Source organism: Oncorhynchus masou, chromosome 9 (genome assembly GCF_036934945.1).
Source record: "Oncorhynchus masou masou isolate Uvic2021 chromosome 9, UVic_Omas_1.1, whole genome shotgun sequence".
In the NCBI taxonomy this organism is placed as follows: domain Eukaryota; kingdom Metazoa; phylum Chordata; class Actinopteri; order Salmoniformes; family Salmonidae; genus Oncorhynchus; species Oncorhynchus masou.
In genome coordinates this window covers 24813292-24884080 of record NC_088220.1, presented here as the reverse complement: position 1 = coordinate 24884080, position 70789 = coordinate 24813292, and the positions used below count along the sequence as shown (strand labels likewise).

General features: G+C 46.6%; 1 protein-coding gene and 1 pseudogene across 5 annotated transcripts; both read left to right on the top strand.

Annotated features, from left to right (window-relative positions):
- Window positions 1-3677: 3677 nt before the first annotated feature.
- LOC135545181 (spondin-2-like) lies at window positions 3678-36248 on the top strand (annotated as a pseudogene).
- Window positions 36249-40833: 4585 nt separating this feature from the next.
- LOC135545712 (lysine-specific demethylase 3B-like) lies at window positions 40834-67561 on the top strand. 5 transcript variants are annotated; one of them, XM_064973517.1, is made up of 24 exons: window positions 40834-41270; window positions 42680-42853; window positions 49977-50090; window positions 50196-50301; window positions 50915-51039; window positions 51979-52047; window positions 52170-52859; window positions 52968-54273; window positions 54764-54971; window positions 55129-55343; window positions 55657-55809; window positions 56051-56158; window positions 56456-56583; window positions 57712-58033; window positions 58185-58447; window positions 58636-58902; window positions 62251-62422; window positions 62500-62721; window positions 62902-63021; window positions 63902-63925; window positions 64934-65073; window positions 65993-66169; window positions 66410-66544; window positions 66737-67561. In XM_064973517.1, exons 1-24 carry the CDS (start codon window positions 41106-41108, stop codon window positions 66815-66817), a joined length of 5484 nt encoding a protein of 1827 aa, XP_064829589.1. In that variant the 5' UTR covers window positions 40834-41105; the 3' UTR covers window positions 66818-67561. The 5 variants fall into 5 exon arrangements, with proteins under 5 accessions (XP_064829589.1, XP_064829587.1, XP_064829586.1 ...); XM_064973515.1 differs by having other exon boundaries at window positions 40834-41315; window positions 57715-58033; XM_064973514.1 differs by having other exon boundaries at window positions 40834-41315.
- The last annotated feature ends 3228 nt before the right edge of the window (window positions 67562-70789 follow it).

Sequence of the window (70789 nt, the reverse complement as noted above, 5' to 3'; positions counted from 1 at the left end):
GTGCAAGCTTTGCAGTATAGCAGTGATAACCCAGGTGTGCTGCTTTCCTCCAGCCCTGGGGATAGGAGCAAGGTTTACAAACCACTGCCCCCCCCCCCTAACTAACTGTTTACAACCTTTTGTCTGTCTTTATATGGGCACTGGGGTGATGCAGTGCCAAGCGCCCCAGAGCTCACAGCAGCTTTACGAGTAGTTAGACCAGGTGCGGGGCAAGCAGCAGAGAGGGGTACAGTCATAGCATCATGTGGCTGGGAATGCCAACTCCAAAATTGTTACCACATGTACCATCCGTAACCCCTGATGAGAGAGCGGTCTAACCCTCATGGTCCCATCGCTGGAGGGAGGCCCCCTTGGTTGTACTCCGTCTACTAGGATATTCCCCTAGGCTGAGCTAAGGCACCCTTCGGCGAAGGGCGATCTACACACGTGCATGAAAGCTACCTCGGATGCAATGGCACTTTTGATTAATGTGAAACGCTTTATGACGAGCCCTTTTAATATGTACTCCATATGCCCTCAGACCAACCCTCCATCTCTCTACCAGATAAACAACACTATAGGCTTGTAACTAGCTACGGGAGGTGGACAGGATGTGAGTTTGTTTTCCTCTTGACTTGTTCATTTTCCTTCCTCACAAGGAACTGCATTTTCCACAGGACAGCATTTCCATAGGACAGTATTTCCACAGGACAGCATTTCCATAGGACAGTATTTCCATAGGACAGTATTTCCATAGGACAGTATTTCCATAGGACAGTATTTCCATAGGTCAGTATTTCCATAGGTCAGTATTTCCATAGGTCAGTATTTCCATAGGACAGTATTTCCACAGGTCAGTATTTCCATAGGTCAGTATTTCCATAGGACAGTATTTCCATAGGACAGTATTTCCATAGGACAGTATTTCCATAGGACAGTATTTCCATAGGACAGTATTTCCATAGGACAGTATTTCCATAGGACAGTATTTCCACAGGTCAGTATTTCCATAGGACAGTATTTCCACAGGTCAGTATTTCCATAGGACAGTATTTCCACAGGACAGTATTTCCATAGGACAGTATTTCCGTAGGACAGTATTTCCGTAGGACAGTATTTCCACAGGTCAGTATTTCCATAGGACAGTATTTCCATAGGACAGTATTTCCATAGGACAGTATTTCCACAGGACAGTATTTCCATAGGACAGTATTTCCATAGGACAGTACACAGCAACTGTAATCCCTTCCTGGTAGCTGTTCTACATGACATCATATGGAGTGAAATATACAGCTTATTGCAGATTCTAGACGGTATGCTACCTTTCTCAACAGCTCGTTTTAAGGGCCTTTGGTGTTCACTTGTCATGAAAGTCAATTTCATGTGAGTATTACAGTCATTGAGCTCTCTTCCTGTGTAGTCACTGTTGGGGTGCCAGCGACCCTGCTTTCGTGAGAAGCATTCGTCGGGAAAGAACAGGTTGCATAATGATCTCTCTTCTGACGTAGGCCCGGGGAGAAAACAGCTTTTTAACAGGCAGATTCACTGGCCCCTGTGCCCCCCGTTTCCCACTCCGAGCTAGTTTGTTTTGCAACAGGCTGGGCTGCCCTCATCCGTCCTCGAGCCCCAGCCCTGGTGCTGCACTCTCCTGCCAGACGCCACAAAGGCCCTGGACCAGGATATTTATCTGGCGCTAGTGTGTGTTAGTGGGTGGGGGGATACTGATCCCCAGAGATGTCAATACAACCTTGGAATACATCAGTGGACCTGTAAAAACAACATGTGACTTTAGGGAAGTTGATTAGTCACTGTCATGGTGGGTCGGGGTCATATGATGGGAAATGGGGTATTTGTTTTGGGGTGGTCGTTGAAGACCAGACTACATCCTGCTGGCTAGAATCCTCTTGTTTACTAACTAGCTTTACTTGTAAAAAGCTTTAGGTAGGTCAGAGTAGGGCCAGGAGCCCAAGAGAGAAGCTCCAGGGCCCATGGATGAGGTAAACTGTGGAAGGTTGTATTGTTTAAGTGAGATTGAAAGTGTTTCTTGTTGACAAGACAGAAGACATAATATTTGTGTGCCTGATAAATTAACCTCTGTATCGACTCCTCAGGCCCTCACATTCAACCTAGGGATTGTATTAGCAACCCAAAGATGAGACCGCTAATATTTGCCCGTCCCCATATAAATATGAATCTTTACAATGGATGGCTTGGAGATGACATCATCAGGGGGTCACATCGGTACTGACTTCTGTGTTTATTTCCGATAATAACTAGAACTTTGTATCCGGCCTACTTTCTCCATCCCCGTTATCCTTTATACGTGTGTCTCAATAATGGAGTTCTGGCTTCTGCCATTTGCAAGTGTTAGTGAGTGTTTGACAGGGGGACTTTGTGTGTGTGTGTGTGTGCGCGGTTTGATATCAGTTGTTTTAGTGTGTGTGATGTGCGCCAAGTGGTAAGCTGCTCTGTGCTCATCCTGCTGTGACTCAAATCCAGAACAGGCCAGTGTGATCAGTGCCAACGTGTATGTTGCAGTTTTATGCGTGTGTGTGTGAGATATTCACCTTTAGGCCAGTGTGAGTCAGCCAGTGTGGACGCCCGGCTCTGTCATTAATCAGCGGGCAGAGCAAGTCTGGGTTTTCCGTAACCTACTTTCAGTAAGAGAGGAGAAGGGCAGAGGTGAGATAGGGGGAAAGAGGGCTTCCAGTTGGTTTCTATTAATGTTTCACTGAGAGGTCATCGTGGCCCATTAACCCAGGCGGCTTCTTATCATTACAGCACAGCTTAGGAGATGGAATGTCCTTAACTTTGGGATAAATCCAGTCTTAGCCCACATCTGAGGATGGAGGAGGGAAAAGGATAGCTGAGAGGAGGATAGCCCAAGGCTTAAATATTTACAAATGACATGTTTTGGAACGTCCAGAGGTGCCGTTGTGTGTGTGTGCATATGTTAAATAGTTTGAAAACCCACACACACACACACACACACGCACACGCACACGCACAGGCTCATTCACACTGAGCTTCATACTGAGCCCCAACACATGGATCAATAGCCAGCTCAGTAGTGGAGCAGTAATACGTTGTCCATGTGTTCGCCAGCTATGGGGGAATAGTTATGTGAGGACACAGACAGACATGCTTTAACCCTCTCTCCTTCACTTCACTGACCACAGGAAGTTTGTTCAGTGGGGTTGACCACTAAGACCCTACTCTATTTATTGTTACATGGACTTGTCTCTTCCAGAGCCAGACTGCTGATCTGGCGTCATTAAACAAGCAGACGGTTGGGATTTCTCCGCTCCAACTGTAACAATTAAAACATTTGAAATGGTCCACGGAAAACATAAATACTGTACAATAGGAATGCACTGACTGCCAAGTGAGATCTATTCATTTGTGTGTTACATGGTGTTCATTACCTTGTCAGCAATATGAGGTTAGGGGCTACTGAGTTTACACAGCAACACAGAGCCAGTGGGAGAAGGTGCGTGTGTGTGTGTGTGTGTGTGTGTGTGTGTGTGTGTACACACAGAGAGTGGGAGAGAATGGGAGGGAGGGAGAGAATGGGAGGAGAGAGGGAGGAAGAGATAGCTACTGTAGAGGAGGGTGGGGGCTATGCAGTGCCTTTCCATACAAGGAGAGGTAGGGGGCGAGAGCCAAAGAGAGGGGGGGAATACAAGGGGATACAATGAAGGAGGAGGGTTGTAGAAAGGTATATCTGGAGAGAGAGACTGTGATAAGGCTCCCTGATCCTGCAACCACACGGAGTAGAGAGAGTGGCTGGAGCTGTCCTGCTGATATATCCTCTGTCACTGACTGACTCGTCCTGACCAGGTAAGAAATTCAGTCTGCATCCCTTCAGACACTGAGTACCGGCATGAGTATTAGTGAGCGTGTGTGTGTGCATGTGTGTACTGGTAAGAACTGCACGTCTCTAAACGTTTTTATATTTGTGTGTGAGTCTGGATTTGTTCGCCCGTGTGTGTGAGTCTGGATTTGTTCGCCCGTGTGTGTGAGTCTGGATTTGTTCGCCCGTGTGTGTGAGTCTGGATTTGTGTGTGTGGGGTGGTACAGTGTGTGTTTAAGATGCTATGTTTGTGTGTATGTTCAGGTTAGCAAAAGGCAATGGTGAGAGGGCTGTCTGAGTGCTGCCTCTTTCCTCGTCTATGTCTGGGTATGAGGCTGAGCCTGGACTGAGTATGATGCTGTGTGTCTGGGTATGAGGCTGTCTGGGTATGAGGCTGTCTGGGCTGTGTCTGAGTATGAGGCTGTCTGGGCTGTGTCTGGGTATGAGGCTGTCTGGGTATGAGGCTGTCTGGGACGTGTCTGGGTATGAGGCTGTCTGGGCTGTGTCTGAGTATGAGGCTGTCTGGGTATGAGGCTGTCTGGGTATGAGGCTGTCTGGGCTGTGTCTGAGTATGAGGCTGTCTGGGCTGTGTCTGAGTATGAGGCTGTCTGGGTATGAGGCTGTCTGGGACGTGTCTGGGTATGAGGCTGTCTGGGACGTGTCTGGGTATGAGGCTGTCTGGGACGTGTCTGAGTATGAGGCTGTCTGGGTATGAGGCTGTCTGGGATGTGTCTGGGTATGAGGCTGTCTGGGACGTGTCTGGGTATGAGGCTGTCTGGGTATGAGGCTGTCTGGGACGTGTCTGGGTATGAGGCTGTCTGGGCTGTGTCTGAGTATGAGGCTGTCTGGGCTGTGTCTGGGTATGAGGCTGTCTGGGCTGTGTCTGGGTATGAGGCTGTCTGGGACGTGTCTGGGTATGAGACTGTCTGGGCTGTGTCTGGGTATGAGGCTGTCTGGGACATGTCTGAGTATGAGGCTGTCTGGGACGTGTCTGAGTATGAGGCTGTCTGGGTATGAGGCTGTCTGGGATGTGTCTGGGTATGAGGCTGTCTGGGATGTGTCTGAGTATGAGGCTGTCTGGGACGTGTCTGAGTATGAGGCTGTCTGGGTATGAGGCTGTCTGGGATGTGTCTGGGTATGAGGCTGTCTGGGATGTGTCTGGGTATGAGGCTGTCTGGGATGTGTCTGGGTATAAGGCTGTCTGGGATGTGTCTGGGTATGAGGCTGTCTGGGTATGAGGCTGTCTGGGATGTGTCTGGGTATGAGGCTGTCTGGGATGTGTCTGGGTATGAGGCTGTCTGGGCTGTGTCTGAGTATGAGGCTGTCTGGGTATGAGGCTGTCTGGGACGTGTCTGGGTATGAGGCTGTCTGGGCTGTGTCTGGGTATGAGGCTGTCTGGGACGTGTCTGGGTATGAGGCTGTCTGGGCTGTGTCTGAGTATGAGGCTGTCTGGGTATGAGGCTGTCTGGGACGTGTCTGGGTATGAGGCTGTCTGGGCTGTGTCTGGGTATGAGGCTGTCTGGGCTGTGTCTGGGTATGAGGCTGTCTGGGCTGTGTCTGGGTATGAGACTGTCTGGGATGTGTCTGAGTATGAGGCTGTCTGGGACGTGTCTGAGTATGAGGCTGTCTGGATATGAGGCTGTCTGGGATGTGTCTGGGTATGAGGCTGTCTGGGATGTGTCTGGGTATGAGGCTGTCTGGGATGTGTCTGGGTATGAGGCTGTCTGGGATGTGTCTGGGTATGAGGCTGTCTGGGTATGAGGCTGTCTGGGATGTGTCTGGGTATGAGGCTGTCTGGGATGTGTCTGGGTATGAGGCTGTCTGGGATGTGTCTGGGTATGAGGCTGTCTGGGCTGTGTCTGAGTATGAGGCTGTCTGGGTATGAGGCTGTCTGGGACGTGTCTGGGTATGAGGCTGTCTGGGCTGTGTCTGGGTATGAGGCTGTCTGGGACGTGTCTGGGTATGAGGCTGTCTGGGACGTGTCTGGGTATGAGGCTGTCTGGGACGTGTCTGGGTATGAGGCTGTCTGGGCTGTGTCTGGGTATGAGGCTGTCTGGGCTGTGTCTGGGTATGAGGCTGTCTGGGATGTGCCTGAGTATGAGGCTGTCTGGGATGTGCCTGAGTATGAGATTGTCTCGGATGTGTCTGGGTAAGAGGCTGTGTCTGGGCATGAGGCTGAGTATGAGGCTGTCTGGGCTGAGTATGAGGCTGAGTATGAGGCTGTCTGGGCTGAGTATGAGGCTGTCTGGGCTGAGTATGAGGCTGTCTGGGCTGAGTATGAGGCTGTCTGGGCATGAGGCTGTCTGGGCATGAGGCTGAGTGTGAGGCTGTCTGGGCTGTGTCTGAGTATGAGGCTGTCTGGGCTGTGTCTGGGTATGAGGCTGTCTGGGCTGTGTCTGGGTATGAGGCTGTCTGGGACGTGTCTGGGTATGAGGCTGTCTGGGCTGTGTCTGGGTATGAGGCTGTCTGGGACATGTCTGAGTATGAGGCTGTCTGGGACGTGTCTGAGTATGAGGCTGTCTGGGTATGAGGCTGTCTGGGATGTGTCTGGGTATGAGGCTGTCTGGGACGTGTCTGAGTATGAGGCTGTCTGTGTATGAGGCTGTCTGGGATGTGTCTGGGTATGAGGCTGTCTGGGATGTGTCTGGGTATGAGGCTGTCTGGGATGTGTCTGGGTATAAGGCTGTCTGGGATGTGTCTGGGTATGAGGCTGTCTGGGTATGAGGCTGTCTGAGATGTGTCTGGGTATGAGGCTGTCTGGGATGTGTCTGGGTATGAGGCTGTCTGGGCTGTGTCTGAGTATGAGGCTGTCTGGGTATGAGGCTGTCTGGGATGTGTCTGGGTATGAGGCTGTCTGGGATGTGTCTGGGTATGAGGCTGTCTGGGACGTGTCTGGGTATGAGGCTGTCTGGGCTGTGTCTGAGTATGAGGCTGTCTGGGTATGAGGCTGTCTGGGCTGTCTGGGACGTGTCTGGGTATGAGGCTGTCTGGGCGTGTCTGGGTATGAGGCTGTCTGGGGAGGCTGTCTGGGTATGAGGCTGTCTGGGACGTGTCTGGGTATGAGGCTGTCTGGGATGTGTCTGGGTATGAGGCTGTCTGGGCTGTGTCTGGGTATGAGACTGTCTGGGATGTGTCTGAGTATGAGGCTGTCTGGGACGTGTCTGAGTATGAGGCTGTCTGGGTATGAGGCTGTCTGGGATGTGTCTGGGTATGAGGCTGTCTGGGATGTGTCTGGGTATGAGGCTGTCTGGGATGTGTCTGGGTATGAGGCTGTCTGGGATGTGTCTGGGTATGAGGCTGTCTGGGATGTGTCTGGGTATGAGCTGTCTGTGTGTCTGGGTATGAGTCTGTCTGGGATGTGTCTGGGTATGAGGCTGTCTGGGCTGTGTCTGAGTATGAGGCTGTCTGGGTATGAGGCTGTCTGGGACGTGTCTGGGTATGAGGCTGTCTGGGACGTGTCTGGGTATGTGGCTGTCTGGGACGTGTCTGGGTATGAGGCTGTCTGGGCTGTGTCTGGGTATGAGGCTGTCTGGGCTGTGTCTGGGTATGAGGCTGTCTGGGATGTGCCTGAGTATGAGGCTGTCTGGGATGTGCCTGAGTATGAGATTGTCTCGGATGTGTCTGGGTAAGAGGCTGTGTCTGGGCATGAGGCTGAGTATGAGGCTGTCTGGGCTGAGTATGAGGCTGAGTATGAGGCTGTCTGGGCTGAGTATGAGGCTGTCTGGGCTGAGTATGAGGCTGTCTGGGCTGAGTATGAGGCTGTCTGGGCATGAGGCTGTCTGGGCATGAGGCTGAGTGTGAGGCTGTCTGGGCTGAGTATGAGGCTGTCTGGGCTGAGTGTGAGGCTGTCTGGGCTGAGTATGAGGCTGTCTGGGCTGAGTGTGAGGCTGTCTGGGCTGTGTCTGGGTTGTGTCTGGGCTGTCATTGTACATAAGAATTTGTTCTGACCTGACTTGCCTAGTTAAATAAAAAATACAAAGTGTCTGGGTTGGCTGATGATAATGAATATGTTGGTGCTGTTTCTGTGTTAATGACAATGAATGTACCTGTGCTGTTTGTCTGTGTCAGTGGTCTGTGATGTGGTGTGTCGGTAGTCTGTGATGTGGTGTGTCAGTGGTCTGTGATGTGGTGTGTCAGTGGTCTGTGATGTGGTGTGTCAGTGGTCTGTGGTGTGTCTCTGGTCTGTCAGTGTTCTGTAGTGTGTCTGTGGTTTGTGGTGTGGTGTGTCAGTGGTCTGTGATGTGGTGTGTCAGTGGTCTGTGGTGTGTCTCTGGTCTGTCAGTGGTCTGTGGTGTGTCTCTGGTCTGTCAGTGGTCTGTAGTGTGTCTCTAGTCTGTCAGTGGTCTCTGGTCTGCGGTGTGTCTCTGGTCTGCCATTGGTCTGTGGCGCGTCAGTGGTTTGTGGTCTGTCTGGTGTGTCAGTGGTCTGTCTGTCATGTGGCAGTGGTGTGCCACAGGTCTGTGGTATGTTAGTGCTCTGTCATTGGTCTGTGGTGCGTCAGTGGTTTGTGGTCTGTCTCTGGTGTGTCAGTGGTCTGTCTGTGGTGTGTCTGTGGTGTGTTAATCTTGGTGAGTCAGTTTCTGGTTTGTTTCATCCTGTATCCTGACTGCACTCCCAACCCTTCTATTTCTAATGTCAGTTAGTCCCATACGATGACATATTGATTGTTGAGAGATTTGCACAAAACAACTTTCCATTGCCACTGTCAAGACTCAAAAGGGAGAGGGATATTGAAAGGTTGTTGCATGGTATGTGATGTTTCTATAGGTTAACATATCTGCATGGTATGTGATGTTTCTATAGGTTAACATATCTGCATGGTATGTGATGTTTCTATAGGTTAACATCTGCATGGTATGTGATGTTTCTATAGGTTAACATATCTGCATGGTATGTGATGTTTCTATAGGTTAACATATCTGCATAGTATGTGATGTTTCTATAGGTTAACCTATCTGCATGGTATGTGATGTTTTTATAGGTTGCATGGTATGTGATGTTTTTATAGGTTAACATATCTGCATGGTATGTGATGTTTCTATAGGTTAACATATCTGCATGGTATGTGATGTTTTTATAGGTTAACATATCTGCATGGTATGTGATGTTTCTATAGGTTAACATATCTGCATGGTAATAGGTTAACATCTGCATGGTATGTGATGTTTCTATAGGTTAACCTATCTGCATGGTATGTGATGTTTCTATAGGTTAACCTATCTGCATGGTATGTGATGTTTCTATGGGTTAACCTATCTGCATGGTATGTGATGTTTCTATGGGTTAACCTATCTGCATGGTATGTGATGTTTCTATATGTTAACCTATCTGAGCCCCCTAAACAGCTGGCAGGCACAGAATGCAGACAGTTAAAATGAGCCAACACACAAACCCATCATACAACACATTGTCCCTGAAGCCTATTTCTCGTGCCAGATAATGTTACCTCTAATGTAGGCTGCTCCAAACCTCTACTTTTCTTCTCATGGTGTATCACCAGTAGGCTCCAGTGACAGGTCACTGTTTGCAGCCGTATTTGTCAGCATGTAACCCATTCCTCTCTAAACGTATATTATGTACCGCAACGTTTAACAGGCAACCATAAAAATACCATGAGTATGGAAGCAGAGAGGAACCTGCTTTGATCGCACAGTTCTGTCATCTGATCATCTCAGCGGCTGCAGCTCTGCTGTTCCAATACTGCAGAGAGGAGGGACTGGCCATATTAGCCACACACTTATTATTATTATTATTATTATTTTATTTCACCTTTATCTAACCAGGTAGGCCAGTTGAGAACAAGTTCTCATTTACAACTGCGACCTGGCCAAGATAAAGCAAAGCAGTGCGACAAAAACAACACAGTTACACATAAACAAACGTACAGTCAATAACACAATAGAAAAATCTATGTACAGTGCGTGGAAATGTAGAAGAGTAGAGAGGTAGGCAATAAATAGGCCATAGAGGTGAAAAAAATTACAATTTAGCATTAACACTGGAGTGATAGATGTGCAGATGATGATGTGCAAGTAGAGATACTGGGGTGCAAAAGAGCAAGAGGACAAGTAATAATATGGGGATGAGGTAGTTGGGTGTGCTATTTACAGATTGGCTGAGTACAGGTACAGTGATCGGTAAGCTGCTCTGACAGCTGATCCTTAAAGTTAGAGAGGCAGATATAAGACAGTGATTTTTGCAATTCGTTCCAGTCATTGGCAGCAGAGAACTGGAAGGAAAGGCGTCCAAAGGAAGTGTTGGCTTTGGGGATGACCGTTGAAATATACCTGCTGGAGTGAGTGCTACAGGTGGATGTTGCTATGGTGACCAGTGATCTGGGATAAGGCAGGGCTTTACCTAGAAAAGACTTATAGATGACCTGGAGCCAGTGGGCTTGGCGACAAATATGTATTGAGGGCCAGCCAACAAGAGCATACAGGTTGCAGTGGAGGGTAGTATATGGGGCTTTGGTGACAAAACAGATGGCACTGTGATATACTACATCCAGTTTTCTGAGTAGAGTGTTGGAGGCTATTTTGTAAATAACATCGCCGAAGTGAAGGATCGGTAGGATAGTCAGTTTTATGAGGGTGTGTTTGGCAGCATGAGTGAAGGAGGCTTGGTTGCAAAATTGGAATTCTAGATTTAATTTTGGATTGGAGATGCTTAATGTGAGTCTGGAAGGATAGTCTACTGTCTAACCAGACACCTAGGTATTTGTAGTTGTCCACATATTCTAAGTCAGAACCGTCCAGAGTAGTGATGCTCGTCGGTAAGGGAGGGTGCGGGCAGCAATCGGTTGAAGAGCATGCACTTAGTTTTACTAGCATTTAAAAGCAGTTGGAGGCTACGGAAGGAGTGTTGTATGGCATTGAAGCTTGTTTGGAGGTTTGTTAGCACAGTGTCCAAAGAAGGGCCAGATGTATACAGAATGGTGTCGTCTGCATAGAGGTGGATCAGAGAATCACCAGCAGCAAGAGCGACATCATTGATGTATACAGAGAAAAGAATCAGCCCGAGAATTGAACCCTGTGGCATCCCCATAGAGACTGCCAGAGGTCCGGACAACAGGCCCTCCGATTTGACACACTGAACTCTATCTGGGAAGAAGTTGGTGAACCAGGCGAGGCAGTCAATTGAGAAGCCAAGGATATTGAGTCTGCCGATAAGAATGTGGTGATTGACAGAGTCGAAAGCCTTGGCCAGGTCGATGAAGACGGCTGCACAGTACTGTCTTTTATCGATGGCGGTTGTATTGTTTTGGACCTTGAGTGTGGCTGAGGTGCACCCATGACCAGCTCGGAAACCAGATTACATAGTGGAGAAGGTATGGTGGGATTCGAAATGGTTGGTGATCTGTTTGTTGACTTGGCTTTCAAAGATTTTAGAAAGGCAGAGAGGATGGATATAGGTCTATAACAGTTTGGGACTGTTGAAGAGGGGGATGACCGCGGCAGCTTTCCAATCTTTGAGGATCTCAGACAATGTGAAAGAGAGGTTGAATAGACTAGTTATAGTGGTTGCAACAATTCCGGTGGAAAGTTTTAGAAAGAGAGGGTCCAGATTGTGCTGCTTTGTAGGTATCCAGATTTTGCTGGGGGGGGGCTTGGGCAAGTTGCTGCAGGGGGTGCTGAGATGTCAGCCGGGGTAGGGGTAGCAAGGTGGAAAGCATGGCCAGCCGTGGAAAAATGCTTATTGAAATTATCGATTATCGTAGATTTATCGGTGGTGACAATGTTTCCTATCCTCAATGCAGTGGGCAGCTGGGAGGTGGTGCTCTTATTCTCCATGGACTTTAGTGTCCCAAAACGTTTTGGAATTAGTGCTACAGGATGCAAATTTCTGTTTGAAAAAGATAACCTTAGTTTTCCTAACTGATTGAGTATATTGGTTCCTGACTTCCCTGAAAAGTTGCATATCATGGGGGCTATTCGATGCTAATGCTGAATGCCACAGGATGTGTTATTGTGCTGGTCAAGGGAAGTCAAGTCTGGGGTGAACCAAGGGCTATGTTCTACATTTTTTAGGTCACCTAACAGTTGGGTCACCTAACAATACAAACAGTACCTAACAGTACAAACTTTGAAGATAAATGGGGGGCAATCAATTCACATATGGTGACCAGGGCACAGCTGGGGGCTGAAGGTGGTCTATAACAAGCGGCAACAGTGAGAGACTTGTTTCTGGAGAGATTCATTTTTAAAATTAGAAGCTCGAACTGTTTGGGCATAGACCTGGAAAGTATGACAGAACTCTGCAGGCTATCTCTGCAGTAGATTGCAACTCCGTCCCCTTTGGCAGTTCTATTTTGTTGGAAAATGTTATAGTTAGGGATGGAAATTTCAGGATTTTTGGTGGCCTTCCTAAGCCAGGATTCAGACACGGCTAGGACATCCGGGTTACATTTACATTACATTTAAGTCATTTAGCAGACGCTCTTATCCAGAGCGACTTACAAATTGGGTTGGCGAAGTGTGCTAAAGCAGTGAATAAAACAAACTTAGGGAGGAGGCTTCTAATGTTAACATGCATGAAACCAAGGCTTACAGTTACAGAAGTCAACAAATGAGAGCGCCTGAGGAATGGGAGTGATTCTGGGGGCTGCACGGCCTGGGTTAACCTCTACATCACCAGAGGAACAGAGGAGGAGTAGAATAAGAGTACGGCTAAAGGCTAAAAGAACTGGTCGTCTAGTGCATTTGTAACAGAGAGTAAAAGGAGCAGGTTTCTGGGCGAGGAAGAATAGATTCAAGGTATAATGTACAGACAAGGGTATGGTAGGATGTGAGTATAGTGGAGGAAAACCTAGGCATTGAGTGACGATGAGAGAAGTTTTGTCTCTAGAGGCACCATTTAAGCCAGGTGAGGTCACTGCATGTGTGGGGGGTGGAACAAAAGGGCTAGCTAAGGCATATTGAGCAGGGCTCGAGCCTCTACAGTGAAATAAGACAATAATCACTATCCAAAACAGCAATAGACAAGCCATATTGACATTAAGGAGAGGCATGTGTAGCCGTGTGATCATAGGGTCCAGTGAGTAGCTAGGCGAGCTGGAGACACGACGATTCAGACAGCTATTGAGCCGGGGCTAGCAGATGGGCTTCCGGGGGACGTCGCAACGGACGAGCCTGTTGAAACCCCCTCGGACTGTTACGTCGGCAGACCAGTCTTGATGGATCGGCGGGGCTCCGTGTTGCCAGTAACGGGTCCAGGCCAATTGGCAAAAGAGGTATTGTAGCCCAAGAATTGGCTGATGGACATCTTCGGCTAGCCGGGAGATGGGCCTAGTTCAGACCCTGGTTCGATTCCAGGCTGAATCACAAAAGGCAGGGATTGGGAGACCTATAGGGCGCCGCACAATTTGGCCCAGCGTCGTCCGGTTTAGGGTTTGGCCGGGATAGGTAATCATTGTAAATAAAAATTTGTCCTAAACTGACTTTTACATTTGGTGCAAATATAACAAATGTGGTGCTGTTGAGAGTAGCCCTGTGCGCTAAAGCTGTGCTGGACAATGGCAAAAGTACAGAGAACTGGGGCACACACACATTCACATTCTCACACATTCTCTCTCTCTCTCTCTCTCTCTCTCACATGCATGCATGCACGCACGCACGCACGCACGCACGCGCAGTACAGTACAGTTGAAGTCGAAGTTTACTTACACTGAGGTTGGAGTCATTAAAACTTGTTTTTCAACCACTCCACAAATTTCTTGTTAACAAATTATAGTTGGTTAGGACATCTACTTCGTGCATGACACAAATAATTTTTTCCAGCAATTGTTTACAGACAGATTATTTCATTTATAACTCACTGTATCACAATTCTAGGTGGTCAGAAGTTTACATACACTAACTTGACTGTGCCTTTAAACAGCTCCAGAAAATGATGTCATGGCTTTAGATGCTTCTGATACATGGCTAATTAACACATCCTTGAGTCTTAAACCTAACCATTTTCCTGTTGAGGACACATTGACACTCCCCTTACCCATCTATCTATCTCTTTGTCCACATTAGATGATGTCATCGTTCCCTCGGAGAGCAATGAGCCTGTCCTTTCCTGAGGACGGCTGGTTGACTTTAACCTCCCCACGTCTACCTTATGACTCATTCCTCTCTGCTGCTGGTTGACCTCACCCTCCTCACCTTCCCCCCTACTCACAAGGCAGGACCTCATCCTAGATGCTGCTCTTCCACTAACCTCATTGCAACTCCTCCTCCAAGTCTCCGACCACATGCATCCTTTTCCCTCTCGCTCTCATCCAACACTTCCCACATGCCCCTACTCGGATGGTGTACCGTCCCAACCTTGCCTCTCTACTACTTCTCCTCTTCATCACTGGATCTCTTCCCTCTGCCCATACGTTCTCCTAAACCTTTCTCCTGATTCTGCCTCCTGCAAGTGCATCCAAACTCATGGGTAAGATATCCACCAACCAGTCCAAAATCGGTCCCAACCTCCCTCCCGACACTCCATGATATCCCCTTGATGACAGAACAGAAGTGGATGTGAACAATATACAGCATCCCTACAGTATTCCAAACCATATTGGTATTGTCTAATTATTTAATGGCCTCTGTCTCTGCTTGCCACTTTTTACCACTCTAAATTCCAGCATCTGTTAACCCTGAATGGAAGTTCTTTGCCACTCTTCTCCTCCCTCCTGAATCCTCCTCCCCCTCCCCCCCTCCTCCCTCTCTGCAGATGACTTCAGGGCTCCCATTTTGAAAAAAGGGGGACCAGGGGCTCGTTTGCTAAGTCAAAGACACCGCTGGTTCTGCCACAGGGATACCCTGTGCTCTGACCCTTTCCCCACCTGATCAGATGAAATTGAGGGCTCACAGACTGGCCAATTAACCCCAACAACCTGCCTTTGACCCCCCATAGCCTGGCTCTTCTCCCCATTTCCGGAGACCTTCTCCCTTACCTCACAGCCGCTCATCAACTCATCCCTGACCGCTGAGCACACTAATTCCGTCTTGAAGAGATAGAGAGTTGCACCCTTTGCAAAAAAACCAGATGATCCCTCCGATGTCAACAACTACAGACCAGTATCCCTTCTTTCTTTTCTCTCCAAAACTCCTCCTTACTATCTCTCTCAGAATGACCTTCTTGATCCAAATTGTCAGGTTTCAAGACTAGTCATTCCTTCTGCTCTTCTCTTATCACGGAGGCGTCCGCACTGCTAAAGCTAACTCTCTCTTCTGTCTCATCCTTCTAGTCTCTCCTTCTGTACTCTGAACCATCAGATCCTCCTCTTGTCTCTCCCTTTTGTCTCTCCTTTTGTCTCTCCTTGGTCTCTCCTACCTGACTCGCTCCTACCAGGTGGCGTCTCTCCTTCGCCACGTCTCTCCTTCTGTGTCCCCCAGGGCTCTGTTCTAGGCACTCTCCTGCTATACACCAAGTCACTTGGCTCTGTCATCCTTCATGGTCTCTCCTTTCTCGACCACAATTAATCTCTCCTTTCCCCCTTCTGACCTCTCCATCTCTGCATGTCTGGCAGACATATCAGTGTGGATGACGGATTTCAAGCTGAACCTCGGCAAGACGGAGCTGCTCTTCCTCCCTCATGTCTTTCCATGATCTCTCCATCACTCTCCATCTGACAACTCCATTGTGTCCTCCTCCCAGAGCGCTAAGAACCTTGGCGTGATCCTGGACAACACCCTGTCGTTCTCAACCAACATCATGGCGGTCTCCTTCCTGTAGGTTCATGCTCTACAACATCCCTACTCTGCCTCCACTGTCGGCGCAGGTCCTTTCCAGGCACTGTCATCTCCCCCTGGATTACTGCAACTCCTGTTGGCTCTCCTTCTGTGCCATTCCCCTACAACTCATCCAGAACGCCGCAGCCCTCTGGTGTCCCTTCCCTTTTCTCTCCATCTGGGGGCTCCGCTCTCTCCACTGGCTTCCGTCAAGACCATGGGCTTGCCTACGGAGTGAGGGGCACCGCATCCAGGCTCTGATCAGGCCCTGATGTTTTTAGCCCAGGTGCTCTGGCCCCCCCAATGGTGGGACGCCAGGAGTCAATCACCTGACACCTGAAACACCTCTTCAAGGAATACCTAGGATTAAGTAATCCTTCTCACCACCCCCCCCCTTAATGGGAAGTGGCTTTTCCACTGGATGTCAGAAGGTGGTAATCAGCCCTGCTAAATGCTAGCTTTGCTTCTGATAGGCTGACATCATTTGAGTCCCTAACCATTTTCCTGTTGAGGACACTTTTGATTGACACTTTACTTCTCTCTGTGTCCACATTAGATGATGTCATCGGAGCTCCTGTCCTTTGGTTGGCTGCAGCAGCTGCTGGTGGTGCTCCTGAAGCTGACCCTGTCCTTCGCCCTACCGACCAATGGGACAGAGTGTACAGCCAAAGGCCCTGCCTCCTACATTCTGGTCTTCCGGGTCACTGGAGCCCCCAGACGTTCCCTAAACAGTACCCACTGTTCCGTCCCCCTGCACAGTGGTCCAAACTCATGGGTAAGATGAGCCACCAACTCAGTCCAAAATCAGGCCCGAACCACTACCAGACACTTCATGATATCCCCTTGATGATCAGAAAGAAGTGGATGTGAACACATATACAGCATAAGCTCCTTACAGTATTCCAAACCATATTGGTATTGTCTCAATTATCTATAATGGCCTCATCTCTTTGCCTTTTTCCCCCCATGGCAACTGGTTGGTGAATGGAAAGGACACTCATGCCTTCACTCATCTCTCAAGTCCTTTCACTTCAGGGCTCCCAATTGAAAAGGGGGACCGAGGGGGCTATTTTGAGAGAGCAGGTCAGGGATAGCAGGCCAGTCAGGGATACTGGCTCAGCCTGCTCCTTTCCTCACCTGATCAAGTGTTGGATGTTTGAGGGCTCACAGCTGGCCAATTAACCCGCCTCGGGCCTCTCTTTCCCCCCATAGCCTGGCCCTGCGGTCCCCCTACTCCAGCCAACCCCCAGCCCCACACACATGGGGAGAGACAGAGAGACACTAATGAGGAAAGCAGTGAAGGGGAGATAGAGAGTGGTGAGGCAGTCAAGCAAAACACTACCAGATGAAGCAGGGAGGCTACCTTTCTCTCTCCCTCCTACTCTCTCTCTCATTTTGTCTTCTCTCTCTCCTTCTGTCTCCTTCTGTCTCTCCTTCTGTCTCTCCTTCTGTCTCTCCTTCTGTCTCTCCTTCTCTCTCCTTTTGTCTCTCCTTTTGTCTCTCCTTTTGTCTCTCCTTTTGTCTCTCCTTTTGTCTCTCCTTTTGTGGTGTTTGTTTCCTTTCGTCTCTCCTTCTGTCTCTCCTTCTCTCTCCTTGTCTCTCCTTCTGTCTCTCCTTCTGTCTCCTTCTGTCTCTCCTTGTCTTTCCTTCTGTCTCTCCTTGTCTCTCCTTCTGCCTCTTCCCCCTACTCTCTCTCTTCTTCTGCCTCTTCCCCCTACTCTCTCTCTCCTTCTGTCTCTCCTTCTGTCTCTAAATGTCTCTCCTTATCTCTCCTTCTGTCTCTCCATCTGTCTCTCCTTCTTTCTCCTTCTCTCTTCCCCCTACTCTCTCTCCATCGGTCTCTCCTTCTCTCTCTCCTTCTGTCTCTTCCCCCTACTCTCTCCATCTGTCTCTCCTTCTTTCTCCTTCTGTCTCTTCCCCCTACTCTCTCTCTCCTTCTGTCTCTCCTTCTGTCTCTTCCCCCTACTCTCTCTCTCCTTCTGTCCCTCTCTCCTTTTCTCTCCATCTGGGGGCTGCTGGCGTCCTGGAGGCATATGAGTGCTAAGATGTTTTTTAGGGTGTGTTGGGGTCAGATATCTTACCTCACTCAGGGAGGGGGGAAAGGGGGATCAGGATCTACTTGGCTCTGCTGCCCTGCCTTACCAGCGAGGATGGATGGCAGATGCGTGTGCCAGAGATGTGTGTGCGCCAGACTCTCTGCATCACTGTCTGTGGCCGCCGTTGGTTTGTCTGGCTTCCAGAACTACCAGCCATGCCCTGTCAGCCTGCCAGAGGGGGATGGCCTGTTTCTGCATATAGAGACAGTAACCTTGCACATGCTGTAGGCCCTGGGGACATGGACACGTCTCTGATGACTTTAGACTGGAGGCCACCAGTAGTCAGGGACATGGGGCCCAGGGAAGAAAGTTATACAAGAGAGTCATTAGTCAGAGGGGCCAATGAATGGAGTTTGTTACAGCTGGAGAAGAAAACCATGACCCATTAGGGGTCTGGGAGTTGAGGAGGGGGATCATTTATTTGCAGGAATAATTTGAAATGTGACATGTTATTATTGGGTTTCAGGGACTTGATGCTTGTAGGAAACCTGTTACTATGGAAATTAAATTAAGTGTGTAAGTGACGGCGGTTGAGGAGAAACAGGATCATGTGTGTTTTTTGGGTGCATCTGGAGTGTGTGTTTACGTGTGTGCGTCTAGTGAGGTAAGGCAGAGATGTAATGAGACAGACTGAGACTGTGGTTGCTGACCCTCTGAAAGCCAAATAACAACTGATCCTGGGTCAGGTCACATGTGGCTTATAATGGGAAGTGACGGGACAAAGAACATAAGAACATCAGTTCTTAAGGGCATTGAGATAACAAAGGCAACCATCCATCCCAAAGTAAGGAAAACAGTGGGACTGTAAGATATCAGATAGGGGGGTGTAAAGATCTTAGTATTAGTAAAGGTCTTGGTGTGAGTAAAGGTCTTGGTGTGAGTAAAGGTCTTGGTGTGAGTAAAGATGTTGGTGTGAGTAAAGGTCTTGGTGTGAGTAAAGGTCTTGGTGTGAGTAAAGGTCTTGGTTGGTGTGAGTAAAGGTCTTGGTGAGTAAAGATCTTGGTGTGAGTAAATGTCTTGGTGTGAGTAAAGGTCTTGGTGTGAGTAAAGGTCTTGGTGTGAGTAAATGTCTTGGTGTGAGTAAAGGTCTTGGTGTTAGTAAAGGTCTTGGTGTGAGTAAATGTCTTGGTGTGAGTAAAGATCTTGGTGTGAGTAAAGACTTGGTGTGAGTAAAGATCTTGGTGTGAGTAAAGGTCTTGGTGTGAGTAAAGGTCTTTGTGTGAGTAAAGGTCTTGATGTGAGTAAAGGTCTTGGTGTTAGTAAAGATCTTGGTGTGAGTAAAGGTCTTGGTGTGAGTAAAGGTCTTTGTGTGAGTAAAGGTCTTTGTGTGAGTAAAGGTCTTGGTGTGAGTAAAGGTCTTGGTGTGAGTAAAGGTCTTGGTGTGAGTAAAGGTCTTGGTGTGAGTAAAGGTCTTGGTGTGAGTAAAGGTCTTGGTGTGAGTAAAGGTCTTGGTGTGAGTAACAGTCTTTGTATTAGTAAAGGTCTTGTTATTAGTAACGGTCTTAGATTTATTAAAGGAATTGGTGTGTGTAAAGGACTTGGTGTGTGTTAAGGTCTTGGTGTGAGTAAAGGACTTGGTGTGTGTAAAGGTCTTAGTGTGAGTCAAGGTCTTGGTGTGAGTCAAAACCTTGGTGTGTGTAAAGGTGTTGGTGTGAGTATAGGTCTTGGTGTGAGTAAAGGTCTTGGTGTGAGTAAAGGTCTTGGTGTGAGTAAAGGTCATGGTGTGAGGAAAGGTCTTGGTGTGAGGTGTGAGTAAATGTCTTGGTGTGAGTAAATGTCTTGGTGTGAGTAATGGTGTTGGTGTGAGTAAAGGTCTTGGTGTGAGGTGTGAGTAAAGGTATTGGTGTGAGTAAAGGTCTTGGTGTGAGTAAAGGTCATGGTGTGAGTAAATTTCTTGGTGTGAGTAATGGTCTTGGTGTGAGTAAGGGTCTTGGTGTGAGGTGTGAGTAAAGGTCTTGGTGTGAGTAAAGGTCTTGGTGTGAGTAAAGGACTTGGTGTGAGTAAAGGACTTGGTGTGAGTAAAGGACTTGGTGTGAGTAAAGGTCTTGGTGTGAGTAAAGGTCTTTAAAGGTCTTGGTGTGAGTAATGGTCTTGGTGTGAGTAAAGGTCTTGGTGTGAGTAAAGGTCTTGGTGTGAGTAAAGGTCTTGGTGTGAGTAAAGGACTTGGTGTGAGTAAAGGTCTTGGTGTGAGTAAAGGTCTTGGTGTGAGTAAAGGTCTTGGTGTGAGTAAAGGTCTTGGTGTGAGTAAAGGTCTTGGTGTGAGTAAAGGTCTTGGTGTGAGTAAAGGTCTTGGTGTGAGTAAAGGTCTTGGTGTGAGTAAAGGTCTTGGTGTGAGTAAAGGTCTTGGTGTGAGTAAAGGTCTTGGTGTGAGTAAAGGTCTTGGTGTGTGTAAAGGTCTTGTGTGAGTAAAGGTCTTGGTGTGAGTAAAGGTCTTGGTGTGAGTAAAGGACTTGGTGTGAGTAAAGGTCTTGGTGTGAGTAAAGGTCTTGGTGTGAGTAAAGGTCTTGGTGTGTGTAAAGGTCTTGGTGTGAGTAAAGGTCTTGGTGTGAGTAAAGGACTTGGTGTGAGTCAAGGACTTGGTGTGTGTAAAGGTCTTGGTGTGAGTCAAGGACTTGGTGTGAGTGGTCTTGGTGTGTGTAAAGAACTTGGTGTGAGTAAAGGTCTTGGTGTGAGTAAAGGTCTTGGTGTGAGTAAAGGTCTTGGTGTGAGTAAAGGTCTTGGTGTGAGTAAAGGTCTTGGTGTGAGTAAAGGTCTTGGTGTGAGGTGTGAGTAAAGATCTTGGTGTGAGTCAAGGACTTGGTGTGTGTAAAGGTCTTGGTGTGAGTCAAGGACTTGGTGTGAGTGGTCTTGGTGTGTGTAAAGAACTTGGTGTGAGTAAAGGTCTTGGTGTGAGTAAAGGTCTTGGTGTGAGTAAAGGTCTTGGTGTGTGTAAAGGTCTTGGTGTGTGTAAAGGACTTGGTGTGTGTAAAGGTCTTGGTGTGAGTAAAGGTCTTGGTGTGAGTAAAGGTATTGGTGTGAGTAAATGTCTTGGTGTGAGTAAAGGTCTTGGTGTGAGTAAAGGTCTTGGGGTGAGGTATGAGTAAACGTCTTGGTGTGAGTAAAGGTCTTGGTGTGAGTAAAGATGTTGGTGTGAGTAAAGGTCTTGGTGTGAGGTGTGAGTAAAGGTCTTGGTGTGAGTAAAGGACTTGGTGTGTGTAAAGGTCTTGTGTGAGTCAAGGACTTGGTGTGAGTGGTCTTGGTGTGAGTAAAGATCTTGGTGTGAGTAAAGGTCTTGGTGTGAGTAAAGGTCTTGGTGTGAGTAAAGGTCTTGGTGTGTGTAAAGGTCTTGGTGTGTGTAAAGGACTTGGTGTGTGTAAAGGTCTTGGTGTGAGTAAAGGTCTTGGTGTGAGTCAAGGTATTGGTGTGAGTAAATGTCTTGGTGTGAGTAAAGGTCTTGGTGTGAGTAAAGGTCTTGGGGTGAGGTATGAGTAAACGTCTTGGTGTGAGTAAAGGTCTTGGTGTGAGTAAAGATGTTGGTGTGAGTAAAGGTCTTGGTGTGAGGTGTGAGTAAAGGTCTTGGTGTGAGTAAAGGTCTTGGTGTGAGTAAAGGTCTTGGTGTGTGTAAAGGTCTTGGTGTGTGTAAAGGACTTGGTGTGTGTAAAGGTCTTGGTGTGAGTAAAGGTCTTGGTGTGAGTAAATGTCTTGGTGTGAGTAAAGGTCTTGGTGTGAGTAAAGGTCTTGGTGTGAGTAAAGGTCTTGGTGTGAGTAAAGGTCTTGGTGTGAGTAAAGGTCTTGGGGTGAGGTATGAGTAAACGTCTTGGTGTGAGTAAAGGTCTTGGTGTGAGTAAAGATGTTGGTGTGAGTAAAGGTCTTGGTGTGAGGTGTGAGTAAAGGTCTTGGTGTGAGGTGTGAGTAAATGTCTTGGTGTGAGTCAAGGACTTGGTGTGTGTAAAGGTCTTGGTGTGTGTAAAGGTATTGGTGTGAGTAAAGGACTTGGTGTGTGTAAAGGTATTGGTGTGAGTCAAGGTATTGGTGTGAGTCAAGGACTTGGTGTGAGTAAAGGTCTTGGTGTGAGTAAAGGACTTGGTGTGTGTAAAGGTCTTGGTGTGAGTAAAGGTCTTGGTGTGAGTAAAGGTCTTTGTGTGAGGTGTGAGTAAAGGTCTTGGTGTGAGTAAAGGACTTAGTATTAGTAAAGGTATTGGTGTGAGTAAATGTCTTGGTGTGAGTAAATGTCTTGGTGTGAGTAAAGATCTTGGTGTGAGTAAAGATCTTGGTGTGAGTAAAGGTCTTGGTGTGAGTAAAGGTCTTGGGGTGAGGTATGAGTAAAGATCTTGGTGTGAGTAAAGATCTTGGTGTGAGTAAAGGTCTTGGTGTGAGTAAAGGTCTTGGTGTGAGTAAAGGTGTTGATGTGAGTAAAGGTCTTGGTGTGAGTAAAGATCTTGGTGTGAGTAAAGGTCTTGGTGTGAGTAAAGGTCTTGGTGTGAGGTGTGAGTAAAGGTCTTGGTGTGAGTAAAGGACTTAGTATTAGTAAAGGTATTGGTGTGAGTAAATGTCTTGGTGTGAGTAAATGTCTTGGTGTGAGTAAAGGTCTTGGTGTGAGTAAACGTCTTGGGGTGATGTATGAGTAAACGTCTTGGTGTGAGTAAAGGTCTTGGTGTGAGTAAAGATGTTGGTGTGAGTAAAGGTCTTGGTGTGAGTAAAGGTCTTGGTGTGAGTAAAGGACTTGATGTGAGTAAAGGTCTTGGTGTGAGTCAAGGACTTGGTGTGAGTGGTCTTGGTGTGAGTAAAGGTCTTGGTGTGAGTAAAGGTCTTGGTGTGAGTAAAGGTCTTGGTGTGAGTAAAGGTCTTGGTGTGTGTAAAGGTCTTGGTGTGTGTAAAGGGTCTTGTAAAGGTCTTGGTGTGAGTAAAGGTCTTGGTGTGAGTAAAGGTATTGGTGTGAGTAAATGTCTTGGTGTGAGTAAAATGTCTTGTAAAGGTCTTGGTGTGAGTAAAAGGTCTTGGTGTGAGTAAAGGTCTTGGTGTGAGTAAAGGTCTTGGTGTGAGTAAATGTCTTGGTGTGAGTAAAGGTCTTGGTGTGAGTAAAAGTATGAGTAAACGTCTTGGTGTGAGTAAAGGTCTTGGTGTGAGTAAAGATGTTGGTGTGAGTAAAGGTCTTGGTGTGAGGTCTTGGTGTGAGTAAAGGTCTTGGTGTGAGGTGTGAGTAAATGTCTTGGTGTGAGTCAAGGACTTGGTGTGTGTAAAGGTCTTGGTGTGTGTAAAGGTATTGGTGTGAGTAAAGGACTTGGTGTGTGTAAAGGTATTGTGTAAAGGTATTGGTGTGAGTCAAGGTACTTGGTGTGTAAAGTCAAGGACTTGGTGTGAGTAAAGGTCTTGGTGTGAGTAAAGGACTTGGTGTGTGTAAAGGTCTTGGTGTGAGTAAAGGTCTTGGTGTGAGTAAAGGTCTTGGTGTGAGGTGTGAGTAAAGGTCTTGGTGTGAGTAAAGGACTTAGTATTAGTAAAGGTATTGGTGTGAGTAAATGTCTTGGTGTGAGTAAATGTCTTGGTGTGAGTAAAGATCTTGGTGTGAGTAAAGATCTTGGTGTGAGTAAAGGTCTTGGTGTGAGTAAAGGTCTTGGGGTGAGGTATGAGTAAAGATCTTGGTGTGAGTAAAGATCTTGGTGTGAGTAAAGGTCTTGGTGTGAGTAAAGGTCTTGGTGTGAGTAAAGGTGTTGATGTGAGTAAAGGTCTTGGTGTGAGTAAAGATCTTGGTGTGAGTAAAGGTCTTGGTGTGAGTAAAGGTCTTGGTGTGAGTTGTGAGTAAAGGTCTTGGTGTGAGTAAAGGACTTAGTATTAGTAAAGGTATTGGTGTGAGTAAATGTCTTGGTGTGAGTAAATGTCTTGGTGTGAGTAAAGATCTTGGTGTGAGTAAATGTCTTGGTGTGAGTAAAGGTCTTGGTGTGAGTAAAGGTCTTGGGGTGAGGTATGAGTAAAGATCTTGGTGTGAGTAAAGATCTTGGTGTGAGTAAAGGTCTTGGTGTGAGTAAAGGTCTTGGTGTGAGTAAAGGTGTTGATGTGAGTAAAGGTCTTGGTGTGAGTAAAGATCTTGGTGTGAGTAAAGGTCTTGGTGTGAGTAAAGGTCTTGGTGTGAGTAATGGTCTTGGTGTGAGTAAAGGTCTTGGTGTGAGTAAAGGTCTTGGTGTGAGTAAAGGTCTTAGTATTAGTAAAGGTCTTGGTGTGAGTAAAGGTCTTGTATGTAGTAAAGGTCTTAGTAAATTAGTAAAGGTCTTGGTGTGTGTAAAGGTCTTGGTGTGTGTAAAGGTCTTGGTGTGAGTAAAGGTCTTGGTGTGAGTAAAGGTATTGGTGTGAGTAAATGTCTTGGTGTGAGTAAAGGTCTTGGTGTGAGTAAAGGTCTTGGGGTGAGGTATGAGTAAACGTCTTGGTGTGAGTAAAGGTCTTGGTGTGAGTAAAGATGTTGGTGTGAGTAAAGGTCTTGGTTTGAGGTGTGAGTAAAGGTCTTGGTGTGAGTAAAGGTCTTGGTGTGAGGTGTGAGTAAATGTCTTGGTGTGAGTCAAGGACTTGGTGTGTGTAAAGGTCTTGGTGTGTGTAAAGGTATTGGTGTGAGTAAAGGACTTGGTGTGTGTAAAGGTATTGGTGTGAGTCAAGGTATTGGTGTGAGTCAAGGACTTGGTGTGAGTAAAGGTCTTGGTGTGAGTAAAGGACTTGGTGTGTGTAAAGGTCTTGGTGTGAGTAAAGGTCTTGGTGTGAGTAAAGGACTTGGTGTGAGTAAAGGTCTTGGTGTGAGTAAAGGTCTTGGTGTGAGGTGTGAGTAAAGGTCTTGGTGTGAGTAAAGGACTTAGTATTAGTAAAGGTATTGGTGTGAGTAAATGTCTTGGTGTGAGTAAAGATCTTGGTGTGAGTAAAGGTCTTGGTGTGAGTAAAGGTCTTGGGGTGAGGTATGAGTAAAGATCTTGGTGTGAGTAAAGATCTTGGTGTGAGTAAAGGTCTTGGTGTGAGTAAAGGTCTTGGTGTGAGTAAAGGTGTTGATGTGAGTAAAGGTCTTGGTGTGAGTAAAGATCTTGGTGTGAGTAAAGGTCTTGGTGTGAGTAAAGGTCTTGGTGTGAGTTGTGAGTAAAGGTCTTGGTGTGAGTAAAGGACTTAGTATTAGTAAAGGTATTGGTGTGAGTAAATGTCTTGGTGTGAGTAAATGTCTTGGTGTGAGTAAAGATCTTGTTGTGAGTAAATGTCTTGGTGTGAGTAAAGGTCTTGGTGTGAGTAAAGGTCTTGGGGTGAGGTATGAGTAAAGATCTTGGTGTGAGTAAAGATCTTGGTGTGAGTAAAGGTCTTGGTGTGAGTAAAGGTCTTGGTGTGAGTAAAGGTGTTGATGTGAGTAAAGGTCTTGGTGTGAGTAAAGATCTTGGTGTGAGTAAAGGTCTTGGTGTGAGTAAAGGTCTTGGTGTGAGTAATGGTCTTGGTGTGAGTAAAGGTCTTGGTGTGAGTAAAGGTCTTGGTGTGAGTAAAGGTCTTAGTATTAGTAAAGGTCTTGGTGTGAGTAAAGGTCTTAGTATTAGTAAAGGTCTTAGTATTAGTAAAGGTCTTGGTGTGAGTAAAGGTCTTGGTGTGAGTAACGGTCTTTGTATTAGTAAAGGTCGTGTTATTAGTAACGGTCTTAGTATTATTAAAGGAATTGGTGTGTGTAAAGGACTTGGTGTTTGTTAAGATCTTGGTGTGAGTAAAGGACTTGGTGTGTGTAAAGGTCTTAGTGTGAGTCAAGGTCTTGGTGTGAGTAAAGGTCTTGGTGTGAGTAAAGGTATTGGTGTGAGTAAAGGACTTGGTGTGTGTAAAGGTATTGGTGTGAGTCAAGGTATTGGTGTGAGTCAAGGACTTGGTGTGAGTAAAGGTCTTGGTGTGAGTAAAGGACTTGGTGTGTGTAAAGGTCTTGGTGTGAGTAAAGGTCTTGGTGTGAGTAAAGGACTTGGTGTGAGTAAAGGTCTTCGTGTGAGTAAAGGTCTTGGTGTGAGGTGTGAGTAAAGGTCTTGGTGTGAGTAAAGGACTTAGTATTAGTAAAGGTATTGGTGTGAGTAAATGTCTTGGTGTGAGTAAATGTCTTGGTGTGAGTAAAGATCTTGGTGTGAGTAAAGATCTTGGTGTGAGTAAAGGTCTTGGTGTGAGTAAAGGTCTTGGGGTGAGGTATGAGTAAAGATCTTGGTGTGAGTAAAGATCTTGGTGTGAGTAAAGGTCTTGGTGTGAGTAAAGGTCTTGGTGTGAGTAAAGGTGTTGATGTAGTAAAGGTCTTGGTGTGAGTAAAGATCTTGGTGTGAGTAAAGGTCTTGGTGTGAGTAAAGGTCTTGGTGTGAGTTGTGAGTAAAGGTCTTGGTGTGAGTAAAGGACTTAGTATTAGTAAAGGTATTGGTGTGAGTAAATGTCTTGGTGTGAGTAAATGTCTTGGTGTGAGTAAAGATCTTGGTGTGAGTAAATGTCTTGGTGTGAGTAAAGGTCTTGGTGTGAGTAAAGGTCTTGGGGTGAGGTATGAGTAAAGATCTTGGTGTGAGTAAAGATCTTGGTGTGAGTAAAGGTCTTGGTGTGAGTAAAGGTCTTGGTGTGAGTAAAGGTGTTGATGTGAGTAAAGGTCTTGGTGTGTGTAAAGATCTTGGTGTGAGTAAAGGTCTTGGTGTGAGTAAAGGTCTTGGTGTGAGTAATGGTCTTGGTGTGAGTAAAGGTCTTGGTGTGAGTAAAGGTCTTGGTGTGAGTAAAGGTCTTAGTATTAGTAAAGGTCTTGGTGTGAGTAAAGGTCTTAGTATTAGTAAAGGTCTTAGTATTAGTAAAGGTCTTGGTGTGAGTAAAGGTCTTGGTGTGGTGTCTTTGTATTAGTAAAGGTCTTGGTCTTAGTATTATTAAAGGAATTGGTGTGTGTAAAGGACTTGGTGTTTGTTAAGATCTTGGTGTGAGTAAAGGACTTGGTGTGTGTAAAGGTCTTAGTGTGAGTCAAGGTCTTGGTGTGAGTCAAGGTATTGGTGTGAGTCAAGGTATTGGTGTGAGTCAAGGTATTGGTGTGAGTCAAGGACTTGGTGTGAGTCAAGGACTTGGTGTTTGTAAAGGTCTTGGTGTGAGTAAAGGTCTTGGTGTGAGTAAAGGACTTGGTGTGTGTAAAGGTCTTGGTGTGAGTCAAGGACTTGGTGTGTGTAAAGGTCTTGGTGTGAGTAAAGGACTTGGTGTGTGAAGGTCTTGGTGTGAGTCAAGGACTTGGTGTGTGTAAAGGTCTTGGTGTGAGTAAAGGTATTGGTGTGAGTCAAGGACTTGGTGTGAGTCAAGGACTTGGTGTGAGTCAAGGACTTGGTGTTTGTAAAGGTCTTGGTGTGTGTAAAGGACTTGGTGTGAGTAAAGGTCTTGGTGTGAGTAAAGGACTTGGTGTGAGTAAAGGTCTTGGTGTGAGTAAAGGTCTTGGTGTGAGTAAAGGACTTGGTGTGTGTAAAGGACTTGGTGTGAGTAAAGGTCTTGGTGTGAGTAAAGGACTTGGTGTGAGTAAAGGACTTGGTGTGTGTAAAGGACTTGGTGTGAGTAAAGGTCTTGGTGTGAGTAAAGGGCTTGGTGTGAGTAAAGGTCTTGGTGTGAGTAAAGGTCTTGGTGTGAGTAAAGGTCTTGGTGTGAGTAATGGTCTTGGTGTGAGTAAAGGACTTGGTGTGAGTAAAGGTCTTGGTGTGAGTAAAGGACTTGGTGTGAGTAAAGGTCTTGGTGTGAGTAATGGTCTTGGTGTGAGTAAAGGTCTTGGTGTGTGTAAAGGTCTTGGTGTGTGTAAAGGTCTTGGTGTGAGTAATGGTCTTGGTGTGTGTAAAGGACTTGGTGTGAGTAAAGGTCTTGGTGTGAGTAAAGGTCTTGGTGTGTGTAAAGGACTTGGTGTGAGTAAAGGTATTGGTGTGAGTAAAGGTCTTGGTGTGTTTAAAGGACTTGGTGTGTGTAAAGGACTTGGTGTGAGTAAAGGTCTTGGTGTGTGTAAAGGACTTGGTGTGAGTAAAGGTCTTGGTGTGTGTAAAGGACTTGGTGTGTGTAAAGGTCTTGGTGTGAGTAAAGGACTTGGTGTGTGTAAAGGACTTGGTGTGTGTAAAGGACTTGGTGTGTGTAAAGGACTTGGTGTGAGTAAAGGTCTTGGTGTGAGTAAAGGTCTTGGTGTGAGTAAAGGTCTTGGTGTGAGTAAAGGTCTTGGTGTGAGTAAAGGTCTTGGTGTGAGTAAAGGTCTTGGTGTGAGTAAAGGTCTTGGTGTGAGTAATGGTCTTGGTGTGAGTAAAGGACTTGGTGTGAGTAAAGGTCTTGGTGTGAGTAAAGGTCTTGGTGTGAGTAAAGGTCTTGGTGTGAGTCAAGGACTTGGTGTTTGTAAAGGTCTTGGTGTGAGTAAAGGTCTTGGTGTGAGTAAAGGACTTGGTGTGTGTAAAGGTCTTGGTGTGAGTCAAGGACTTGGTGTGTGTAAAGGTCTTGGTGTGAGTAAAGGACTTGGTGTGTGAAGGTCTTGGTGTGTGTCAAGGACTTGTTGTGTGTAAAGGTCTTGGTGTGAGTAAAGGTATTGGTGTGAGTCAAGGACTTGGTGTGAGTAAAGGACTTGGTGTGAGTAAAGGACTTGGTGTGTGTAAAGGACTTGGTGTGTGTAAAGGACTTGGTTTGTGTAAAGGACTTGGTGTGAGTAAAGGTCTTGGTGTGAGTAAAGGTCTTGGTGTGAGTAAAGGTCTTGGTGTGAGTAAAGGTCTTGGTGTGAGTAAAGGTCTTGGTGTGATTAATGGTCTTGGTGTGAGTAAAGGACTTGGTGTGAGTAAAGGTCTTGGTGTGAGTAAAGGTCTTGGTGTGAGTAAAGGACTTGGTGTGAGTAAAGGTCTTGGTGTGAGTAAAGGTCTTGGTGTGTGTAAAGGTCTTGGTGTGAGTAATGGTCTTCGTGTGTGTAGTGGACTTGGTGTGAGTAAAGGTCTTGTTGTGAGTAAAGGTCTTGGTGTGAGTAAAGGACTTGGTGTGTGTAAAGGACTTGGTGTGTGTAAAGGACTTGGTGTGTGTAAAGGTCTTGGTGTGAGTAAAGGTCTTGGTGTGAGTAAAGGTCTTGGTGTGAGTAAAGGTCTTGGTGTGAGTAAAGTACTTGGTGTGAGTAAAGGTCTTGTTGTGTGTAAAGGTCTTGTTGTGAGTAAAGGTCTTGGGATGAGAACCTTTTTTACATTTCTTTTTAATTTAACCTTTTTTTTAAACTAGGACCGACCACATTCTTATTTACAATGACAATTTACAATGAGGAACAGTGGGTTAACTGCCTTGTTCACGGGCAGAATGACAGATTGTTATCTTGTCAGCTCGGGGATTCGATCCTTTCGGTTACTGACCCAACACTGTAACCACTAGGCTACCAGCCGCAAATAAAGGTCTTGAATGCAGTGAGATGAGCTGATGCTAGATGAGAGAATGATGACATTAAGGAAGGAGAGATGCATTTTCACAGGATTAAAAAATAACTTGTCTCCCTGTCCTCTCCCAACAGCTATCACCCATAATAAGCAGCACCGGCTGTTTCAGGAGGGGGCGCTGGCTAGTATAGGGGTGCAGAACTTTGCTGAGGTAGGGGTGACGGTAGATCTGGTGAAGGGGGCGAAGGATGCCAGGAAGAGACGAGTGGTCGGTGCCGTGTACAGAACAGCAGGCATCGCCACTGGCATCGGGCACAGCTCCACAGAACTGCTGCTGCAACCACGGAGCCCACTGGTAGGCATGCTACACACACGCACAGGCACACACACACACACGTACGCATGCACACACACCTCTATTTACACACACTTTACTGCTTTCCATAAACCTCTCCACCACCCTTTCCAAGGTCCAGTTCCTCTCTCTCTCTAAATATGCAGACACGCCATGACTTTATCAACTCTGTTCTGCTCTCTGCTCCCACCACAAAATCTTAGCAACAAACACTCCTCAACTCAATCCATAGTCAACTCATGACCCGGCCCCACCAAAGGCAAACCCCTTGACTCAATCCACCCTCCCTGACCAAACACTTCGCTAGTCTTTTCCAGTGTTCCAATCAGGCTAAGTTTAGCATCCAGCCCTGTGGCCACAAACTCCCTCATCCGTCCTGCCTGGTCTATGTCTGCTGTCTCCCCTGATGAACTTAGGGCCCTGGCTGATGCTTAGGCTGCAATGTTAGGTTGGGACTGGAGCGGTATTCTGGGGCTTGGGCTGAAGCTAGGAATGAGACTGTGACTGGGAGGGATGCTATCCGAATAGGTGGGTTCTAGGCTGCCTGGGGTTGGGACTGGGAGGGATGTTATCCAGAATAGGTGGGTTCTAGGCTGCCCTTAGTTGGGACTGGGAGGGATGCTATCCAGAATAGGTGGGTTCTAGGCTGCCTGGAGTTGGGACTGGGAGGGATGTTATCCAAAATAGGTGGGTTCTAGGCTGCCTAGGGCTGGGAGGGATGTTATCCAGATTAGGTGGGTTCTAGGCTGTCTGGGGTTGGGACTGGGAGGGATGCTATCCAGAATAGGTGGGTTCTAGGCTGTCTGGGACTGGGAGGGATGTTATCCAGATTAGGTGGGTTCTAGGCTGTCTGGGGTTGGGACTGGGAGGGATGCTATCCAGAATAGGTGGGTTCTAGGCTGTCTGGGACTGGGAGGGATGCTATCCAGAATAGGTGGGTTCTAGGCTGACCTGGGCTGGATGTTATCCAGATTAGGTGGGTTCTAGGCTGTCTGGGGTTGGGACTGGGAGGGATTATCCAGAATAGGTGGGTTCTAGGCTAGCTGGGACTGGGAGGGATGCTATCCAGAATAGGTGGGTTCTAGTGTGCCTGGGGTTGGGACTGGGAGGGATGCTATCCAGAATAGGTGGGTTCTAGGCTGTCTGGGACTGGGAGGGATGCTATCCAGAATAGGTGGGTTCTAGGCTGTCTGGGACTGGGAGGGATGCTATCCAGAATAGGTGGGTTCTAGGCTAGCTGGGACTGGGAGGGATGCTATCCAGAATAGGTGGGTTCTAGTGTGCCTGGGGTTGGGACTGGGAGGGATGCTATCCAGAATAGGTGGGTTCTCGGCTGCCTGGGGTTGGGACTGGGAGGGATGCTATCCATGATAGGTGGGTTCCAGGCTGGCTGAGGCTGGAGCTGGGACTGGGAGGGATGCTTGCCAGGCTAGGTGGGTTCTGGGCTGGGACTGGGAGGGATGCTATCCAGTCTAGGTGGGTTCTGGGCTGGGACTGGGAGGGATGCTAGCCAGGCTAGGTGGGTTCTGGGCTGGGACCATTAGGGATGCTAGTCAGGCTAGGTGGGTTCTAGGCTGGGGCTGGGACTGGGAGGGATGGTAGCCAGGCTAGGTGGGTTCTAGGCTGAGGCTGGGGCTGGGACTGGGAGGGATGCTAGCCAGGCTAGTTGGGTTCTGGACTGAGGCTGGTGCTGGTGCTGGGACTGGGAGGGATGCTAGCCAGGCTAGGTGGGTTCTGGGCTGGGACTGGGAGGGATGCTAGTCAGCTAGGTGGGTTCTGGGCTGCCTGGAGCTGCTGTCTGCTTCTGGTGGATGTATGTTTTTCCTCTCCCTCACACTTAGTTGAGGACTGAAGTGGAGACAAGTGGAGAGAGGGCGCGAGACAAGTGGAGAGCATGCGTGAGACAAGTGGAGAGCGGGCGCGAGACAAGTGCAGAGAGGGCGCAAGACAAGTGGAGAGAAGGCGCGAGACAAGTGGAGAGAGGGCGCGATACAAGTGGAGAGAGGGTGCGAAACAAGTGGAGAGAGGGTGCGATACAAGTGGAGAGAGGGTGCGATACAAGTGGAGAGAGGGCGCGATACAAGTGGAGAGAGGGCGCGATACAAGTGGAGAGAGGGCGCGAGACAAGTGGAGAGAGAGCGCGATACAAGTGGAGAGAGGGCGCGATACAAGTGGAGAGAGGGCGCGATACAAGTGGAGAGAGGGCCCGAGACAAGTGGAGAGAGGGCACGAGACAAGTGGAGAGAGGGCGCGAGACAAGTGGAGAGAGGGCACAAGACAAGTGGAGAGAGGGCACGAGACAAGTGGAGAGAGGGCGCGAGACAAGTGGAGAGAGGGCACGAGACAAGTGGAGAGAGGGCGCGAGACAAGTGGAGAGAAGGGGAAGAGATGGATGAGAAGTGTGGAGTGAGGGGGAGAGTGGAGGGTGGGTAGTTCCTGAAGGTGAGGTGCTGGTGACCAACATTTTGTTTATTAGTAATTCCACTGCCTGTCTTTGCCTGGAGCAAAAACAACCTCCATGAAAAGCATCCCCTCCAGTGCTGGCTGCCCCATACTGAAGGCTAGCGCTTGTCTGGCATTTTCTGATCTGTGCTGGCGTCTGACTGTGATGTCTGTGCTGGTCTAGCCAATCTGTTTTTAGATCAGCAGGCAACAAGGCTGAGAACGAGGATGGAGATGTCAGCCTTTGTGTGGAACTGACAATGATAGATCAAATTGTCCGCATCTGGAAATACACATAGAGAAACACACGTAGGCTAATGCACGCTCACACACACACACACACACACACACACACACACACACACACACACACACACACACACACACACACACACACACATACAATGTTGCTGATCTGTGCGTGTTGGTAGGCACAAATTATGTGTAAACCTACTGCAGCCAGAACTAATCCGATCTACTTTGCATGAGGAAACCACTGCATTTCTACAGACCTAGTGCTTCCAGAGAAAATCGGACAGTCATGCATATTTCCCCTAAACTTCTGGTACTGCCAGGTTTGGGCGGGTTGAGGTTGGGGATTTTTCATTCTCTTGACTGGGGCCTGGGTTTCTGTGGGCCCTGGGGAGATCATGCCTTGATGGAGTGTCAATATTAGGTATCAGTGTGTGTCAGTGAGTATCTCTGGCCTTCAAATCAAATTTGATCAACACGACAACACCTTATGCCCCTCAGGAGACTGAAAAGATTTGGCATGGGTCCCTTAAAAAGTTCTACAGGTGCATCATTGAGAGCATCCTGTCGTGTCTTTGGTTATGCCGGATTAAGTGATATGACATGCTATTCTATAAAATAATTTCTCCATAATTAATATTACCTGATTGAGCTAATCATGTAAATGTAATTAACTAGAGAGTCGGGCACCACTAATAATATTTATAGAGCTGTTATATTCCGAATAAACTCTTAAAGACCTAGTAAATTGCTGGTACATTGAATACGTTGTAGTAACGTCGTTGTGTGGTAGATGGGATACTCTGTCTGTTCCTTCCTAACCCTTGTTTGCATATGCTGTTGCTTACTCAACGGCGAGGAGGTATCACTTCTGCAGTGAATACGAGTTCAAAGTTCATACCATTCGCAACCAAAGCTCACGCTGATGTTGGCTTCGTACTGTAGTTATTATCTGAACCATTCTGACATCGGACCGTCGTCCTCACGTCTTCGGAATAGGAGGTTATGTTGTCATCAAGGGCTTTTATAGGAAGGGAGAGGAGGGTGTGTTTGAAAAGTTTTATAGCCCATGTCCCTTCACAGGGGTGGGCCACTGAATGAGGAAAGCCCTATCTTATGAAAACCCAAATCTCACATTTTAGAAGCTAAAATCACATTTCATCCCATCACAAATAATTTAATATTCAAACATTTAAATTGAACAACGATTCCACGTGAATCCGATAACTCTGATGTGTAGACTTTCCACTGTAGAATTTATGTCATCTTATCATTGATGAGAATGTCTCAGATGACAACCGAACTGACATCATATTCATTAAGTACCACCGCATATGTTCAATTGGTCGGATTACCAGAATATAGTTAATTTCCCCCCACCTTCTGATGTTCCCAGAATCTCTATGTTAACCAAGGGGTTTGCAAATGTAACATCAGCAGAGTAGAGAGAGGAAAAAGGGGGAAAGAGGTATTTATGACAGTCATAAACCTATCCCCAGGCCAACGTCATGACAATCCTGACTGGTTGCATCCGCCTCGTATGGCAACTGCTCGGCATCACTGGGGCCGAGCTTGACATCCAGGACCTATTTTATAATTTTTATCCCATTTTCATGGTATCCAATTGGTCTTGTCTCTTTTCAGTCTTGTCTCATCGCTGCAATTCCCGTATAGACTCGGGAGAGGTGAAGGTCGAGAGACGTGTGTCCCCCGAAAAACAACCCAGCCAATCTGCACAGCTTCTTGACACAATGCCCACTTAACCCGGAAGCCAGCCGCACTAATGTGTTGGAGGAAACATCATACACCTGGCGACCGTGTCCGCAACAGGAGTCGCTTGTGTGCGATGGGTCAAGGACATCCCACCCGGGCGACACTGGGTCAATTGTGCGCTGCCCCATGGGGCTCCCGGTGTGGGCCAGGCTGCGACAGATCCTGGACTCGAACCCAGAATCTCTAGTGGCACAGCCTTTGACCACTGCCCAACTCGGGAGGCCCTTCCAGGACCTATATACTAGGCGGTATATAGGTGCCACACTATCCCATCCAAGCCCATCCATCCTCCCCTACCCAAGCCTGTCCACCCCACCCAATCTTGTCCCAGCCCTGCCTAGAGCCCTGAATAGCGGACATTTAACCTCATACAGGAAACAGCGGACACACTTCAGGCTTTTACACAACTCGGACCAATTTTGTCCACCCATGTGTGTGTTAGCATCAGCTATAACCCTGTCTTATTAGCACAGCCAATATTACACAAACAGGATCTGAATAGTGTACTGGAACTAAACTCTCTCATTCCCACTCTCCCACTCCTTCCCTCCCTCTATGGACACAGCTCTCTCTGATGGTGAAAGTGATCCCCAGCCCTGATTGGTTCGTGGGGGTGGACAGTCTCAACCTCTGTGAAGGCGGCAAGTGGAAACAGGAAGTGACCCTTGACCTTCAACCCTTTGATGCAGGAACGGACAGCGGCTTCACTTTCTCCTCTCCCAACTACCCCACTGTCCCCCAGGAAAACATCACACGGGTGAGATAGATGACTTCGCCCCTCTTTTCACTTTCACCTGAGGGGGAAAGAGGGCCATGGAGGTTACCCCTTCCTCTGTAATGACTAGGCTTTAAATAGACCAAACATAGCCTGTTTCGGGGAAGCGGCCCACCCCCTTTTATGTAGGTATGCTGCTAACATTACCCCAATATGAAAGACTTGAAAGTGTAGGCCTAATTTAGTTTTCCCACTAACATAATGTCACAGTTCAAGCACACAGCTTTGAATTATTAATGAGTACTGGTAATAATCTGATTTTATTTTGTGTTTTAGAGTTTGTTGTTGACAGTTTTCTATGTGCTGTTGTCCCCCTCCAGATTACTTCCCAGATGCCCAAGCACCCAGCCAACTCCTTCTACTACCCCCGTCTCACAGAGCTGCCGCCCATAGCCTCCATACGGCTAACCAGACAGAGACGTTCATCCTCCCGTCAAACTCCCATGTCCAATCACATTCTGCCTCACCCTATCCACCCTCAACGCTTCTCAGGTAGGTTGACATGGACACAGTCGTGTGCATGCCTCTTTCAAATCTCTCTCTTTCTCTCACTCTGTTTATCACAATTCAGTGTATTTATGCGCTATTAATTCACTACATTCTCTCTCTCTCTCTCTCTCTCTCTATCCACCTCTCAGAGACACCTTTGGATTGTGAGGTGTCTCTGTGGTCATCTTGGGGTCTGTGTCTGGGGCCCTGCTCCAGTAGAGGGGTCCGCCACCGTACCCGCTACATCCTCCTGTGGCCAGCTAACGCTGGAGCCCCCTGTCCTGAGATGGAGGAGCAGACCGAGTGCACGGCACACAAATGCCTGAAGCCCCAGTGACCCCTGACAGAGTAGGGTGAAGTTGCCCCTGGACACCGATCTAAAGCCTTTCAGGTTCAGTCCAGTAAGGTTAGAATTTGGTTGGGAACGGTAAGCTGATCCTAGAACAGGGGGAATTTCTAGTTGGAGCGACTCCCATGCCCATCTCCAAGTTAACACTGGGACTCATACACATTGCCGGACTCTGAGAATTATGCTACACCACAAACAGACCACAATAATGCAAGCAAGGGACTCTATCACTGCAGAATGCCAGTTTTGTATTAAATGGAGTTTACTTTTTGATGTGGTCTTGGTATAGAGTACGAAAGTCAATCTAAAGTCAAACCAGTCCTCTAATACTTTTCCTTGAGGACATGTATTTAGAAACACTGTTGTTGATCGATGACAAGCACCCACATGGCAAAAGAGAACAATGCCATTATCAGTGGACATAAGAGAGACACAGCTATGTAGAGTATGTCCTTGCACATAAATAATACTCTCTTACTTTGTGGAACCTGGGGCATTGATTTATATGGGAATCTTACATGATGCTCAGCTCAGCGCACAGCTATCATTCAACAACCACACAGACAGGTTTATAAATACCCTTTTCACAAGACACAACTGAAGGCTAACTATAGCCCAGTACCCCATGTCAGAAACCCATGTCAGAAACCCTAGCCAAGAGAGGGACAGTTTTATAAAAGAAAAAGGGATACAGGTTTTGTTTTTGCAGTTATATCTGTTCACTCTTTTAATTTGTAGGACACATTTTGTATATACTGTATGTTATGTTGTGTCTTGTGTAACTCATGATGAAATAAATACAAATGGAGGAGTTTTCAGTAAATAGAAATGTCTGTTTCCTTTGATTTCTGCCAATGCCAAGGGAGCTGAACAGTCTTAATGTGTTAGTTATGAAAAGGCCTTGTCCAAATACGAAACTGCTGTCACACTGAAGAATGCACTTGAATTATGTCTAATAGGAGTTCCAGTAATCCACAATTTATTTGTGTCGTGTAATTTTAACAGTATTGACACTTCTTTATTGGTCTGGCTAAGGCCTTTACCTATTAAATAAAGACATGGAGTCACTAATAAATATCACTAAACGACATGGACATTGATTCAGTAAATGAAGGCTATATCAACAGATATACAAGAGGGCAAAGCACTACACGCTTAACATTAAATGAATGAAAGAAAATGCATTTGTATCACTATTCAGTAGGCCTTATTCAAGCCACAATGAAGCTTGATGTACAAGTACACCCCCTGGACAGGACACTAAGGTCTCTATTCAATCTGTTAAGTTTAAGCATTAAAGATGGGGCCTATGGAGTGGCACAGCATCACAGTGCTTGAGGCGCCACTACAGACCCGGGTTCGATCCCAGGCTGTGTCACAGCCGGCCGTGACCGGGAGACCCATGAGGTGGCTCACAATTGGCCCAGCGTCGTCTGGGTTTGGGGTGATTTGGCCGGCTGGGATTTCTCTGTACCATCGCGCTCTAGTGACTCCTTGTGGCAGGCCAGGCACCTGCAAGCTGACCTTGATCGCAAGATGGACGGTGTTTTCTCCAACACATTGGTGCGGCTGGATTCCGGGTTAATCGAGCAGTGTGTCAAGAAGCAGTACGGCTTGGCAGGGTCGTGTTTCGGAGGAAGCATGGCTCTCGACCTTCACCTCTCCCGAGTCCGTAGAGGAGTTGCAGCGATAGGACATGATTGTAACTAACAATTGGATGTCACGAAAAAGGGGTAAATAAAATTAAAACATAAAAAAATACAAATACTGTTAGCGTTACACATTCCACGATAGTGCTGGCTGAACACAGATTCAGTTTTCAAAACCTTGTACACCAACATTCTTCATTTTCCAATAATGAGTTATCAAACAAGTGTTCTATTTAATTATGCAGTAATATCTTGCTTTTGTTATCTCCATCCTCGACAACTCGGATGAGTGCTGTGCCTGTTACATGGTGTTTGGACATGCAGTGCGTTTTTAAATGTTATGGCACCACCTTGTGGTTGACACTGGGACACATGAATTATCTTGTAGGAGTCGGCGTGGGGTCATCCCCCCAAAAAAAAACAAAGAAATGTTTTTTTTTTAAAGATACTCATTCAGGCTTTCAACTTACCCTTGAAAGTTGTAATAGTAGAATGCACAAGATACAATTTTGAAATTGGGTAGGCATAATCAGTTTTCTTCTTGTCATTTCAGTCATTGCCAGTGGTGGGAAAAAGTATCCAATTGTCATACTTGAGTAAAAGTAATGACACCTTAATAGAAAATTACTCTGAAAGTGAAAAGAAAAATGAAGTGAAATAGTGAATAGAGTGGAGTGAGTAGAAAACGAAGTGAAAGTGAGTCACCCACTAAAATCCTACTTGAGTAAAAGTCAAATATTTTGGTTTTAAATATACTTAAGTATCAAAAGTAAAAGTATAAATCATTTGAAATTCCTTATATTAAGCAAACCAGACGGCACCGGTTTCTTGTTTTTTTAAATGTATTTACGGATAGCCAGGGGCATGCTGCAACCCTCAGACATAATTTACAAACGAAGCAAGTATTAATGAGTCTGCCAGATCAGAAGCAGTAGGGATAACCAGCGATGTTCTCTTGATAATTGCGTGAAAAGATTTGGCATGGGTCCTCAGATCCTCAAAAGGTTCTACAGCTGCACCATCGAGAGCATCCTGACTGGTTGCATCATTGCCTGGTATGGCAAATGCTCGGCCTCCGACCGCAAGCCACGACAGAGGCTAGTGTGTACGGCCCAGTACATCACTGGGGCCAAGCTTCCTGCCATCCAGGACCTCTTTACCAGGCGGTGTCAGAGGAAGGCCCTAAATATTGTAGAAGACTCCAGCCACCCTAGTCATAGACTGTTCTCTCCGCTACCGCACGGCAAGTGGTACTTTCAAGTATTTTTACTTAAGTGCTTTACATCACTGGTCATTGCATATCCAGAACCCTCTTTTACGCTGTTACTCTCTGTTTATAATCTATGCTTAGTCACTTTAACTCTACATGTACATATTACCTCAATTACCTCAACTAACCGGTGCCCCTGCACATTGACTCTGTACCGGTTCCCCCTGTATATAGCCTCGTTTGTTATTTTACTGCTGCTGTTTAATTATTTGTTACTTTTATTTTCTATTTTTTACTTAACACTTATTTTTATTTAAAGCATTGCTGGTTAAGGGCTTGTAAGTAAGCATTTCACTGTAAGGTCTACACATGCTGTAGTCAGCACATGTGACAAATAAAATTTGATTTGAATTAGACAATTTTCCTATCTTGCTGAAGCATTCAAAATGCAATAAATACTTTTGGGTGTCAGGGAAAATGTATGGAGTAAAACGTAAATCATTTTCTTTAGAAATGTAGTGAAGTAAAAGTATAAAGTTGTAAAAACTATAAATAGTAAAGTACAGATACTCCAAAAAACCACAAGTAGTACTTTCAAGTATTTTTACTTAAGTTCTTTACATCACTGGTCATTGCATATCTTAGAGAGGTATTGTTCATAACTTGTCACAAATGTTCAGATCAACTAGCCCATTTCACCAAAAGTTTTTTAGCTAGGTTTTTTAGCCCATAGATTTTGTTGTAGTTTGTCACTTAAATATCACATTAATACACATTAGACATGGCAAAATGTATAGAATTGCAAGAAAAGGCGCTTAAATTATCCATGCACCGTCACTTTACCTCTATCTACATGTACATATTACCTCAATTACTTCAACTAATTACTTTTGCCACCACACATTGACTCTGTACCGGTACTCCCTGTATATAGCCTTGCTATTGTTATTTTACGGCTGCTCTTTAATTTACAGATCTATTTTTTTTACTTAACACTTATTTTTCTTAAAACTGCATTGTTGGTTAAGGGCTTGTAAGTTAAACGTTTCACTGTACTTACACCTGCTGTATTCGGCGCATGTGACAAATCAAATTTGATTTAAAACTGCTAAATGTTCTCTGCACACCATGACAAAATGTGTAGAACTGCATGAAATAAGCTTTAAACCTGCAAAATGTTCTATCTGCCAGCAAGAGGGGTGTCAACAGTTTGTGTCATGGACAGTGCTTGTACCCATAGAAATAGACAGGGTGCGAGATGTTCCCCAATGCTAGGATGGGGGCCTGATTGGAAAAAGTTTGGGAACCACTGTTGTTGATGACTATTTCAAATCTAAAAATCAAATCAAATCTGATTTGTCACATGCGCCGAATACAACAGGTTCACCATACATTGAAGTGCTGACGTACAAACCAACAATGCAGTTTTAAGAAAAAAAAAAAAAAAAGATTTATTATATATATATATATATATATATATATATATATATATATATATATATAAAACAAATAATTAAGGACCAGCAATAAAATAACAGTAGCGAGGCTATAAACAGTGGGTTCCAGTGCAGGGGCACCGGTTAGTCAAGGTAATATGTACATATACTGTAGGTAGAGGTAAAGTGACTATGCATGCATAATAAACAGAGAGAGCAGAAGCAAACAAAGCGGGGGGGGGGGGGACAATGCAAATAGTCTGGGTAGCCATTTAATGAACTGTTCCAGAGTCTTATGGCTTGGGGGTAGAAGCTGTTAAGGAGCCTTTTGAGCTAGATTTGGCGCTCCGTCACCCCTTCCGTGCGGTAGAAGAGAGAACAGTCTATGAGAAGTGGCTGGAGTCCTTGGCCATTTTTAGGGCTTTCCTCTGACACCGCCTGGTATAGAGGTCCTGGGTGGCAGGAAGCTTGGCCCCAGTACTGGGCCGTACGCACTACCCTCTGTAGTACCTTGAGCAGTTGCCATACCAGGCAATGATGCAACCAGTCAGGATGCTCTCGATGGTGCAGCTGTAGAACTTTTTGAGGATCTGAGGACCCATGCCAAATCTTTTCAGTCTCAAGGGGGAATAGGCCAACTGGTAAAACCCCACACTAAAATGCATGTGGTAGACGGTGAAACAGATTTACAGTTTGTGGATTAAGGAGAGCAAAAGGTAAAAAACATAACAGTGTGTCTGCTTTCTACAGAGTATACCGCATCTCTGTTGTGTCCAGACAGAAATAATTTTGGTCAGGAAAAAATAAATAAAATCTTTTGATTTACGTTTTAGGCTAATTTTTTTTTTAATCTCACCAGATATCCAGACACGTTGGCTGCGTTTATAAAGGCAGCAAACTTCGGACCTTTTTTTCCACTAATTGGTCTTTTGACCAATCACATCAGATTTTACGCATCAGTTCTTTTTTTAGCGCTGATCTGATTTGTCAAAATACAATTATTGAAAAAAATATCACAATTGGGCTGGCGGTGTGAACTCAGCATTTTACTTGGCATTATTCCAGATGAAACAGGTTATGTGTAGTGCCTGATATGAACCAGCATGAGTCGCTGTCGCAATTCACACGCTTGCTATCGCCGCAGTGGAGCCTTGTACGAGGAGTGCGTTTGATTGTTGAGAGCCTCAATGGCGGATAGAGCGGGACAGTAGCTTTGAGGACAATAACATCTCGGTACTTCTCTATTTGTGGCGTGACTTGATCGGCCGCGCATGCAGCAAAGTTGCGGTAGTTGAGGCTTAAATCTGTCACATAGGCGGATATAACCTGACGAGCTAGCTAAGTGCATCGGAGTTCTCAGCAGAAATACAGCGAAGGAAGTTTATATTTCAATTCATGGTGGCTAGTTAAATATGGGGGACTCTCTTGAACTGATTGGGAAGCGACTTCTACTGCTCCTCAGCGATGGAAGGTCCGCAGCCGGACCCGAAGCGGAGCAGTCCACTTGGACTCGCGACTGGCTCCGGGGGACCGTCCGGGCTGTCAGCGTCATAGGTTTGGCCAGCCCAGGGGTAGAGGTGAGCGGAGGAGAGGCGACAACAACAGCAGCTGCGGGGCTGACGGTCAGTGTTTACATGTGAATAAAGGCAGCTGACGTTACCTAACAAGCTAATAACCTGACTACGTATTTAACGAAACTGATTTAACCAGAATAATACAAATGCCGCCGGTTGTCTGGGCTTTACTGGTATTATCTAGCCAAAGAATTTTAGCTACTAAAATATAGTCCATGGGGGCCGCTGTGTTTCGCTTGCCTGATAGCAGCGGCCTCCATAATTTATCCCGATGATTTTGGGCCTTTGACATATTTTGTTCCCAACTTATCTAGCTAACCAACTTTAGCATAGTATCCAGAATTAAAATCATGTGCCATAGCCTCATTAAAATATTAATGTCAGTCTAATAGGTTTGCATGCTTTAAATAACCAAATGTCGGCTAGATATTGTTTGGGGATATGTAGCTAACGTTAGGCCGAACAGTAGTTTAGCCGGTAATTTGTTGATGCATGCATTATCTTGCATGATTTGATGACAAAGCAGGCATGCACCAAAGCAATTGCCAAATCCACATTTTAGAAAGGGACTGGTGTTGCATGGAGTAGTTAATCCAGATTATGCGATTTTCAAGGAAGTCTCCAGGACCATTCTTAGAAAAAAGCTTTAACAGGTGCAGATCGTTGCTACCGACACCTCAATGCTCTCCACTCAGCCCCAGCTCTTGTTCTTGTTTCTGTTATGTGTCTACTGTCTTTGGGGTGGGCTGGTTGATGTAACTGGCTGTAAATGTGTTTTTGTTTTTGCATGGACTAGCCTCTCTTTGTATCGATCATCATAATTAACACCAATTATTCTCTGCAGCTTCTCAGGTCTTGGTAGGAGGGCACTCTTCAAGGCACAGCAGTTGTTGATCCTCTCACAGATCCACACAATTACAATCCAATAGACTGTACTATTTCGCTTTGTATGCAGAGTGAGTCAGCAAGTTACACATTTAAAATGGGCTTTTGCTTACAACTATATATTGCCCCTGGAGTAAAGCATTAACCCATATAAATGCAATCCATTGTAATCTTCATCAATAAAGTTGCTCTTGACTACTAATTGACACGAGGGGTTAATGAGACAGGGAGACAGGTTTGGAATTGACAAGCCTATTTGTAATGACTGATCTGTCTTCCTGATAGAGATGGCCTTGCTTAGACTTGGAGGAGTAGATGGGCTGTGTTTCTGAGCCAGTGCTGCCTGGGCTCTGCTGACTATGATCCTACCAAGGCCTGTCCTGCTGTCTGTCTGTAGCATGCCTGCCTGCCTTTGGCTTCTGTTTTCCCATCAACCAAATACTGTGTTTGTCTTACCTCTGCTATTTTGAAAATGGCCTCTGAACCTAGCCTAACAGAAACTCACCACTTTCCCCCTCATCCTGTAGGTGTTTGTGGAGTTTGAGGACTGTGCGTGGCGCAGGCGCTCCTGGGTACAGGTGTATGGGGAGGAGGTGAGAGCTGTACTGGTAGAGAGTGCCATTGTCTGGGCTAACTGCAGTCAGCCCAACCAGAACCACCCTGCAGCTGGAGTAACCTCTGGGACAGCCTGGCCAGCTCTGGTGAGTAGCAACCTCACTGGGTTAGGATTGACCTAATCTCTCTTGGAAAGATTATGGGTGTAAACTGAGAGAATCAGTCAGGAATGAATAGGATGTGCAGGGTAAGAGGAACTATTGTTTTCTTAGCGCATTATTTTTGCTACTGTGTTCTCTCGTGAATACACCCCAGATCATTCTCATGGTAACTGATCCAGGGCCAGATCGGTTGCTTAGCTCATCATGTTATCGCCACAACAGGATTTGGTAAACCCTAATTCCCAGTTAACCCAGAAATAAAGACTCACATAATGGGTCAGCTGGTCGAATTTCAATTCTGGGCCCAAACATGTTAAGAGAATGAGGAGCTCATGTCTCTCTTTGCACTTTTATGGGCCGAATGTCCTCTCTCCTTCCGAAATATGCCTGCGTAATTGTAGTCTTTCCAAATAACCAGAGATGAAACGCCAAAACTACTGTTTCTATTGGACAGATTCAGGTGAATGCCCCTGGTGGAGGGTCATGGTTAGTTCAGAGGGTGTATGTAATATGTATGCTCTCTCCTCTCTCACGAACCGGCTCAAAGCCCGTAACAAAAGGGAGACAACGTGGCGATAAGGAGTAACAAAATATATATATTAAATAAGTATAATTTACAATGGTGTGTGTAATTAGTAGTGTTAGTGAGTGTTTTGCAGGCATGGAGGTGATAATGCAGGGTGTTGAAAGATGCTAAAGCAAACAACCAAAAAACCACCAAGAAACACAACAAAATCTATAAAGGTGTCTGCATGGAGAGTCTCCTCCATGAATGTGGAAGTGGTGTATTTATCCCGGGAGACACCGGGCCCAGGTGTTTCCCATGTAGCTGACGACCCTCCCAACTCCGCCCACCAGCATCCTAATAAGGAAACAACAAAGAGAGAATACGGCAGACAGAGTGGGAGGGTCGTCACATTCCCCCCCATAAAACCGGGGACCAACAAAGACCCCGGAACAAAATACCAACTCACTTACAATTTGCCCCAGCCAACCTCCTCACCAAACCTCAGTAACCTTCACACAGGAAGCAACATTTTAAGAGGAAAGAAGAAAAGACCAGGAGGGAGCAGACAGGACAGAGAGAACATGACAATACGAAACAATGGTCAGTCACGTAAACATTTAGGAACAGGGCGCACAAGAGAGTGCATCAGCAATCACGTTTTCTGTCCCCCGGATGTGCCGCACATGGAGATGGAATGATTGTAAAAATAAACACCATCGCATTATCCTCTGGTTTGGACACATCATGGAGCTCAAAAAAAGTGAGGGGGTTATGGTCGGTGTAGACCACAATAGGTACTACCCCCGACCCGACATACACTTCGAAGTGTTGTAGCGCCCAAATGAGTGCTAGAGCTTCCTTTTCAATAACCGAATAGTTCAACTGATAATCGTTAAACTTTTTGGAAAAGAAACTAACAGTCCTCTCAACCCCAGACACATCTGCTTGCAGCAAAACTGCACCTGCCCCCACATGACTAGCATCCACCTGCCCCCACATGACTAGCATCCACCTGCCCCCACATGACTAGCATCCACCTGCCCCCACATGACTAGCATCCACGCGAGGAGCAGCCAGCACCGGAGTTGTGCTAAGCAACCTCTTTGCATCTTCAAAAGCGTGTTGACAACGAGTAGACCACATGTAAACAGCCTTAGCTTTCAGCATATCGGTCAAGAGAGCGACCACAGTGGAGAAGTTACTACAAAAACTACGGTAATAACCAATCATGCCCAAGAAACGCATCAGTTCCTTTAGTAGTTGGTGGTGGAAAAGCATCAATAGCCACCACTTTAGCCCGAACAGGACGGACTTCACCCTGCCCAACCACTTTTCCAAGGTATGTAACGGTTGCCTGAGCAAACTCACATTTAGCCAGATTGATTGTGAGGCGACCCGCAGCCAGACATTCAAGCAAGGCTTGAATACGGGACAGATGTTCTTCCCAAGTATCTGCATATATCACTACATCGTCCAAATAAACAGCGCACCCGGTCAGACCGGCGACAACCCTGTTCATAAGTCGCTGAAAAGTGGCAGGTGCATTGCGCAGACCAAAACTCATAACCGAATACGAGTACAGACCAAAGGGTGTAATAAAGGCAGAGATTTCACGTGCCATAGTCGTCAGTGGCACCTGCCAATAGCCTTTTAACAGGTCAAATTTGCTCACAAACTTAGCTGCACCGACTTGATCAACACAGTCCTCCATTCGAGGAAGAGGAAATGAATCTGGCTTTGTGACACTGTTTACCTTACGGTAGTCCGTACAAAATCGGTTTGTTCCATCCGGTTTACTGACCAAGATACAGGGAGAAGCCCAACTGGAGAAAGAAGGCTCTGCTATCTTACTCTCCAGCATGTACTTGACTTCAGCATCCAGACAACGTAGTTTCTCTGAAGAAACTCTATAGAACCGCTGACGAATGGGGTCAGCATCTCCAATGTCAATATCATGTTCTATTAAGTTTGTACGTGTTGGTGTATCAGAAAAAAAAACTGGAAATCTCTGAAGCAGACCAACCATCATCTCGTTCCGCCCATCAACAGGTAGGTGAGTGAGAAAACTGTCTAAAATATTTAGTGTTTCTGAATTTTTCGATCTACCCTGCAATATACAATCGTCAGGACCAGGAACATCTTCCTCCTCATGCCCAGATCTAGCACGACAAGAACCCAAGGAAACAACGGTATCAGCCAAAATAACAGGTTTACCGTCCTCTGTAGAATCCCACTGTTCAGTCTCAGAGGAACGTGCATAATAGGGTTTTAACAGATGTACATGGCACTGCTGGTGTGCTTTCCTCCGTTCTGGAGTGGCAACTAGATAATTTTGCTCAGTGTACTGGCGCACCACTGTATATGGACCTTGAAACAATTGGCAGCAGAGCAAGAACCTGGTCACCCGGACTAAAGTGACGAGGCTCAGCTCGGCGATCAAATATGCCCTTCATCCTCTCCTGTGAAGATAACTTCTCTTTAGCCATTTCACCAGCGGCGTACAGCCGTCGCCGGAAATCACACACATACATTAACAGGGACTGAGGAGGCTCGGAAGACTTCCAGTCATCCTGGAGAACAGATAAAAGTCCACGCACCCTATGTCCAAACACAAGGTCATTTGGACTGAAACCCGTGCTCTCCTGTGAAACCTCCCTAGCGGCTAACAGTAACCAAGGCAACCCCTCCTCCCAATCATCTCAGTACAATAAGCTCTCAACAAAGACTTAAGTGTTTGATGGAAACGTTCCAGTGCTCCTTGACTTTGTGCGTGATAGGCGCTAGACAAATTGTGTTTAATATGGAGCTGTTGAAGAACCTGACTAAACAGATTAGTGGTGAAATTAGATCCTTGATCACTCTGAATGACATTAGTTTCTCTCATTGTTTGGAATCCCTGAGTCAAAGCTTTTAACACAGATTTAGTTGTAATCGATCGGAGAGGATAGGCAGCAGGAAACCTAGTGGTCTGACACATCACAGTGAACAGGTAACTGCTACCCTTTTTAGAACGAGGCAGAGGACCCACACAGTCAATCAGATACTCAAAAGGTTGGCTGAGTACAGGAATAGGAAACAATGGTACCGGTTTAATAGTTTGATTAAGTTTACCAGTTAATTGACAGGTGTGACAAGTTTTGATAAAATCAGAAACATCCCTCTTTAATCTAGGCCAAAAGAAATGTCTTAAAATGCGATTGTAGGTTTTCCTCACCCCCATATGTCCAGCAACGTCGCTGTGGGAAGTTTCCAACACCAACTCACAAAGCTTAACTGGTACAACAACCTGACTAATTGCCTCCCCCAGAAAACAACTATCATGAGACACCCGCTTTCTCATCAGGACATCCTCTTGGAGAAAATAGCCATGGGCGACATCTCCCAACTGTTCCACAGGCACAATTTGGTCACGCAACTCTTCTAACGTGGGGTCATCCCGTTGAACATTGATTAGATCTGAGCGAGTTACAGATAATGGGATAACAGGGAAAACAGTGACATACTTTGTATTATTATCACTGCACACGCAGAGAACACCTCTGGGAAACTCTGTACACTCATCAGGAATGCCAACAAATGACGGCTTAGTGGAAACCACTAGAGATGGAAACATGACAGGCCATACACGCTCACCAGCCAAGTTATTCCCAAGGATAACGTCAATACCCTCAATAGGCAACGAAGGACGCACCCCCACAACAACTTCACCCTTCACCAGCCCACCATCCAACATCAGTTTTTGCAATGGAACTGACAGTGTTCAAACCTATTCCCCTAATTAGAACACTATTCCCTGAATCAGTCTTAGCAGAAAAGGGTAACACAGACTCCAACACAAATGATTCAGAGGCACCTGTGTCTCTCAGGATCTTCACTGGCACTAGGTCTTTACTTCCTAACATAGACACAACCTTCAGTAATGACAGGTAAATAGTCTGGATCAATATGGACTTTCACATTCTCCTGGGCCTGAGGAAATGAGTCATGAGTGAACTGATGTGGAACAGGTGCAGCTAACACGGTAGGCTTAGATTTAGAGTAAGCACCCTTTGACCTGAGAAGTGGACATTCGTTTTTCCAATGACCTGAACCTTGACAGTAGTGACACTCCTGCCCAAAGTCAGCTTTACCATGGGAGTCAGGCTCACCCCTAGTTGAATAGAACTCTGCCCGTGAACCAAAGTATCTCGGTGAACGAAGCCCAAATCTATCCGAACGCCCCCACTCTTTCCGAATACGGGGATCTGCAAAGAAGCTTTTGTGAGTCAAGACATACTAGTCCGCCAAAACCGCTGCTTCAGCGACATTCTTTACTTTCTGTTCGTTAATATACGTGGCAATACGATCAGGAATTGTGTCCTTAAATTGATCTAACATAATCAGATCACACAGCCCTTGGAAAGTCACAACTGCAGAGGCGGAACACCAGGGATTAAACTGTAAAGATAATTGTCGCACAAACTCAACATGAGTCTGATCATCCCTTTTAAAAGTTCTAAATCGTTGGCGGTAAGCCTCAGGGACCAATTCATAAATCTGTAACACAGCCGTTTTAACGTTATCGTAATTGGCACTGTCGTGTACACTAAGAGCTGAATATGCTTCCTGCGCTTTACCAGTCAGCACACACTGCAACATTAAAGTTCGGTCAGAATCAGGCCAACTCCTAGCATCAGCAACACGCTCAAACAACGAAAAGAATGTCTCGGGGTCCCTTTCATTAAACTGAGACAATAACCGTAAGTTCCCAACAATATCAAATGTCTCTGGGGCACGACCAAAAGAGGAACTACCCCTAGGTAAATCTGGGTCACCTTTCCAAAACAAACCCTCCACTGAGATCTTTCCTTCCCTAACCAACTCTATACATTCTTGTTGCAACTTGATTTTTAGCACGCTCCATATCTTGCTTAAATGTAAAGTATAAAAAGGAATTGACACGATCATGCTCTAGCTTCTCACGATCATGCTCTAGCTGTAACAGAAGCAGTTCTTTCTGCTGTTCAAAAAGAAGGCTACTAGGACTAACCGATGGAATGGCCATTGTAACATTATGGGGAGACAACAAATTCTCAGCAGAGGCTGCCCCAGTGGTAACTTCAAGAATACCACTCTCCATCAGATTGGCCTTCAATATCAACCTAATAGAATTCTTAAGACGTTTATCACTAATCTCAACCTTGTAGTGTTCAGCGACCTTCAACAGCTGTTCTTTAGTACCTAAATCTAACAACTCCTCCGATTTAAGCGAATGAACTCATCTACATAAGACGCCATAGTCACACAAAATAAATTCTCGCTCTTCCCCTCTGCTGAGCACACCAGACTGACCACAACCTGAGAATTGACAATCACCCTGAGCACCACAGAAGAGAGATGAGATACGGAGCCTCCCCAAAACCTACAATAACTCAACCCTAGTCTTCGTGCAGATTTGCGGTGGGAATTTATGCACTGTAGCCCGCTGGCAAGGAAAAACTCCCCAGCATGCTGGTAAATTCCACCAAGCCACGGATGTGCCCCCGAGACAACTGCTCAGTCCACAGACACCACACAAAAATAAAACATTAACCATGCCCAACATTCCAAAAAATGAAACGTGTCGCTAAGCCTATCAGGGGAAAAAGGCTATAGCTCCGGGTAGCAAGTTCCTCTACCCTACCCAAATCTCCCACCGAGGTACACAGCCGATTACTCACCTCAGACTGACGTCCCAACAGAAAGTAGAACAAACGTTTCCAGGCTAGGCAGGGCCTGGAAACTAACCATTATACTCTTTCCAACACAGCACACAAACCAAACAACAAAGGCAACCAATACTGGGCCTATCAAACTCAAACAAAATATGCAAACCAAACACGTACCTCCACGGTCTCCCAAACCAATAGTTCAAATATCCCAGATGAGCCCCTACTTGTCACGAACCGGCTCAAAGCCCGTAACAAAATCTGTATTAAATAAGTATAATATACAATGGTGTGTGTAAGTGAGTGTTTTGCAGGCATGGAGGTGATAATGCAGGGTGTTGAAAGATGCTAAAGCAAACAATCAAAAAACCACCAAGAAACACAACAAAATCTATAAAGGTGTCTGCATGGAGAGAGTCTCCTCCATGAATGGGGAAGTGGTGTATTTATCCCGGGAGACACTGGGCCCAGGTGTTTCCCATGTAGCTGACGACCCTCCCAACTCCGCCCACCAGCATCCTAATAAGGAAACAACAAAGAGAGAATACGGCAGACAGAGTGGGAGGGTCGTCACACCTCTCACCAAACCTTGCTGGCTCCCTAAGGCACCCCTGCACCTTGAAGTGAGGCCAGACCAGCTGGTGGAAATGCAATGTTCCTAGCAGGGGATGTGTTTAGGTCCTGTTAGATTTACACAAGAAGAAGACAACACACACACCAACCTGCTGCTCTTTTCTATCGTACAGTTCAACATGGACCCTTTCGTGGTTTGCCAGATGATAATATCATTAGCGATATCAAACACTCATTCTCCAGCCACTCCACCATGTAAACCAGATGGGAATGTTATATAATATCTCACCCTTCAAATGTAGTGGCTCCTGTTCTAGCAATGTTCCTCTTCCCCTGCTAGGCGTTCCGGTGTCTAGTGGACCGTGTGGGTCTTGGTTCCCTGGTCCCAGTGGAGTTCTTTGGGAGCAGAACCCTGGACTTCCTCCCTGACGGGAATTCACTCCAGAGATTTGAGGTGGGCTTACATTGCTCAAAGTCGTGTGTGTCAACTTTCATCTGATGTGTGTATTATACACTATGAGTGCATTATCACTGTGTGTCATGGTCCTTCCCTTTGTAGACAGCGAAAGACGTGAGGCACTCTCTCCTACTGGAGCAGCCTTCTCTACAGGCTGCAGTTTCCAGCTGGCACAGTGACTTTGAGCTGCAGGAGATCCTCAGGAAGGGTGAGTCTATTAGACTATGGAATGACTAGAAACCTATTGTACAATGACCTGTGTATGGTGCACTTTGACTTTCCTCCTGCTTTCATGCTCACCCATGTTCTCCTACACTGCCCTCCTCAATATGTTTCTTTGCTAGCCGCTACTCTTCAATACAGGGCTTGGCTAGCCTCTACTCTTCAATACTGGGCTTGGCTAGCCTCTACTCTTCAATACTGGGCTTGGCTAGCCTCTACCTCTCAATATGGGGCTTGGCTACCCTCTACTCTTCAATACTGGGCTTGGCTACCCTCTACTCTTCAATACTGGGCTTTGCTAGCCTCTACTTCTCAATATGGGGCTTGGCTAGCCTCTACTCTTCAATACTGGGCTTGGCTAGCCTCTACTCTTCAATACTGGGCTTGGCTAGCCTCTACTCTTCAATACTGGGCTTTGCTGGCCTCTACTCTTCAATACTGGGCTTTGCTGGCCTCTACTCTTCAATACTGGGCTTTGCTGGCCTCTACTCCTCAGTACTGTTCTCTCTTCCCACTTTTCAGTCCCACCATAATATCCTTCTGACACACTGCTCTAGGTGTAGGAGTCTTTAACCCTTGTCCTGCTGGTGTGTCTCCAGGCTCCTACACCGTCCAGGGCCGGAAGGTTCAGGTGTACCAGTGTGAGTTTGAGGAGCACTGGGCCCTGGGCTTGGTCTCTCGGCACGACCCCAAATCACACATCATGGAGATCACCATGGACCAGGTACACACACACACACACACTGCCTGGATTTGCTTTTACTATTCCCTCTTTGGATGTGCTGTCAATGTAACAGATGTGTTGATAGTAGTTAGTTACGTGTTGTTAATGTAACAGATGTGTTGATAGTAGTTAGCTACGTGTTGTTAATGTAACAGATGTGTTGATAGTAGTTAGCTACGTGTTGTTAATGTAACAGATGTGTTGATAGTAGTTAGCTACGTGTTGTTAATGTAACAGATGTGTTGATAGTAGTTAGCTACGTGCTGTTAATGTAACAGATGTGTTGATAGTAGTTAGCTACGTGCTGTTAATATAACAGATGTGTTGATAGTAGTTAGCTACGTGCTGTTAATGTAACAGATGTGTTGATAGTAGTTAGCTACGTGCTGTTAATGTAACAGATGTGTTGATAGTAGTTAGCTACGTGTTGTTAATGTAACAGATGTGTTGATAGTAGTTAGCTACGTGTTGTTAATGTAACAGATGTGTTGATAGTAGTTAGCTACGTGTTGTTAATGTAACAGATGTGTTGATAGTAGTTAGCTACGTGTTGTTAATGTAACAGATGTGTTGATAGTAGATAGTGTTGTTAATGTAACAGATGTGTTGATAGTAGTTACGTGTTGTTAATGTAACAGATGTGTTGATAGTAGTTAGCTACGTGTTGTTAATGTAACAGATGTGTTGATAGTAGTTAGCTACGTGTTGTTAATGTAACAGATGTGTTGATAGTAGTTAGCTACGTGTTGTTAATGTAACAGATGTGTTGATAGTAGTTAGCTACGTGTTGTTAATGTAACAGATGTGTTGATAGTAGTTAGCTACGTGTTGTTAATGTAACAGATGTGTTGATAGTAGTTAGCTACGTGTTGTTAATGGAACAGATGTGTTGATAGCAGTTAGCTACGTGCTGTTAATGTGCCAGATGTGGTTTTCTAGGGAGAGGAGACTCAGGTGGTGGATCCCCGGGTAATACATGTGATGCTGGCTGAAGATCACTTTGATGAGGTAAGTTGGATGAAGGATACAGTCCCATTTTTGTTTTAAAGGATTACATTTTTTTGGTTGACGTGGGTAATTGTTCTGCACACCCTTATCTAATCCCTTTACATTGATCTCTCCTCGGTCAGAAAGGGAAGAATGCTCGACGGAGGAAGGAGAGCGACGGAGGGAAGGGCGAGAGCGGCCGTAGACGGAGGACAGCCTCGGAGGGCGAGGAGGACGTGACCCTGAAGCGCTTTAAGGGTTCGGGAGAGGGAGCAGCAGACGGACAGAACGGGAGCGGCTCCACCAAGGCCTCTGAAGAGGGGATGGTGACATGGGGAGCAGAGTTAGCAGGAGGAGGACGCAGAGTGAACAGCAGTTCCTCTGAAGTCACACAGGTTTACGCCTCCCCGAACAGCACTTCCTCCCAGATGGACCAATCAAACACTCCGCCTCGCTACACCAAGGAGAACGGCCGTGCCCTCTCCACACAAGACAGACAGGGGTCTGCTGACTCCACCACCACAGCCACCCCCACTCCACCCCCTCTCAAACAAGCACCCTCCCCCTTCTCCAACACTTCCTTCCCCTCTCTGGGCCAGATGCCCAGCCTGGTCCCTGGAGCTTTGGCCCCAAAGCCCTCCCCAGCAGGACCCACCCTAGAGAGAGAAGAGCCATCCCAGTCTACCAACCCCAAGATGGCTGCCCTAGTCTCCCCAGGCCCGGTGACCATCTCATCCCCATCTCAAGCCAGTGCCCCCAGCGTGGCTCTCTCTGCCTCCCTTGGCTTCAGCCCCAAACCCCCTGTCTGGAAAGGAACAACCAACCAGTCGGAGGTGAGTTAGTAACACTTTACATGACCTTGGTCTTATACCTTTCATAGTAATTATTAACCATCATTGTTCTGTCACTAATATCCTGTATTTCTTCCTCCTGCTCTTCAGGGATCTAAGACTCCCATCCTGGCTGCGGCTGGGTTCCGGCTTCCCCAGTCCAAGCCTGCTGGGGCTTCCGTGTTCGGAGAGGTGAGCTCCAAGACCAGCGCTTCCTCCAACACACCGTCAGCCTCCCAGGACTCCTCTAGACCCTTCGGATTTGCCTTTGGAGGCACCAAGAACAACAAGGCCCAACCGCAGCAGCAAGACCAGAACTTATTCTTCCAGTGTATGACGGGTCAGAAGACTGGCCAGAACCCTGGTGGTCCTAACCAGAACCAGACTCCAGGTCAGAGCCAGTCGAAGGACACCAACTACTTCACAGCAGTGTCAGAGAGCTTGAGTAAGAAGCCTCCTAGCCTGTTCAAGCCCTCTGTTCTGGCCCCGGCATCAGCTGGCCTGTTTAGCTCAGCTACAGCTTCTCTCAAAGAGCAGTCCAAAGTGTCTGAGACCCAATCGGCAGGCAACGGAGTGCTCAACAAGAATTTTGCAGGGGACAAACTCTCACCTTCCTTCAGCAGTGGCTCTGGGGGGATGAGGTGTTCTGGTCTGGTCATGGGGGTGATGGACACCCCAGCTCTGGGTGGTGCTAACAGGAGTGGCACTAACGGTGTCGCGGTGGGCGGCTTCGGCACCAAGACAGACAGCCACCAGAACCTTTTCCTCCAGGGCTCCAAGGAGCCCTCCAACCCCTTCCTGGCCTACGGGGAGAAGCTCTCCCACAGTCCCTTCAGTGGCAAACCAGCCCCTCTGGAGCCTGAGACCCTGGGCCCGTCTTCAGCTTCGGAGAGCAAATCCAACCTGTTCACCATGGTCGAGCTGCCCAAGGGCATTCTGTCTTCCCCCTTCGTCTCCCTCTCAGCTGCCGCTGCCTCCAGTTCTTCCTCCCCAGCCCCTGGCTTCACCCAGAGGCCCCAGTCAGTCACCTCCTCCAAGCCCAAGGAGAGTTCCTCCACAGGAGATCAGGGCTCCTCAGCTGAGGGTGGTTCTCTGGATGACCGACCCAGCTCCACCTCAGGCTTCCCCATGTTTGGGAGTGCAGTCGCTGGAGGGAGTGGTGAGAATGCACCCATGCCTTTTGACCAGGGCCAGGCCCAAAAGTTTGCCCTGGAGGAGCGAGGTCAGGCATCTAAACGTGACTCTGACTCCAGCGACAACAGCGACCTGTCGGACCTAAGTGAGACAGAGGAGGGTCTGGAGAGGGGCCATGCACCTGGGGGCCTCGTGGGGCCGGTCAAGGAGGGAGCCATGCTGCTGCAGAAGGGTAAAGGGCCCGGGGTGGCCAAGAGCCGGCCACGCAACAAGCCCTTCAAAGGTAAGACCTGGAGCCTCAGGATATTAGCAGTATGTCAATGAGATTCTCCATCATGCGCGTAACATGTCAGTCATCAATATCATTCCATTTTGGTAAGGATCATGAAACATTAATAGGTAGACTCAGAGAAATGATGTTGCCACGAGCAGCACCACAGATATTGAGATGAGCGAGATAAGACTTCACTGACACACAGTCTCACACAGTATCTGTGCGCGGGATCGCTACACGCCGTTTAGAGTGGTAGCCAGGGAACCAAAACGGCAGAGGAGTTGAGCCTCCCGCTTCAACGCTCTTAGTTGTGGAAATTGACCCACGATGATGTTTACTTTCTGCATCTACGTCATATCGCTGAGTCTACCTTTTAACAAGATTGATGGTAAAGTTGTTGTTTGGACTACCCCTTCCTGCACTCATGAATAGGTTGTCATTGCATGGTTTTGTAGCCCTTCATGATGTCAGGTACTCTTTGGTCCTTTGTGTCGTCCAGTGGGCCAGTCAGTGCTGAAGGACGTGACTAAGGTGCGTCGTCTGAAGCAGTCAGGAGAGTCATTCCTGCAGGACGGTTCCTGTATCAACGTGGCGCCCCACCTCCACAAGTGTCGCGAGTGTCGCATGGAGCGCTACAGGAAGTACCGGGAGCAGGAGCCTGACGACGACGACCCCAACGTGGCCTGCCGCTTCTTCCACTTCCGCAGGTACATGTGTGTATGAGAGATGGGTGGTGAGGTGTATCCTCTTCTATGTAATGCTACAATAAGGTATATCAGTCATTTCATCAACCACCGTCATCTCAAATGTTTTCTACACTCTCGTCTGCACTCATCTAACTTTAAACCCTTTCCCCCTCCCCAGGCTGGCATTCACACGTAAGGGCATCCTGCGTGTGGAGGGCTTCCTGAGCCCCCAGCAGAGCGATGCCATGGCCATGGGACTGTGGCTTCCCTCGCCGTCCGTACAGGAGGGCCTGGACCTGGACACCTCCAAGTACATCCTGGCCAACGTGGGAGACCAGTTCTGTCAGCTCGTCATGTCTGAGAAGGAGGCCATGATGATGGTTGAGCCACACCGTGAGTAGTCTGACACTTGTTCAGTGTGGGTAGCCATGTATTTTTAATGTTGGTGTGTGTTTGTCTCATTATTTTCTCCCCATCACTTCTTTATTGTTCAAACCAAGATCTCTTTGACGGTTGACATGACTGGGCAGGCACACTGCTGCAGTGGATTCACTAGGAAGCAAACGGGGAGGGACCTACCTGAATATGTCCAATTGAAACTCTCGTTTTCTGTTGCAAAGTTTTGCTACAGTGTGCATTAATAAATAAACCCCTGCTGTGAGGTGACTTGTGCTTACCTTGTGTCTGTCTGTCTCCTCTTCTACAGAGAAAGTGGCGTGGAAGCGTGCGGTGCGCGGTGTCAGGGAGATGTGCGACGTATGTGAGACCACCGTCTTCAACATCCACTGGGTCTGCAGGAAGTGTGGCTTCGGGGTGTGTCTGGACTGCTACCGGCAACGCAGGAACCGCCCTATGGAGGGTGAGAGTCAGAATTACATCCTGGAGTCTTTAGAACATTTTGCATTGTGGATTGTAGGATCTCTATGGTGACTCCACACACAGGGACGGACTGGGGCATGGTATTGTCCAGTTCGACTACGTACAGTGATTGGCATGGACTGCTCTTTCTTTCAGTGATTATGTTTTTGAAGAAGTGAAGATTGAGCTGAAGGGAGTGTGTGTGTATAAATTAATCTTCCATCACATGTTTTGTCTCTCAGAGGTGGACGAGGGGCCGGATGACGAGGTGTTCTCCTGGTTGAAGTGTGTAAAGGGCCAGAGACACGAGCCTCAGAACCTCATGCCCACACAGATCATACCTGGAACTGGTAACATCATCATAACTATAGGAGCTTTGAACTAGGGCCTGGAGTCTTTCCTGCTTCGGGTCCATAAATGTTTTTTAGAATAAGACTACTGATCTAGCATCAGTTTTTCCCTTTAATGAATCAGATTATTATGGACAGGGAGGACCTGATCCTAGATCAGCATTCCTTCTCTCATATGCTTTGTGCATACGGGCCCATGTCACATTGTCTGGAAAAACTCCCAGCCCGAACTTGACATCCAACATGTGTTGTATCTTTCTCATTAATTCATCCCATGTTGACTTCTCTCTCCCACAGCTCTCTATAACATAGGGGATATGGTGCACTCAGCCAGGGGCAAATGGGGCATCAAGGCAAACTGCCCCTGCACCAGCCGGCACCACAGGCCCCTAGTGCGCCCTAGCGCCCCCAATGGAATCTCACAGGTGCTGCATCTTTGTTTTTTCGAATGTTGTACCAATAGATAGAATATGTATAACATTTATACATCTAAGCACCGCATTCGGAAAGTATTCAGACCCCTTTACTTTTTCCACATTTTGTTACGTTGAAAACTTATTCTAAAATGGATTTAATTAAATTTTCCTCACCAATCTACACACGATTTCCCATAATGACAAAGTGAAAACAGGTTTTTAGAAATTTTTGCAAAGTTATAAAAAGAAATACCACACACAACATACTTTATTTACATAAGTATTCAGACCATTTGCTATGAGACTTGAAATTGAGCTCAGGTGCATCCTGTTTCCATTGATCATCCTTGAGATATTGCGACAACTTACCTGTGGTAAATTCAATTGATTGACATGATTTGGAAAGGCACACCTGTCTATATAAGGTCCAACAGTTGAAAGTGCATGTCAGAGCAGAAACCAAGCAAAGAGATCAAAGGATGTGTCTGTAGAACGCCGAGACAGGATTGTGACGAGGCACAGATCTGGGGAAGGGTACCAAAAATGTCTGCAGCATTGAAGGTCCCCAAGAACAAGAAATGGAAGAAGTTTGGAACCACCAAGACTTCCTAGAGCTGGCAGCCTTGCCAAACTCAGCGATCAGAGAAGAATGGCCAGACGGAAGCAACTCCTCAGTAAAAGGCACATGACACCCCGCTTGGAGTTTGCCAAAAGGCACCGAAAGGACCCTCCAATCATGAGAAACAAAAGTCTCTGGTCTGATGAAACCAAGATTGAAATCTTTGGCCTGAATGCTAAGTGTCACGTCTGGAGGAAACATGGCACCATCCCTACGGTGAATCATGGTGGTGGCAGCTTAATGCTGTGGGGATGTTTTTCAGCGGCAGGGACTGGGAGACTAGTCAGGATTGAGGGAAATATGAATGGAGCAAAGTCCAGAGATCCTTGATTAAAACCTGCTCCAGAGCGCACAAGGACCTCAGACAATTTCATCCATTTTAGAAAAAGGCTGTAGCAAAATGTGGGAAAGGTCGAGGGGTCTGAATACTTTCCAAAAGCACTGTACATTGTTTTACGTGTTGGTTGTGATGGGGCATTATTAGTATAATGCTAATATTTCCTTTTTTGATGTCCCAGCAGTCTGCTGTCTCTTCTAGCACGGGGAGCAGTGGTAGTGGACCAATCACAGGTGGCGGGGGTCCAGCGGGTTCAACCACTCCTAAGCCAGAGGGGGCGGAGATGACAGTGGTCAAAACAGAGCCTACTTCCACCACAACGTCAGAAGGGGGAGGAGGGGGGGTTGATACTAATGGGGCCAACCATACCAGCGCCACCCCAAACCCGGCCCAGACCCCCACCCCCAAAGACCCTCGCCCCTCCACGGGTGAGGGAAACTCCACCGCCTTGCACTGGTTGGCAGACCTTGCCACTCAGAAAGCCAAGGTGGAGGACACAAAAGGTGACTCCATCTTATTTCTCTGTACTCTCAGTTCTACGTCATATTCTGGACGGTACTCTCGACATTTATTGTACATGTGTTTAATATGAGATGATCTGTGAGGTATCTAACCATCTTCTAACCTTGTCTCATCTCCTGTCCACCCCTCCAGATTCTGGGTCGATGCGCTCTGTGATGGGCCGGGACACACGCTCTCCCTTCGGCCTGGACTCGTTCAGCGCCCTGTCCAAGCCTTCGTCTTCTTCCTCCAGTCCTAAACTGTTCAACAGCCTGCTGCTGGGCTCCAGCAACAGCCAGCCCAAACCAGAGGGCTCCAGCCTCCGAGACCTGCTCAACTCTGGACCCGGGAGGCTCCCCCAGGGCCCCGGAGACTCTGGAGTAACCTTCCCATCTGTCTTCTCCACCTCAGTAGCTGTGAGTGTCTGTCAGCTTACCACAGTAACTAAGATCATTTAGAATGCTCATATTAAAGGGCCATTCCAGAATTCATAGAATCTACACAGAGTTCTAGTTTGTGTCCCAAATGGCACCCTATGCCCTATATTGTGCACTATTTTGGCTAGGGCCCAAGACTGCATGTCTAACCCCTCCTCCTCCATCAGGGGGACAAGTTGAAGGGCAGCCTGCCTAACTTCCTGGACCATATCATCGCCTCGGTGGTGGAGACCAAGAAGGCGGAGGGCCGTCGTTTGGGGGAGGGCGGCAGTGAGCTAGGCGGTGTTGGACGTAGGGACGGGGTTATGGGCCTCAGCGTGCTAGACCCCCACACCTCCCACTCCTGGCTCTGTGACGGACGCCTGCTCTGCCTGCAGGACCCCTCCAACACCAACAACTGGAAGATCTTCAGAGAGTGTTGGAAACAGGGCCAGGTGAGAGAGACCTTTCTGGGGGGAGGGTAGAGAAGAGTTTGTAGTAATATGGTGTGTGTGATATGTAGTAGTGATGCTCCGATATGACATTTTTGGATATATATATATTACAGTGGGGCAAAAGTATTTCGTCAGCCACCAATTGTGCAAGTTCTCCCACTTAAAAAGATGAGGCCTGTAATTTTCATCATAGGTACACTTCAACTATGACAGACAAAATGAGAAAAAAAAATCCAGAAAAATCACATTGTAGGATTTTTAATGAATATATTTGCAAATTATGGTGGGAAAAAAGTATTTGGTCAATAACAAAAGTTTATCTCAATACTTTGTTATATACCCTTTGTTGGCAGAGGTCAAACGTTTTCTGTAAGTCTTCACAAGGTTTTCACACACTGTTGCTGGTATGTTGGCCCATTCCTCCATGCAGATCTCCTCTAGAGCAGGGATGTTTTGGGGCTGTTGCTGGGCAACACAGACTTTCAACTCCCTCCAAAGATTTTCTATGGGGTTGAGATCTGGAGACTGGCTAGGCCACTCCAGGACCTTGAAATGCTTCTTACGAAGCCACTCATTCGTTGCCCAGGCGGTGTGTTTGGGATCATTGTCATGCTGAAAGACCCAGCCACGATTCATCTTCAATGCCCTTGCTGATGGAAGGAGGTTTTCACTCAAAATCTCACGATACATGGCCCCATTCATTCTTTCCTTTACACGGATCAGTCGTCCTGGTCCCTTTGCAGAAAAACAGCCCCAAAGCATGATGTTTCCACCTCAATGCTTCACAGTAGGTATGGTGTTCTTTGGATGCAACTCAGCATTCTTTGTCCTCCAAACAGGAGTTTTTACCAAAAGGTTCTATTTTGGTTTCATCTGACCATATGACATTCCCCCAATCTTCTTCTGGATCATCCAAATGCTCTCTAGCAAACTTCAGATGGGCCTGGACATCTACTGGCTTAAGCAGGGGGACACGTCTGGCACTGCAGGATTTGAGTCCCTGGCGGCGTAGTGTGTTACTGATGGTAGGCTTTGTTACTTTGGTCCCAGCTCTCTGCAGGTCATTCACTAGGTCCCCCCGTGTGGTTCTGGAATTTTTGCTCACCGTTCTTGTGATCATTTTGACCCCACGGGGTGAGATCTTGCGTGGAGCCCCAGATTGGGGGAGATTATCAGTGGTCTTGTATGTCTTCCATTTCCTAATAATTGCTCCCACAGTTGATTTCTTCAAACCAAGCTGCTTCCCTATTGTAGATTCAGTCTTCCCAGCCTGGTGCAGGTCTACAATTTTGTTTCTGGTGTCCTTTGACAGCTCTTTGGTCTTGGCCATAGGGGAGTTTGGAGTGTGACTGTTTGAGGTTGTGGACAGGTGTCTTTTATACTGATAACAAGTTCAAACAGGTGCCATTAATACAGGTAACGAGTGGAAGACAGAGGAGCCTCTTAAAGAAGTTGTTACAGGTCTGTGAGAGCCAGAAATCTTGCTTGTTTGTAGGTGACCAAATACTTATTTTCCACCATAATTTGCAAATAAATGCATTAAAAATCCTACAATGTGATTTTCTGGATTTTTTTCTTCTCATTTTGTCTGTCATAGTTGAAGTGTACCTAATGATGAAAATTACAGCCCTCATCTTTTTAAGTGGGAGAACTTGCACAATTGGTGGCTGACTAAATACTTTTTTGCCCCACTGTATATAGTATTGGTGGTGGTGGTAGTAGTAGTGATGGTGTGAGTATGTGGTGGTAGTAGTAGTGATGGTGTGAGTATGTGGTGGTAGTAGTAGTGATGGTGTGAATATGTGGTGGTAGTAGTAGTGATGGTGTGAGTATGTGGTGGTAGTAGTAGTGATGGTGTGAGTATGTGGTGGTGGTAGTAGTAGTGATGGTTTGAGTATGTGGTGGTGGTAGTAGTAGTGATGGTTTGAGTAGTTGTGATGGTGTGAGTAATATGTGGTGGTGGTGGTAGTAGTATTGATGGTGTGAGTAATATGTGGTGGTGGTGTGAGTAATATGTGGTGGTATTGATGGTGGTGGTGTGAGTATTGGTGGTGGAAGTAGTATTGAGGGTGGTGGTGTGAGTAATATGTAGTGTAGTATTGGTGGTGTGAGTAATATGTGGTGGTGTGTCATACTACCTCATGCAGCGTGACACATCTCCTTTCGCAAAGTTGATCAGGCTGTTGATTTGTGGCATGTGGTATGCTGTCCCACTCCTCTTCAATGGCTGTGCAAAATGTCTGGATATTGGTGGGAACTGGAACACGCTGTCGTACATGCTCAATTGATGTATGGTGATTTATGGGACATTGTCAGCTTCCAGGTATTGTGTACAGATCCTTGCGACATGGGGCCATGCATTATCATGCTGAAACATGAGGTAATGGTGGCGGATGAAGGGCCTCACGATCTCATCACGGTATCTCTGTTCATTCAAATTGCCATCGATAAAATGCATTTGTGTTGGCTGTCCATATCATAACCCTGCTCTGTTCACAGCGTTGAAATCAGCAAACCTCTCACCCACACAACGCCATACATGTCCCCATACATGCCATCTGCTTGGTACCATTAAAACCGGGAAGACCACACTTCTCCAGCATGCCAGTGGCCATCGATGTGGAGCATTTGCCCTCTGAAGCCGGTTACAATGCCGAACCGTAGTCTGGCCAAGAACCTTGTGAACAATGTTAACTCGAAATGACACTGCGACAAGGTTCCAGTTTAACAAAGTTTACTATACCGTATGAACACCCTCAAAGGTCGCTATTACACTCAAGGCTAGGTCCATCAACGACTAGACTTCCTGTGCATGCACACTCTTGACTGAGTGATAGCCCCATAATAACATAAATATTGGGATACTTAAAACATGAACTTAACAGACAACGAGCATGCAGATGAGCTTCCCTGTGAAGGTTCCAAATTCTCTAAAATGATGTTGAGGCAGCTTATGGTAGAGAAATTAACATTTTAGGTTCTCTGGCAACAGCTCTGGTGGACATTCCTGCAGTCTGCATGCCAATTGGATGCATCTTCAAAACTTGAGACATCTGTGGCATTGTGTTCTGTGACAAAACTGCACATTTTAAAGTGGTGTTTTATTGTCCCCTGTTAGGTGGATGAATTATCTTGGCAAAATGAGAAATTGTCAATAACAGGGATGTACACAAATGAGAGAGGTTTTTGTGGGTATGGAGTTATTTTATTTCAAAGGGGAAAGGAGACTCACTTCGGCAATATGTACATTGTTATGCCATGTATTAGATTAGTTGGGGAGAGGTTTGGAAGAGGGGGATGTGCAGTGTGAGAGAAGCTGATTGTTTGAACCCTTTCCCCCCTCTCTAGCCGGTGCTGGTGTCTGGTATCCATAAGCGTCTGAAGGGGGCTCTGTGGCGGCCTGAGGCCTTCAGCGAGGAGTTTGGGGACCAGGATGTTGACCTGGTCAACTGTCGGAACTGTGCCATCATCTCTGACGTCAAGGTTCGAGACTTCTGGGACGGCTTCCAGATCATCTCCAGTAAGTAACAGGATCATTCATTCGTTCATCCATTTATTCACTGACTCATTCACTCACTCATTTCTCTCTCTTTCCAGAGCGTCTGAAGGGTAGTGATGGTCAGCCCATGGTTTTGAAGCTGAAGGACTGGCCTCCTGGAGAAGACTTCAGAGACATGATGCCCACACGGTTTGATGACCTAATGGACAACCTCCCCCTCCCAGAGTACACGAAGAGAGACGGCCGTCTGAACCTGGCCTCCCGCCTGCCCAACTTCTTTGTCAGGCCAGACCTGGGGCCTAAGATGTATAATGCTTATGGTGAGAGAAACCTGAGACTAACACTGGGATCCCATAGCTGGTCAATAGATAGCTAGTTAGCAATAGCTCCAATGGCAGCATCTCTGATTTTGGTCTCTCCTTCTTTCCATTTATCACAACCCCCTCCCATCTCTTTCTCGCCACTATCATCCGGCTTTGTCCTGTCTTCCTCCCTCTCAGGTCTGATGGAGACAGAAGACCGGAGTGTTGGCACCACCAACCTGCATCTGGACGTGTCTGATGCCGTCAACGTTATGGTGTACGTGGGCATCCCTGAGGGAGAGGGAGACCACGTCAAGGGTGAGTAGGACCAACCCACTCTCACACAGTGAGGTAGAACACACAGCAGAGCAGACAGATTACAGAATTGACGTACATTGAGCTATACAATGTAAGTGTTAGCATGGCTAGCAATTTAGCACAAGTGTCCATTTCTTACTAAGTGCATTTCTATATCAAACCGCTATATCACACTGCTACTCACACACAGACATCAGCACCTCCATCCAGCAACACTCATTAATGATTGAGACTTTTCTGTATGGTACGTTAATGGTTGTCCTGGGATCTTTGTCCTTGGACGGTCATGTTTTTATTCCATCTAATTCCGCACTATCTTTGGGTTTGTTGCATTGTTTTTCAGGAGTATCATTATGACAGATTTAAACACCTTACATCTAAAGAAAGGGTAAAAAAAAAGGGCTGAAAATATTTGGAATAATATTAAAACCAGTCCTGTATAATTGGGTTTGAGAAGCTCCCAAATATTCTAAAGGAATGTCGATAGGTTGACCAAGATCAAATACTGTACTGTCCCATTGAACTAAGAAAAGGAAGCCATTCCTCAGCATTGAGACAGAACAATGGTGTAAATGTTCCATTTTAGCCTGTCGTCAGGCACTCCTGTGGCATCGCCCAGGTTTCCCACCCTGTGCCTGTATCCACAAAGCATCTCCGGTGTGCTGATCTATATAATCTCATTCATTATGATCTAAAAGGCAAAACTGATCCTAAATCGGCACTCGTACTCTGAGATGCTTTGTGGATATGGACCCTGGACTATATCACTGGAGGCCTCTGACAAGCCCAATGGGAGTTGCCCCCCCCCCATGCATCAATGGATAGGATTCTGGTAGAAAGACCCTCCCATGTTGATTGTGTGAACATTTGTTGTTCACAGAGATGGATATCGCTGGATGTAAAGGTCTGTGCAATTTTATACCATTATCACCTCTTTAGCATGGCCTTCTTGACTAACACCCCCCTTTTCTCTCCTCCTCTACTCCCCATCCCATGTCCTTTCCCACATGGGGTCGGGGCCAGAACACTACAGGGGTGCATCAATTTCAAAGCCTTTGTGGTTTATCTGTGGTCTGAGTTTGGTCTTTCTGTGGTCTTCTACCCTGTGTAGACCTTTATTAACCCTCGGCTAGCCAGAGTCAAACTCTGTTTAAAGCCTTTAAACTCAACTTATTATTGTTAATGTTTTACGCTGGTAGACGCTAGTAGATTTTTCATGTTTTGCATCTTCTGTTGTCTGGGGTGACGGGTGTTCTGGCTTTGACTGTTGGAGATGGGCATCTAGACATGCCCAGCCTGGAGGAAAGTCTGAGCAAATCAACTCACGCATTTAGTCCCGCCCATCTCTCCCTCGCCCACATGCAGGCAACTTGTCCTATGGCTCTGGGGGTCATTTGTCCAAGTGACCAGAAAGTGAATAATACATGTAGTTCCACTAGTGTAATGCTTTAGTCCCGTTCCTCATTAGCCATCTGAATGCTTTCTTGATTAGTAATATATAAGCAACTCCGTCTCAAATGGCTTAGCAAGGAAGGTACAGTTCCCCTGCCAGCTCAGTGTCCATCTGATTCTGGATGATGACTCAGCACTTAACCTGACTGCATTTTGAATGACACCCTATTTCCCATGTGCTGCACTACTTTTGACCAGGGCCACATACTGTTATGATCAAAATGGGGTACTATTCGGGGGAATAGAGTGTCCCTTTGAGATGGCGCCTCATGATTCTGACATAGTGAAGCAGCACTTCTCCAAGTTAGAACGTGTAGTGTTTTCTCTCCTGTGCCCACAACCTCAGGATGTCAATGTGTGATGTTTAGTTTCTTCTTTCCTCAATCCTTCCCTAAGAGTTCATGCTCACTCTGAGACTGCCCATGTTTGCTCATTCCTGTCTGTCTGTTTGGTCCTGCAGAGGTGATGACCACCATCGAGGAGGGTGATGTGGATGAGATGACCAAGAGGAGGGTGTATGAGGCCAAGGAGAAGCCCGGGGCACTCTGGCACATCTACTCTGCCAAGGATGCCGAGAAGATCCGCGAGCTTCTCCGCAAGGTCAGGGTTCACCATCACCACATTCATTGTAATGTATATCTGCACATTCATTTTCAGGCAATGCATTATATCTGGGAAATTTTCAGGGAAGAAACTAAAATGGTTGCTTGGCCTTTTTTTTGTAGTTCTACTGTTCCCATGAGAAATGTGATTTTTAGTATAAACCTACAGTAGGGTAACTCTCCAGGAACAGGGTTGGAGTAAAAACCTACAGAAGGCTAGCCCTCCAGGAACAGGGTTGGAATATAAACCTACAGGAGGCTAGCCCTCCAGGAACAGGGTTGGAATATAAACCTACAGGAGGCTAGCCCTCCAGGAACAGGGTTGGAATATAACCCTACAGGAGGCTAGCCCTCCAGGAACAGGGTTGGAATATAAACCTACAGGAGGCTAGCCCTCCAGGAACAGGGTTGGAATATAACCCTACAGGAGGCTAGCCCTCCAGGAACAGGGTTGGAATATAAAACCTAGCCCTCCAGGAACAGGGTTGGAATATAACCCTACAGGAGGCTAGCCCTCCAGGAACAGGGTTAGTGTAGACTTACAGGATGGTTGGAGAGCCCTGATATAGGAAATAGGGTGCCATTTAGGACACACAATGTCTCTCTGATAAAGCATGTTACTGAAGCAATAAGGCCCGAGGAGATGTGATATGGCCAATATACCACGGCTAAGGGCTGTTCTTAGCCACAGCCTTTAGCCGTGGTATATTGGCATATATTCCAAACCCCCAAGGTGCCTTATTGCTATTATAAATTGATTACCAATGTAATTAGAGCAGTAAATATGTTTTGTCATACCTGTGGTATACGGCCAACCAATCACCACTCAGGGCTCGAACCACCCAGTTTATAATATCCTTTACCATTAGTGTCGATATGCTTTACCATTAGTGTTCCCCCTCCCCTGACTGTGTCAGGTGGGTGAGGAGCAGGGCCAGGAGAATCCGCCGGACCATGACCCTATCCACGACCAGAGCTGGTACCTGGATGGGGTGCTGCGCAGGAGGCTGTATGAGGAGTATGGTGTGCAGGGCTGGGCCATCGTACAGTTCCTGGGAGACGCAGTCTTCATTCCTGCCGGGGCTCCCCACCAGGTGGGTACTAGGGGAAACACTGGATGTAACAGGGGAGGTTTGATAGACGTTTTGGGTTGTTTAATGGTTCCATAGGGACAGAGGGTACACTTGTGGTTTTCCTTTTGCTGTATAATATTTATACTCTTGCTTCTCTCATACACACACACACACACGTTCTCTCTGTCACGACACCTCTCACACTCTTTCAAAAACACATTTTTCACACGCTACCCTCTTGTCTCCTGGCTGTCCCCCCAGGTCCATAACCTGTACAGCTGTATCAAGGTGGCGGAGGACTTTGTGTCTCCTGAGCACGTGAAGCACTGTTTCAGACTGACCCAGGAGTTCAGACACCTGTCCACCACACACTCCAACCATGAGGACAAGCTGCAGGTACACTTCGTCTGCCTCCCAAATGGTAGCCTATGTAGTGCACTACTTTTGACCAGGGCTCTGCTCAAAAGTAGAGCACTAACTATGCCGCCACAAATGTATAGGTCATTGCTGTGAGAAGGAATGAAGGTTTGAATTGATTATCAATCAGCAACGTATTGTTGTAATTTTGATGGGATCTCTGTTTTCTAGGTGAAGAACATCATCTACCATGCCGTAAAGGACGCTGTGGGGACACTGAGGGCTCACGAACCCAAGCTAGCACGCTCTTAGAGCCCTCCACACACAATCTGCAGTGACAGAATAGAGTAGGTGTCGGTATGCAGAAAGGGGGGGTGGTGATGTGCTCACACAACTGTTATTTTTGTTGGGGGGGGGGGGTCTATAGTCATTGCTGTTATGACACGCTCTACACGACTTAGTTGTTTTCCAATTTACTTCTGATCAACTCTGTATTTAAGGTCAGAGCGGGTCCTGTTTGTGCGTGTGGAAGAGAAGGGGAGCATGTGATGTGAGCTGACGTGCCGTTAGAGAGGGTTCAGCTTCTGTTTAGCGTCTGACTAAATGTGAGCACTGGGCTGTTATTTTTTTGCGATAACCGTTCACCTGTTTTTGTAGATAATTTAAAAAATCTGTTTTCCTTCCACCTTCAGTGGTGGAATTGGGGCATTTGAAAGAAACAAGCATTGAAGGAAACTAGACCAAAAGGTTGTATTTTTTTTGTTGTCTTTCTTTTCATTTAAAAGCAAGGACTTAGTTTTTTTGGGGGGGTGGGGGGGGTAATTCAAATAGTCTTTGAATGCTTGAAAGAGTTGCTTAGAGAAACGTCTCCATTGGTTTGGTCACTTGTTGTCCCAAGGTTTGAATAGATTAACTGCAGACTTCAAAACGTTGTACAAGAATCACGATTCCAACTGAACAGAAACTACTGGCCGTTAAGTGTATCAATATATATATATATTAATGATATTAGCAGTCTGTTTTGATTTTTCAAAATAAAGTTGACAAAAAATACAACTGTTTGTTGTCATTTATTGCTTAACACCAACTGTGAACATGTCATCACATCGTAATGCTTATGGATCAATAGGGGAAAAGTGTACCCAAATGCGCTTCAGACCAGCTTAAACAAAAAGGGAATCGGGTGCTTGACTGAGGAACTTAAAGCTAAAAAAATATTCCTTACACTATCCAGGAATATAACGAAAAAGGAGAGCTCTGTTTCTGCATTGATCTGATAAGTTTATTATTATGTTTCGGTGTATTCGCCTTCATCAGGGCCTTCGATAGGAAAGGGTGGGAGGCATCTATAAGCCTAGAGCCAAGGGAATGTCCCACTCGCCATGTCAATAATAGCAATTTGTTAACAATACATCCATATAAGTCAACATGATTTACCCCACCCACTGAGCACAAGACCACAACATTTAACCACAAAGACAGTCTTTTGCTCATAGGCCATGTTTTTATGCCTCCTCGCTATCACCTGCCTGATTCTGAATTAAAGGGGCTGCATGGTCAATCTGACCACTGCATTGGCCGTGCAGCATTTACGGTGATACAGCCTCTGCAGAAGTCGGGGCATTCATACTTATTGCACTTTGTGGAGCAGCGCAGAGCTATTGTCAAGGAAGTGAGTTTGCGTTTTATACAGGATCTCCCGCCCCCACCTACTGTCAACCAATCATGTCAATGTGGAACTATACAGAGCCATCCACATTGTTTGAAAATTTGGGAGGCGCACAGCGATGTGCAATTGTGTCACTCTCCATATGGAGCCTCCGACCACATTTTTGGATCAAGCATAAATTGGATTTTCGAAAGTGGAGGGCAGAAACGGGGCAGGCAGAGGCTCTTGTACCCTCCCACTGAAGTCTCTATTCCCAGAGAACAAGACACTGCATAATGGAAAATCTAGTATTTTCACATGCAAATAATGTGGTCCTAATTAATTGACCAAACACTGAACAGCTGTTTTCTATCACATAGAATATGAACTAACAGAATCAGCAACAATGACCGCTATCTTGTCCAGAGATTATTAAATGTTGAACTCAATCCCCTAAAGAACAAAATACATATTACCTTGCCATATTATTAGGAGGGAATGAAGACAGACAGAAGCTGTGGCTGCTGCCTTGTGCCTGCCATATAATTTGTATTTTCACTAGATGACTGATAGGGGGTGCTGTTTTGAAGCCAGCGTGCCTCCAATCTGGCACGCCACTGTTGTGAAAATGTTTTTGGAAGCTATCGAAATACACTGCTCAAAAAAATAAAGGGAACACTTAAACAACACAATGTAACTCCAAGTCAATCACACTTCTGTGAAATCAAACTGTCCACTTAGGAAGCAACACTGATTGACAAATGTCACATGCTGTTGTGCAAATGGAATAGACAACAGGTGGAAATTATAGGCAATTAGCAAGACACCCCCAATAAAGGAGTGGTTCTGCAGGTGGTGACCACAGACCACTTAGTTCCTATGCTTCCTGGCTGATGTTTTGGTCACTTTTGAATGCTGGCGGTGCTTTCACTCTAGTGGTAGCATGAGACGGAGTCAACAACCTACACAAGTGGCTCAGGTAGTGCAGCACATCAATGTGAGATGTGGCAAGAAGGTTTGCTGTGTCTGTCAGCGTAGTGTCCAGAGCATGGAGGCGCTACCAGGAGACAGGCCAGTACATTAGGAGACGTGGAGGAGGCCGTAGGAGGGCAACAACCCAGCAGCAGGACCGCTACCTCTGCCTTTGTGCAAGGAGGAGCAGGAGGAGCACTGCCAGAGCCCTGCAAAATGACCTCCAGCAGGCCACAAATGTGCATGTGTCTGCTCAAACGGTCAGAAACAGACTCCATGAGGGTGGTATGAGGGCCCGACGTCCACAGGTGGGGGTTGTGCTTACAGCCCAACACCGTGCAGGACGTTTGGCATTTGCTAGAGAACACCAAGATTGGCAAATTCGCCACTGGCGCCCTGTGCTCTTCACAGATGAAAGAAGGTTCACACTGAGCACATGTGACAGACGTGACAGAGTCTGGAGACGCCGTGGAGAATGTTCTGCTGCCTGCAACATCCTCCAGCATGACAGGTTTGACGGTGGGTCAGTCATGGTGTGGGGTGGCATTTCTTTGGGGGGCCGCACAGCCCTCCATGTGCTCACCAGAGGTAGCCTGACTGCCATTAGGTACCGAGATGAGATCCTCAGACCCCTTGTGAGACCATATGCTGGTGCGGTTGGCCCTGGTTTCCTCCTAATGCAAGACCTCATGTGGCTGGAGTGTGTCAGCAGTTCCTGCAACAGGAAGGCATTGATGCTATGGACTGGCCAGCTTGTTCCCCAGACCTGAATTCAATTGAGCACATCTGGGACATCATGTCTCACTCCATCCACCAACGCCACGTTGCACCACAGACTGTCCAGGAGTTGGCGGATGCTTTAGTCCAGGTCTGGGAGGAGATCCCTCAGGAGACCATCCGCCACCTCATCAGGAGCATGCCCAGGCGTTGTAGGGAGGTCATACAGGCACGTGGAGGCCACACACACTACTGAGCCTCATTGTGACTTACATCAACGTTGGATCAGCCTGGAGTGTGGTTTTCCACTTTAATTTTGAGTGTGACTCCAAATCCAGACCTCCATGGGTTGATAAATTTGATTTCCATTGATAATTTGTGTGATTTTGTTGTCAGCACATTCAACTATGTAAAGAAAAGTATTTTATAATAATATTTCATTCATTCAGATCTAGGATGTGTTATTTAGTGATCCCTTCATTTTTTTGAGCAGTATATATTGTCTACATTTGTTTTGGCCACATTTATACTGAACAAAAATATAAATGCAACATGCAACAATTTCAAAGATTTGACTGAGTTACAGTTTATATAAGAAATCAGTCAAATGTAAAATTCATTAGGCCCTAATCTATGGATTTCTCCTGACTTGGCAGGGGTGCAGCTACGCGTGGGCCTTGGAGAGCATAGGCCCACCCACTGGGGAGCTAGGCCCAGCCAATCAATTAGTTGTTTTTTTTACAGACAAATACCCCTCAGCACCCCACTTCAGACGATCCCGCAGGTGAAGAAGCCGGATGTCGAGGTCCTGGGCTGGCGTGGTGACGTAGTCTGCGGTTGCAAGACCGGTTGGACATACTGCCAAATTCGCTAAATCGACATTGGAGGCAGCTTATGGTAGAGAAATTAAAATGTAATTATCTGGCAACAGCTCTGGTGGACATTCC

Coding starts and splice junctions, on each gene's coding strand:
- LOC135545712 (XM_064973514.1), top strand. CDS start 41,106: ATGGGGGACTCTCTTGAACTGATTGGGAAGCGACTTCTACTGCTCCTC. Junction 50,302..50,914: donor GCAGGAGATCCTCAGGAAGG/GTGAGTCTATTA, acceptor GTGTGTCTCCAG/GCTCCTACACCGTCCAGGGC. Junction 55,344..55,656: donor GATGATGGTTGAGCCACACC/GTGAGTAGTCTG, acceptor CCTCTTCTACAG/AGAAAGTGGCGTGGAAGCGT.